The sequence below is a fragment of the Peromyscus californicus genome, unplaced genomic scaffold (assembly GCF_007827085.1).
Source record: "Peromyscus californicus insignis strain IS unplaced genomic scaffold, ASM782708v3 Scaffold_5__1_contigs__length_169319896, whole genome shotgun sequence".
Classification (NCBI taxonomy): Eukaryota; Metazoa; Chordata; class Mammalia; order Rodentia; family Cricetidae; genus Peromyscus; species Peromyscus californicus.
The window spans coordinates 72,461,177-72,533,265 of record NW_026294573.1 but is presented as its reverse complement, the minus strand read 5'-3'; positions in this window follow the sequence as shown (position 1 = coordinate 72,533,265).

The window sequence follows — 72,089 nt, the reverse complement described above, 5'->3', positions numbered from 1 at the left end:
TTGTCTTTTGGTTGCTTGATCGTTTGATCTTAGTTCATGCAGCATGAGAAGTGGAGATGTTTTTCCTCAAATGGTTCCATTCTCTGCTCTTTGTCCATGAGCTTTGCCTATGCTAGCTAAACTGTATGAGAGGCAGGTATACTCATTATTTTAAGCAATTATACCTTAAAAAGGCAAATATTAGGACCAAAGAGTTAGAGTAACAAAGTAAAAGAACAAAAAAGGCTAGGCTTATATCCATACTATAAAATTCTAAGCTGTATATTAACACACTTAATAAATTTATTTTTTGTTCTTCTTTAAATGTGAGAAAGTATTCAGCTTTCATCATCAAAATAACTCAAAAAGAATTTTTGAGAGAGTGAACAGACGTCTGTATTCACAGATATTACAATGGATGATGAGGTCATGGGTAATGGCATAGCCAGGATTGAGTGAATTATTAGAGAGGTTCAGAGACAAGAAGGTTTATATTGCGCTAACAGATGCAGTTTATTTATTTTTATTTTTTAAAAAATATTTATTTGTTTGTTTGTTTGTTTGTTTATTTTACATCCCTCCTCTCCTCCAAGTCCATCCCCGACCCGTCATCTCTGTTCCCACCCACCAATCCACTCCTCCATTTCTGTCCAGGAAAGGGCAAGCTCTCATAAGCATCAACAAAACATGGTGTATCAAGTCACAGTAAAACTAAGCATCCCCTGATGTATTAGTAGGACTGGGCAAGGTGACCCAGCATGAGGAATAGGGTCCCAAAAGCCAGTAAAATTGTCGGAGATAGCCCCTGTTCCCAGTATTATGAGTCTCACAAGAGGCCCAAGCTATACAACTGTAACATGTTCGCAGAGTGCCTAGGTCAGTCCCAGGCCGGCTCCTGGTTTTTGGTTCAGTCTCTGTGAGCCCCTATGAGGTGAGGTGAATTGATTCTGTGAGTTTTCTTGTATTTTACTATGCTTTCTCCCTCCTCTTTTTCTACAGAATTCTCTGAATTCCACCTAATGTTTGGCTGTGGGTCTGCATCTGTTTCCATCAGTTACTGGATGAGGCCTCTCTGAAGACAATTGGGGTAGGCACCAATCTGATCACAGGGGATGGCCAGTTCAGGCTATATATCTGCTATTGCTAGAAGTCATAGCTGAGGTCAGCCTTGTAGATTCCTGGGAGAGTCCTTTGCTCCAGTTTTTTTTACCTGACCCCTAAATGATTCCTTTTCCAGTAGTCTCTTTCAGTGCTTTCCTGCTCTGTTCCCCCCAATATGATCACTCTTGTTCCCATTCCCCTCTGCCCTTAGTCTACTCACAAAATTTCTTCTGTTTCCCCTTCCTATGGAGTTCTGGGCATCCACCCATGAACCCTCCTTGTTACATAGTCTCACTGGGTCTGTGGATTGTAGCATAGTTGTACTTTATTCTACAGCTAATATCCACTTATGAGTGAGTACATACCTTGTATGTATTTCTTGGTTTAGATTACCTCATTCAGGGTGATTTTTTTTTCTAGTACCATCCATTTGCTTTCAGATTCCCTGGTGCCCTTGTTTTTAACAGCTGGATGATGCTTCAATGTGCAAATGTACCACATTTTTCTTTATCCATTTTTCTCTTGAGGGACATTTAAGTTGTTTCCAGTTTCTGACAATTACAAATAAAAGCATCTATGAACACGGTTGAGCAAGTATCCTTGAGGTATGATTGAGATTCCTTTGGGTATGTGTCCAAGAGTGGTATAGCTGGGTTTTGTGGTAGACTGATTACCAAGTTTTCTGAGAAACCACCACACTGACTTCCAAAGTAACTGTACAAGTTTACACTCTCACCAACAATGGAGGAGATTCTCCTTCCTCTGCATCCACTCCAGCATGAGCTGTCTCTTATGTTTTTGATCTTAGCCATTCTGACAGGTGTGAGATAGAATCTCAGAGTCATTTTGATTTGCATTTTCCTGATGGCTAAGGATGTTGATCATCTCCTTAAGTGTTTCTAGGTCATTTGAGATTCTTCTGTTTAGATCTATACCCCATTTTTAATTGGATTATTTGGTCTGTTTATATCTAGTTTCATGCTAAAACTATACTGTACAATAAAATAACTTCCAGGGATATCACCATTCCTGATTCCAAGCTATGCTGGAGAAATATATTAATAAAGACCACGTTATTGGCATAAAAACAGACAGGATCCATAGAATTGAATCAAAGACCTAAACATAAATCTACATACCTATAGCCCCCTGATTTTTGACAGAGAAGCCAAAATTATACAATGGAAAAAGAAAGCATCTTCAGCAAATGGTGTTGGTCTCACTGGATGTCATCATATAAAAGAATACAAATAGATCCATATCTATCACTGTGTGCAAAACTCAAGTCCAAGTAGATCAAAGGCCTCAACATAAATCCAGATACACTGAATCTAATAGAAGAGAATGTGGGGAATAGCCTTGAAAGCATTGACACAGAAGACAACTTCCTTAGTAGAATACCAATAGCACAGTTACTAAGATCTACAATTAATAAATGGAACCTCATGAAATTGAAAAGTTTCTATAAGACACAGGACATCATCAATAGGACAAAATGGCAGCCTTCAAAATGGGAACTGACCTCCATCAACCCCATATCTGACAGAGGGATGATTTCCAAAATACCTAGAGAACTCAAGAAACCAGATGCAGTTTATGAAGTGTCACAGCTTGTGAATATAATATGGCTGGTATTGCCTCGTTGTGGGAAGTATGAAGTCAGCCATGCACTGCATATGTATCATAAAGCACATGGGTATAAGCTTCTTGTGTCTACCTGGACCCTGAACATGTTGTCAGGTATGTTTGGGTTGTAAAGAAACATGTTAACACTTCCTCTTTTTTTCTAGGCTGTTTCCACAGGAGCCTTTGACTCTCATAAGATTAATGAAAGTCAGTCCTGCACCAATAGCCTGTCTTCTAGAAGCCTGACAGTGAGTCCACCATCGCATGACAGAAGGGGAAATACACCTTCCAGGAACCTTGAAAGTATCTAAATATTCACTTTCCTCTATGTTGTTTTTCTAGTACAGGAATGGACTCTCTTTTAGGGCAGTATGTGAAGAATGTTATATATTATTGATCACAGTGGTAGACCTGTGTAAGGGTCATGCCTGCTTCTTAATGATCATGTGTTTTTGGGCTCAGATCTGGTCAAGGATTAAGGAATTTTCTTTGTGGCAGTACATATTACTTCTTTGATCACCAGCTTCTGACTTACTAATTGTTCATTGAAACTTTCTCTGAAAGCACCATATTTTATGGCTCCTTTAGACTCTGACATATCAAATTTGCAGTAAGTTATGAATCTGCCTTTGTCATCCACCATGATTATTAAATTCACCTTGATCTTGGATAGTAATTGCTGATACCTGACCTCCATGAAGCCAGAGTTTTATCACTCCCTTTTATCTTAAAATTCCAGTCCCACCAAAAATCTCTCTTTTAACCCTTGATTTTGAGAATCACACAGCTTCTGGAAGATACTGGTGTCCCTATAAGTACTGCTGTTAATAAAGAGAATATTATATAGTCTCTTCTAGGGTATAACAGGGTGGTTATGTCATACAGAATAAGCATGTTTAAATTGCTATGCCTGCCTTCAGACTACTCCTTTAACTTTCTGCAACCCATCATGTCCTCTTCAATATATGAGTGGTCCTTACATACAAGCTTTGAAAATTCACTCCAGCACAGCTCGAGATTTTGCTAAAGATTTATTTTGTAAGATCTTAAATTTTGAGTCACAACAGAAGGCTTATCTCATAATAATAATCTTTCCCCTTCTAGCCTCATATTTTATCCACATTCTCAATTATATCCCATCAATACTGCATATATACGTTCCTTAGCAAGATTTCCATCTCTATGAATAAACAAATGGCTTCTTACCAAACTGCAAAAGATGACCGTTGTTTTTAGTACTGTCCTGGATTCCTTCACCTTTTATAGAATGTACATAGTGGAGATTGGATAACATAGATGTGTTGGTCCTCTTCTAAGAGCCTGGATAAGCTCTTAGACTTAAAAAAATAACATTATATGGCAGTCTTCTCATTCCATTCAAATGTCAGAAAGCCATCACACAAGAAAATTCCTATTCTTGAAGGTCTTCTAATCTGTAGTACTTTGACAGATTAGGAAAATGTTACATGACAGCATGCTAGACAATAATCATACCCCCTTACTATCAGTAATAGGGCCTTCTTACATATTTCATTAGTGAGTGGGATAAGCTATAATCCCACTGTTAGATGCTGTTTAAGACTTCATCTATAAAAATGGGCCTAAAATCTACACAAAGAATTACAGATACCAGAGGAATGCTGAAATAAGGAGAAATGTCATTCCCAGAGATTATCACAAAAATTGGTTATCCAATGACGTGATCAGCTCTGAAAACATTATATATATACATATATATGTATATACATATGCATATTTATGTTATATATGTGTGTGTTCCACACACACACACACACATACACACACACACACATATATATATATATGTAACATTGTAGAAACATAACATGTTGTATTCATGCACTCACATACACACATATTCAAAAAACCATTAATGAACAAAAATACTCTATATTTGAAAAAAGAGCAGGGATGGGTTCATGGGAGGGTTTGAAGAAAGGAAAGGGAAGGATGAAATACATAATTACATTATAATCTCAAAATTTTTTTTAAAAAGCATGTCCTGTCCATGACTAGGCCCCGGGTGGATCTCTAGGAGTCCAATTAGCGAGAATGAGGAGGGTTTATATGAGTGAGAATTGTTGAGACCAAGGTTGGATAAAGCACAGGGACAAATAGCCAAACAAATGGAAACACATGAACTATGAACCAATGGCTGAGGGGTCACCAACTGGATCAGGCCCTCTGAATGGGTGAGACAGTTGATTGGCTTGATCTGTTTGGGAGGCATCCAGGCAGTGGGACCAGATCTTGTGCTCATTGCATGAGTTGGCTGTTTGAAACCTGGGGCCTATGCAGGATTGTTTGGCTCGGCCTGGGAGGAGGGGACTAGACCTACCTGGACTGAGTCTACCAGGTTGACCTCAGTCTGTGGGGAAGGCTTTGCCCTGGAGGAGATGGGAATGGGGGTGGGGGCTTGGGGGGAAGGTGAGGGGGACGGGAGGGGGGAGAACAAGGGAATCCGTGGCTGATATGTAGAACTGAATTGTATTGCAAAATAAATTAAAAAAAAAAAATCCTTAAAAAAAAAAAGCATGTCCTGGTTTGCAACTCCTACAAACAAAGCTTTAGATATAGATTTAGATGTGGCAATTTATTTGACAACTGATATCTAGAATCAGAAATTACAGAGCGTGTGGAGTGCATGAGAAAATCAGAAAAGGCAATACATGATGTGTTACTAAGTGTGTCACTACTCTGAGTAACCCTGACTAAATACCAGTGTGTGTCTTCTAAGTCACCTTGTAGAATAGATGCCTGAATATTCCTTCTTCATAAGGAAACCAAAGCATTTTCATTTTCTTTATTGGCTCCAGTGACTGAAAAAACAAATTCCCCTGGGTATTTATTTGGGTCTGTGCAAAGGATAAGAAAATTTATCTGGGTTTTCAAACAGGAAAATAGAGAGCAATGCTTCAACACCGTCAAACTTCACTGTAGCTTGAGTGTAATGAGGAACACCACTCACATCTTTATAAGTATCTTCTACAAAACTGAAACAGTTTTATATGCAAATATTTCTGAACTTTTCATGTAAAACCTTTTACATTTTTGAAGGACAACTGGAAAAGGAAAATGTTTCTTTAATTAAGCTAACACAGGTTCCTATTTATTCATTGGAAATAATATAGTTGTTCAAATCATTAATTCGAAGGAGTCCAGATAAGCTGTGGGAACGGATCAGATACTTTAACAGGACTGCAGTTTTGTCAGTGTTTAAAGTTTAAACTGAAAAGTAAAGGGCAAGGAAATTGAGAGCAAGATTTTGAACAAAGTGAATCAGAAAATCATAATGCCTACAGACAAGATGAAGTGGTTTAGAGACACATTTACAATGTCCAGCCTACTCAAATATATGAACAGATAATCCCAGCACATAGGCAACAAAACTATGAGTTGCTAACTCACCCATGCTTTACTATAGACAGACCTGGGACACTGACCGATAAAGACACTATCTAAGCAACTTCTTAGGGACAAACTTCTTGTATTGATTGTCTAACTCCCTCACAGGTAACACCCACATGCACAAGTTCTTAAAATACCACTGCTACAGTTATCAACACCTGAGTTTTCTATGGCTCTCAGCCTGCATACCTACTCCATGAGGAGCAGCTGGCAGCCAATATACCTCTAAAGACCACAGGATGGAAACAAGTCTGCTAAGACAACTCAATCCCAATCTAGTACATTGGGATTGTTACAGCACATGCTTGGATATGGGCATAATAAGTAGCTATCTCCAGGTACCTGGGAGCTATGCCAGGTATCTATTAACTGTATCTACACACCATCCTATTGGCTATACTTCTACAAAACATGATACAATCATTGCTTTTAGCAGAATATGCATGGGCAACTGAGCAGCTGGAAGCAGATAGCAGCTCTGTTCAACAAAAGAGCTAAGAAAAGCATTTTCTCACTAGTCATGTCATTTCCTCCCTTCCCCCATGAGGATACACTAGGGATCTTAGAACCAGGTTGTATATCAGTTGTCAATACAGCCAATACAGAAGCAATTGCAGCAACCAGCACTGTCCATTCCTGTAGGACTACTTGGTAATGTGAATATTTATAACAGGAGACTACAGGAACTTACAGACCAGGGGAGAGCCAGAGCATGATGAATCTTAATAACGAAGCACTGTAAGAGGATTTGATTTTAGAGTTATGAGCAAGGTTGATGCAGAGGAGACTGGAGTAGAATATGTAGAGTATAGCTAAGTGCTACAGAACCCATGAGAGACTCACATGAGAAGATACAAATCTTGACCTCTAGCTTAGCTCTAATGAAAACTCTGACAACAGACGATCTATGATGAGTAAATGACAGTAGCATTCCTAAAATGCCTAACAAACTTTTTAATCAGGTAGAGTGGTTATGATGAGAGATGGACAATTACTGACATATATCTACCTGGACAGGAAAACAAGAAGCACATTGAGTACTGTCAGGACCCACCATCTACCAAGGCTCGATGAATGGCTTAATGGGACAGACATCCCAGGGAGTACAGTGAAATATGTCTTGCTCAGAAACAACTTCCAATGAATAGTATCTGTGGTATTACACTTAGTGAGCACAGAGACATGTCACTACCACACTGGATGATATAGAAGGTTCTGAAGAAAATGAAAGTCATGTGTCCTCATAGAGGTTTTTCTGAACTTTTATAAGGGTCAATATCTAATACTGAGTTTGGTACAAGCAGTTCACTATGTGGTGAAACCAGCACATGACCCAGCTTTGGTAGTGGAATATGAGGTGGGCCAGCAGGAAAATGGATTTGAGGAAGAAGTGATCTTGAAAAATGGACCAAGATGAGCATTCTCAGAAAGGCAGAGAGTAGCCAGTTAGACACAGAGACACTGCAAAACTATGATGATTACAAAATTAGTTTTCAACCCCAAAGTTATTTCATCACTGCTTTCTCTCTCTTTCTCTCTCTCTCTCTCTCTCTCTCTCTCTCTCTCTCTCTCTCTCTCTCTCTCTCTCTCTTTCTCTCTCTCTCTCTCTCTCTCTCTCTCTCTCTCTCTCTCTCTCTCTCTCTCTGTGTGTGTGTGTGTGTGTGTGTGTGTGTGTGTGTGTGTGTGAAGATACCAAAGTTTATGTTTAGGTCAGAGAATAACATTTAAAAATGGAGATTTTTACCATGTGGGGCCTGGGTGCTAAACCCAGAAACTCAGGCATGACAACAAATGCTTTTACCTGCTGAGCCACCTCTCTGGCAAGGACAAGGTCTTTAAGTTGTGTGGCTACAGAACAGAAAAAAAAATTACCAGGTGTATGTTCACAAAAGATTAGTTATTTGAACTATACGAAAATCTCAAAATCTGGACACCAAGAAAACAAACAATCCAATTTTTAGAATATAAAACTAAAAAGAAAAATTCTTAAGAATGAAGTACAAATGGCTAGAAAACATTTTTAAAATATTCAAAATTCTTAGACTTATAGCTTATTAGCCTTGTTCCCTTATAGGGAACGGAAATTAAAACTATTTTGAAATTTCTCACTACACAGCTAGAATGACTAGTATTTTTTAAAATGAGCCTAAATTCTGGCATTGGATATAGGGAAAATGGAACACTTACTTGCTGTTGGGGTGAGTTCAAATCAGTAGAAATCATTACAAAAATCAGTGTTGAACTTCTTTAAAAATCTAGAAATAGGTCTAACATGATCTAGCTATGCTACTCTTTGGCATTACACTAAGGACTTTATGTTCTACTCTAAAGGTACCTGACTGTCTATGCTTATGGCTGCTCTATTTGCAGTAATTGAGAAATGAAGAATGGATAATGAAAATTAAGTACATTAACATAATGGAATATTTTCCAGCAGGTAACACAAACAAAACTATTAAATTCACAGGTAAATACATGGAGCTAGAAACAATTATTCTGGGTGAGGTAACCCAGATCAGAAAGACAAATGTTGTGAGTTTTCTGTCATTTAGTGGATATTAGCTTTGAATCTTCTGAAATGTATGTTTCATTTGTAATACTTACAGAAGTCAGAAAATTAGGAAGGAACCATGAAGAAGAAGAGGCTTTTATACAGGGGAGACAGAATTCAGTGATATAATGGGTTAAAAGTGAATAATAGAACAGGAAATGTCAAATTGGGGTGGGTTGAGAGTGTATATAGAGGAAAAATATGGAGAAATGTAGATAACATTAAAGCTTTTTAGAAAAATAACATGCAAACCTGCTGTAGAAACTTCCTAAAATATATACTTACACATGCGTAAAAAGAGGTCAAATGGATTTACCCTATAAGAGGTACAGTACACGTACTAGGTACCACAGTCAAGCAAATCAAAAGCGTATCCCTGTAGTTTCTTCCTTTAGAATTCTTGGCTAGTAAAGCACCATAGACTTCAAAACATTATATGCTTTTGCCAATTTTCTTGGTTACCCTTTAGAACTTGATGAAGATCCAACCTATTTGAATTATAGAAAATGGATATATCAAGTTGTTATTGGCTTGGAAGTTTCAACCCTCGTTGCTACTTTGCATACTGCCAGAAGATGTAGTGCATACTATTGCAGGAGAATAGTAATCAGCAGCCATGTTCCCTCTTAGCAACAGTAATGACCAGCTTAGCAACATATGCCTACTGGTGCAATAAAGTCACAAATGTCACAGGTGTAACCAACCATTTTCTGATTTTATTTAAGGCCTGCCCCATAAAATGAAGCCCATACCTGGCACCCTTATTGGGCCCCAAACCTGTGACTAAACAAGTCATAGGTCATAGTTTAGAACCTATTACTATTATTCTAAGTGAGTATATAATTAAACCAACTCCAAATAACTTACTGTTATACCCACAGACCAATGTATCTCTCAGTCCTCATCAAAGAAGCCTTCATTTGTGACTGATGAGGATTGACACAGAGACTCACAAGTGGTCAGGGTGCAGAGCATAGGAGACTATAGAATGCTCCATACTCAATAGAATACCTGTACCATATCCTTTCACCATAAATGCTTAGGGATCACTGAAAAGGGGGACAGAAAGACTATAAGAGCCAGAGACACTCAAATACAAAAGAAAATAGTGTTTTCTAGAGAAGTGGTTCTCAACTTGTGGGTCATGACCCCACAGGGATCACATATCAGATATTTACATTATAATTCTTAACAGTAGAAACATTACAGTTATGAGACATTAAGGAAATGATTATATATTGGGGGGGTACCACAACATGAAGAATTGTATTAAAGGCTAGCAAGATTAGGAAGGTTGAGAACCACTGTCTAGGTCAGCGCTGCACATGTGAACTCACATTGGTTGTGGCACTAAGCTCAAGATCTGTGAATTCTCAAACTAGATAAAAAAGAATGCTGGCATGCAGAGGGATGAGGGCATGAATTCCAACCCCTAGTTGAATAATTATTGACAATGGAGAGCTGCTGGGAGAGGGAAAGTCAGTTTTCATTAAGGCTCCTGGAGGTGACCATGCTCTGGTGGAAAGCCACCCACATGGGTGGCAGACACTGGACTGGATGGTTTAAAATAACAACGAAATGAGGGCACAAAGTTGGGTGAGAAGGGAAGGGTAGGCCTTGGAGGATTAGTGGGAGGCAGGAGAATATGATCAAATTCTCAAAGAACTAATAAAAATAAATATGTATCTGTTTACACTAAGAAAATCACAAGTAGTACTCTACAAGTAAACAGCATAAAGGGTTGCTTTGGGGTAGGAGAAAATGTTTGTAATGTTGTAAATGCATGAAGAAGTCAATCCAACTACAAAAATTGATTAACTTCATTAAAATGAGCTAAAGAACACACACACACATATGTATATATATATATATATACATATATATATTTTTTTTTCCAAACACATTCAAGGCATTATTTAATCATACTTTGAGAAATACATAAGTAAACCACTTAGAACAGACTTGACACCTGTATAAATATCCATTACTGTTTTACTTATAAATCCTGACAAACATTGAGATTACATAATTGGTGATAAGACAAAAATCAACTTTTTTATTTTTTGAAAAATGTGGGCTATTTATATAGAAAAGCCTCTAACTATTGTAGAACAATTGGATAAAATGTGTAAGTAACAAAGGGGAAAGATTGTTGTCATGATAGCACACAGACAGGGATTTTCGTCTTTCTAAAAGTCTCTTCGGAATAAGTCACATTTCATTGAGAACAAGAAAGATAAACAGACATTTCCAGAAGGACTAGTAGCTTAGAATCATAATGTCTCAGATGTCTTGTATAATAGGAAGCACTGTGGAATTTTGGGTGTAGTTCAGTTTATAACAGGAAGGTGGGCAGAAATACTATGAGAAAAGACAGCAGTACAGGAGGCAGAAAAGACAAATTGTGTTCGATGTAAACAAGCTTTAGCCTTATTCCAGTAACTGATGGAAACATGCAGAGCCATGGCCAAGCACCAGGCCAAGCTCTGGAAGTCCAATCGAAGAGAAGGAAGAGGGATTCTATGAGCAAGGGACATCAAGACCGTGATGGGGAAACTTACAGATACAACCAAACCAAGTCAGTGGGAACTAGTGAACTTTGGACCAACAGCTATGGAGACTGCATAGGACTGGACTGGGTAGTTGTGTAGCTTGGTCTGTTTTATGGGCCCCTGACAGTGGGAATAGAATTTATCTCTGGTGCATGAACTGGTTTTTTAGAGCCCATTGGCTATGGTGGGACACCTTGCACAGCCTTGATGCAGGGAGAGGGGCTTGGACCTGCCTCAGCTGGTTGTGCCTGGCTTTACTGACTCCCCATGGGAGGCCATTTCTTTTTGGAGAAGGGGAAAGGTGGGGGGAGCTGGCAGGGGGTGGGAGAAGGATGAGGGTGTGGTGATAATTTTATTTGTGCTGAAACATGATATTTTATTTGTATGTTAATAAATAAAGTTTGCCTGGAGATCAGAGGTCATAGTCACACATAAATAGAAGTCAGGTGGTGGTAGCACATGCCCTTAATGCAATCACATAGCAGGCAGAGTCTCTGTGTGTTCAGGGACACAGCCAAGTGTAGTGACACACACCTTTAATCCCAGTACCAACCATAGAGACCTGGAGGTCTGTATAGACAGGCAGTGATGAGGAAGTGATGTGGCTGGGCTTAGAGTCAATGAGAAGGCGTAACAGGAGGCAATAAAGGTGCAGGTTAGACAGGAAGAAGTTCTCTTAGGAAGCTATGGTGAGGTGGTAAGCTAAGGTTAGTGGGCAGCTATTGCTCTGATCTCTACGGTTTGCACCTCTGTGTTTGGCTCTGTGTTTCTTATTTAATAAGACTGTTTAGAAATTCGTCTACATGAGGGGGCATCTGTGGTTGGTATGTGGAATGAATTAAATATTCCTAAAAAAAAAAAAGGAACAGCATAGTATCAGCAGGTCTCAAACGATGTTAAAATCACCTAGAGATGTTTCAGAATATTCTGTTTCAAAGATTTCTCTCTCCTTTCTGATACTGCAATCCAAATACAAAGATTCTGAGTTCCACCATAATTTTGTCAACTGGATTACTGTTTCTCAAATGTCAGCATCCATAAGTGTCTGGAGAATTTGTTTTACTATAGATTTTAGTGCAGTCCCTCTTTCTGATTCAGTATCTCTTAGAGACTGGGAATTGGAATTTTCCAACCAGTTGTATTTGGTTAGGTGAGGCTGAATCAGAAATTGTGGGGAACCTCAACCATGAAACTTTGACTTACTACTGATTTTTGACGTACAACTTATCACTAGAGGCTACTACTAAAAATATCCATACAACGATTTTATGACCTACATTTACCCTTGATTTTAATTCCTGCTTTGCTTCCAGCTTACCTTTACTCCCACCTCTATATACTAAAAGAGATGTGGAGATGTGTAGTTAAAGCATTTTCCAAGCTTCTTTGTTAAAAAACCCCAGTGTGATTCCATAACTGAGCATGATTTGTAAGTGGAAATAGCAATGTTTATTAATATTGTGTTTAATAATACACAAAACCCGCTAAATACACTCTCTAGATAAAACACAATTCCCATGTCCTGCAAGTTGCCAAACTGTATGTTTACAGAATGAGAGGGAACCCCAGGAGGGGAACAATCAAACTGCAAACTTTTAGAAATAGCACTTTAGTTCTTATGGGTGGACCTATAACTGTAATCTGTTGTCTCCTACTACGCGCGTTAGGCAGTCAACAGCAGTGTTTGATAACTACATTGTTGCATGTTTCTTTGTCTGGTATGTGGAAGGACTTTGTTTCAAGCATAGCAGACCCTGAGTGTATTTAGTAAAGTGGGAATTGTTTTCACAGGTACTAAGAGATAAAAGGTTGATGGAAAACCAGAACCAGCTCACATTCTGTAATTATTATAGAAAGTTCAATGGAAAAAAGCAGGCAAAGACCAGCCTTCAAAACATTACCTACTGAACAAAAGCAATGCTTTTTTTTCTGTGCTAAATGGAAGAGGTAATTATAGAGTGACATAAGTGCTTTCTTCAGACCCTTCCTCGAATAAAATGATATATTATGTGAACTCTTTTTAAAAAAGTATCAGCTGGAGATAGTCATAGTATGAGGTTATTATTCAACTTTCTCTAGTTCTAGTTAAAAATGAAATGAAACCACTTCTTGAAAATTCCCTGGATTATACTGCATAGGAATTAAAAGGGGAAATATCCATTACCACCATAACAAGAAGAACACAGCCTGTATTTATTTAAACAATATTACCAATAGCTTTCAAAATAATTCATCCTTAATCATGCTTTGGATTGGAAATTTAATCATTCCAAATTTAGTGTCCATTTTAGAGGAATTTTTCATTTCTCTCCTGAAAAGATGAGAGTGAAGAAAAAATAAATAAATAGGAGAGAAAAAAGATACTCAAAGTGCTGGAGCAGTCAGAGAAAAAAAAAACAAACAAATCCACTTTGTATCCCATCCCACTTAAACTCGTGTCTCTCCTTACCAGTACAAGCATATTATGCTTTGTTTTATTTCCTATAAATACAGACTGTAAAATGCATTTAGTGAATATTTTTTTTTATTAGGCCTAGGTATTGCACCTAGAGCTGTGCATATATATGGCAGGTTCTCTACCACTGAGATACATTCTAGGTCTTTGTTGATTATTTATTGTTTCATTTGAAGCAGAGTGACTACACTATCTATATGAAATGGAAATTAAATATAGCCATGAACTGACTGCTAGGACTAATTCTAGTTGTAAAAAGGCCTGCCCAGAAAACATCACCTTTTCAAACTTGGGCAAACTTGCATTGAGAAATAGAGTAAATGAAACTGATAGCTTCTTCTCACATGTTAAAGTAGCAGTGATCACATGAAAGTTTGGTAAAGAGGAAGCCAAGCCTTCCAGATCATAAGTCTTCCTAGAAAATTATAGCTTTAAGAACAAGGGAACATCTAAGTAGACTAAGTCAGTGTAAACTAGAAGGAGTTACTACTGGAAACTATTTCTGAGAGAAATGAGCCAAATATCATTATGATAATTAAAATGTTAAGCAAAGTATATGTATTAGAATATTGTTTAAAATAATTTACTAATTCATTCCTCCTATAGTGACTAGGTTTTGTAGATTTCTATTAACACATATGAAATAACTTCTTGAAGTCAACCCTTTGTTCAGTTTTTTATCAAAAAGTAGTAGGAGTCACATAGTAAAATGTTGGCCTGATTTCCAGTGTCTGTTATATCAAGAGCAATGATTTGACTTCTTTTTAACAACATAGGACACATAAATTGAAATAATGAGTATACATTCTTGAGCAGGTGTCACATTAAAAGTCTCTATGAGACTGTGAAACTCGTAAGAAACAGTTAAAATGGCCAACAATTCAGTCTGGATGCTACCTGTGATTAATCAACAGCTCTTATCATACTTGGGTCACAAGTGCTAAGTCTTGCACAGAATAACCTCTCTCTTCTGAGGCTCTTTTTCCCTCTAATTTCTCTTAGCTTTTGCTGCAGACTGTTAAAAGAAAAAGCTATTAAGAAATGACTTTGTCATTCATCACAAAGCTGTTTTAAGAAGCATGATAGAGTATATTCCTCCTACAAGATCTTAGGTAAAATATTGTCTTACGGGTTTTTTTTTTTTTTTTTTTTTTTTTAGGAAAGAACATTTTGTTTGATTAAGTGGCATGTTTACTTCAGTATACAATCCCATGTAGCTTTCCTCAAGGATATAAAACTAAATGCTGGCAGGATGTCTTCTAGAGGATAATTCTACAAGAGAATGGGTTCTAGATCCTACTTTCACAAAAAGATGGATTCTAGAGGTTCGTTCAACAAAAGGATGGATCTCGAGTCTGCTTACACACAAAGATGGATTCTAGAGGGGTTTGTTCTACCAGGGGATGGATTGTAAAGGCCGATTTTATAAAAGGTTGGATTGTAGAGGTGAATTCTACATGGAGATGGATTCTAGACACTGCTTTCACACAATGATGTATTTTAGAGTGTTGTTTATACTTGCTGGTGTATTCTAGAGGCTAGTTCTAAAATACAATGAGTTCTAGAAGTTGGTTCAACAATTGCATACCAGTCTTGGAGTTAAGGCTTTGTGGGTCTGTTCTTTCCCAACCATAAAGATGTAGAGTCAAACTCTTTCCAATTCTCCTTTCTGCTTGAAGAGTACATTCACCCACTGATTATATCTGGATTTTTTTTTACTAGTTGATGACCAAGAAGTATAATTATATTAAATTATCAGTGTTTTCTGTACCATATATCCTCTTCCAGTTTTTTTCCTCTCAGAATATTTCCCTCAAGTTAAAGGATTTTGATCAAGGAAGTTTTCTTAAGATACTGTCAAATCAATGTAGTAAATGACAGCAACCACATACCTTTATTTTCTTTTATTTGAACTTGAGGAGAGCTGATGTCTTTAGTTCCAGCATTAGACGGCAGAGGCAGATGGATCTCGGTGAGTTCCAGGCCAGCCAGTGCTACACAGTGAGACCCTGTTTCAAAACAATGACAAACACAAATGAAATCCCACACATCTAGAGCTAAGAAATCAACATTATTTAAATTCAGCCATATACTAGGATTGTACATAAAAAATTTATACCATAAAGCCTATTCACAGGTTTTTACACTGTTTCAGAATGCTCACACTATCTTATTGCTGTATATTATATTGTTATGATTATATCAGCTTGGAATGGATTTTAAAAGGTTATATAACAGTCTTTATATATTAAAAGCTAGTTGTTTTTCACACAATGAAGCTAATGGGTTAATAGATCTCAGCTTTCATTTTCATTCTCCGGCAGGGAAAGAAATCTGGATTTAGACTTTGCTTTTGCCCCTTGCTATTTTATTACCTCTTTATAAGCAGTTGTCTGCCAATAATACTAAATTTCACTGCACCGATTTGATAGTTTGTACTAATCTAATAAACAATGCACTTCAAGAGGTTATTTCAACAGGTGAAATAACCAATTCCAGAAAAAAATCTTTTCCTCCCACATGGATAAGATGAATTTAAAGTTAACTACTAAACGGGTAAAACATTTCCATTTCTAAGTGTCTTATAAGTATTTCCAAGTGTCTTCAACATTAATTTTCTTACTTTGTTCTTATACCTATATTTTGAGTTAGAATAACAAAATAATTTTTGCTAGACTGTAGTGTAATTATGTAGCATGTGTACAATAGTATAGTACATATACAATGCAGGACACAGATACTCCAGGATGTGTTAAGATGGAGAATATTGGCAACATGATGTAGAGAAACAAACTGACTGAAAACTAAAAAGGAAATTTATTCTATGTTGGCTATCTTTCAGAAGGAAAAATGCAGGACTCTGGAGTAGAAAAGACATGTGCTATCTTACCAGCACTGGACAATGCATGCTGAAATACTGCCCAGCCAGGGTGTAGGTTCCCATGGGTCAATAGTGCCATGATTGTTGCTAGGTAACCAATAGTCTCCTGATTAGATTTGAGGCCTGTTCTGCAGAAGGGGATTCAGGCCTGGAACTATATACATGGTCAAAAGGTCACATCTGGGGAGGTCATAGGCACTAGGGGAGGACCTGCTATTTTTACTTTATTAATGATCATATCAATAAACTGCTTCATAAATGTGCATGTTTTAATATATCTCAATTGTTTCTTAGAGAATTTCATGCATGCATATAATGTATTTTTATCATAGTTAGCACAATACTCCTGCCACTATAAAATTATTACTCTCAGGCATAGATTGCTTTTAACAGTGGGGAGAGAAGCTTCATTTTACAGTAGGCAATGGTCAGTGCAGAGAATCATCATAACCAGTCCAATGGTTGAAAATAAGTGACCGTGTGCACTCTTACCTAAATGGGACATCTTTATCAAATCTCCTTCCATGTCTCAGGCAGCATCAAAGAATAGGGGCCACAAAAAGTGTAAGAGCTGGAGGGTGGGGAGGAATGTTACAAACTGCTGTCTCCTGGACACGATGTGTTTATAGCACTTGGGATCTTACAGAAACTGGTTACCCACAAAAGACATGGACATAATCAAGCCAGCCAAAGTTCTTTCATGATGGGGGAGGAATTCATGAGGCCTCAGTTCTGACTGAGGAACTATTGGCCATTGATAGCTACTGGGGAAGGAAGAATCATTCAGAGTTGACAACTGGTAGACTGATTGTTCGTGCTCCAGTGAATGGCCCCACAGCCACACATGTAAGGGCATCGCTAACTGAACTTAGTGGGAGAACAAAAGGAGGAGGAAGAGGAAGAAAAGAAGTAGAAGGAGGAGGAAGGAGAAGGAAGGGGAGAAGACATTACACACACACACACACACACACACACACACACGCATACATATGTATGTATGTGTGTATGTATATATATGAAATCCTCAAATTATATATTATCAAAATATAAAATTAGATGAAAAAGATGGAGAGGCTGTCGAGATACCTTAGTGGTTAAGAGAATGTGTTGCTTCTACAGAGACCTGCACTTTGGTTTCCAGCACTCACTTTGAGTGACTCGTAATGGCCTGTAACTCCAGTCCACAGGGATCTGAAACTATCTTCTGACTCCCCAGGAATATAAACACACATGGAGTACAATAGACACATATAAAATTAAATATAAAACATTTTGAGATTAATTAAGATTTTATACCATTTCAAGGAGCTATGTTTTTTGAGCTCAAAAGCCAGATTTAGATTATCTTAGTGTATTACATTGAATAGTTTCTAACACTCTACACTTTCCCCCAGACATTAGCTAAGATGAGCACTTGGCAAAAATACTATGCTTAATGCTAAGGAAAGAAAATCCAGGGAAGCAAATCACATTTAACCACTCTCAGATCTTTAAGCATATATCAGGTGGACACTAAAGAATATTGACCCTCCAGTCTGATCACTGGTAGTATATTCCTTCCATATGTCCAGATCTTCTTGCATGGCTCAGCTTTCTCTGAAGCCCACTTTGCATTAATTATCCATGAGCTTGGCTGGAATGAGGAAGCAGCTATAGGCTGGAATCACCTCACCAGGAATCTTTAATCCAGTGTTTATGCTCTTTCACAATTCTTTTTTTTTTTTTTTTTTTTTTTTTGGTTTTTCAAGACAGGGTTTCCCTGTGTAGCTTTTTGCCTTTCCTGGAACTCACTCTGTAGCCCAGGCAGGCCTCGAACTCACAGAGGTCCGCCTGCCTCTGCCTGCCGAGTGCTGGGATTAAAGGCGTGCACCACCACCGCCCGGCCTCTTTCACAATTCTTAATGTTTTGTGTTGCCTAGTCATAGCACGTTGACACTTCATAGTCTGTGTACAGAGAGTATTACACGAGGTTGAGTGCCCTCCTCCCTCCCTCGTGCCTTCACTCTGAGTGACTGGTAATTTCCAAACATCCCCTCCTCAGAAATCCACTTTCTCACTTGACACTGTACATTCAGTAGAATATCACAAACTATAATTTCCACCCCATGGGTATTTTTAGCATTAATATACACTGTTTCCCTTTTCTTTTTTTACAATTACTTATAGTTTTCATTAACTAGTGTAATCGCCCTATCTTACCGTATTCTGGTTCCAATCCTGAAGTATTCCTCTCAGTAATACTATGATTCAACAATGTCTGTTTCCCTATATAAAATATCTTACAAATATCTCACATTGATTCAATAATACTTGCATATGTGATATTTCAGAGTACACTATTTCTTCTCATATTTAGTTGTTTATACATCCTGCATGGCAAGAGCTTAACTCAGCTTCCTGTGCCCTTCAAAGTTTGTCTCTGTCTTTCAACTCAGATCTGTAAACTTCTGTTAGGAATTACTCACACAACCCCAGAACCCACAGCCCTCCTCCATTAGGCTCTCTGACACTCACACATATAGGTACTCTCCCTTTAATGCAAAGGCATTGTTTAAGTTACACTTTTAAAGTGTGTATTCTTCAGAACATTAAATTCCTTTAAAATTGAAATCGTATCTCTATAATATTCATATCCCCAGGTCTTGGGTACTTTATAGGCTTTCAATGCCTTCCTCAATTTTCTTCATCATTTTATCTTTTAAAATATAGGTCTCTGCACATTTTTCTATTGCTGCTGAAAATGCAATTAAAACTTCATTTTTACAGGTACATTATAATACCTTTACTTGACACAGAAGTTTCTTGGGTATTTGTCGCAATACGGTTTCCTCCCATTCTTTGAACATCAAAAACAGTTCCCACACAGTATATGCTATTTAAAACACATCTCTATGCTACTTCATGTCATTCATCTTTGTATTGTCAACATCCACAAAGTTGCTTGGAAGAAAAGGGACACTAAATAAGCATGTTTAAAAAAATAAAAGTGAATGAAAGATTGAATATATTAACTTGTGACATACTACAGGATTATACATGTGAACAATGAACAGCTATAACAATATATTTCCACTTCCAAACTGACAACTCACCACTTCTAAGGAATTGAAATTTTGACAACATAAGAAATTCTATCATAGAATCCCAAAGTAATGAAAAAAAAGATGGATAAATCATGGATTAAAGAAAAACAGTTTCCTTGAGGAAGCTGTAAGGTTCCCTGGTAATTCAATACTACTTGGTACAGTTTTTAAAACCTAAATCATCTTTTAGTCTAAAAAAATTTACATATCTTATTTTTCTGGCACATTATAGATGGAAGAAGTGCACTCATATATTATTTACCAAGGTAACGGGAAAACACACTTTAGCATGGTTTAACTTCAATGTGACACCTCTGTGTAGCTCTGCAATACCGTATATATGTATGTCATAGCCTCACATTAATTCCCCATAGGGAACACCTGCTCTTCATTGTTCTGCATTCATTCCTTGTCCATTCTTCTGCATGTTTTAGCCCGCTCAGTTTACCGTACTCATCATCATACCCTAACATCGTGAGCAGGTCCATGATGACATGAGTGACTCAGGGTTGGCCTTCAGTATCCTTACAGCATATTTCAACATTGTTGCTCATGTTACAATCACTTATGTATTTTAGCAATTCTTTCTATATTACGTTGCTCATACTTTACTTTTATTACAGCCAAAGTTCTTTGCTCTGAAACAGGCTTTCAATTGCGTATGAGACAATGAGAGATATGGCATCAAAGAAATGACGAGTAGATTTATGCCATGATTTTATAACTTTGTAATATTTTGGATGTTTGTTCACAAGAGTACTTTAGAAATCTGAAAACGTTTCCTTGGCTTTTGCTCATTTAAGACGTTCAATCAAAATTTAAATAAAATAATAAATTAGTCAAATAATTATAGGTATCAAAATAATATGAATACTAAAAATATATGTTGTTGGTGTAGAAAATGTAATAAACAAGAAACTGACAAACTCTATGGAAGAAATAGTTTAAAGAATATTTATGTATTATTTAATGTCACTTTAATGCCCTTGTTAGTTTGTGAACCAATGATGCTTAAAATGGTGTTATTAAATTCTATATGACAGTGAATTTTCTCATCTTAACAGTATGGATTTCACCACATTAGAGACAGGAAAATAATTCTCCATTTGATATCTATTGTCTCCTCAAATTCATTTAGACACATTTGTTGTCTAACATGACCTACCTTGGAGTATTTCCCTGTGCATTTGCAAAGAATGAGCATTTTGTAATGTGTTATCTCTTGGACTATACTGTTGTCCAGTCTTTGTCTGCTGATTCCGATCTGGCTATTACAGTCAATATTAAAAGTAATTACATTCTTACTCAAATCTTTTGGATCTATTGATATTTCTCCTTTTTGCTCTGATGTTGGGTACATTAGTATTTATAATGTTTATAATTTACTGTTGAATCTATTGCATATCATTTGTACCTCTAAACACAATTTTTTCCTTTTCTATCTTCTGTGAGTCACATTTGTACAACTTAGATTTATCACTCAATTATGGTTAAATGAAGGATTGTGTTTATTTGGATTTCCTTTTTTCATCTGGACATCCAACTACTGTGACACTAAGGGGTGGTGAGAGGAGATTTCATTACCTTGTTGCTGATCTTTGTAGAAAAATCTTTGGGTTTCATGCTGTTAAGTATGTTGCAACAAGTTTTTAAAGTAGTTTTTATTAAGCTGAAGAAATTCCCTGGTATTTCTTTACTGAGAGTCTCTAGAACGAATCAACATAGTCTTTTGGAAGAAACTCTTTCCGAATGTTCTCATATGATCATGCGATATTTATTTGATTTAATAATGTGATGGAATCCATTAACTTATTTTGAAAATTTGATTCATACTTTCACATCAGAGACAAATCCAACTTGTAACATCTTTACTGTTAGATTAGCTAATGTTTTGGTGAGGGGTTTTTACCTGTGTTCCTGAGAGATATTCTTTTTGATTATTATTTATATTTTCATGTAAATTAGTTGATTTTTTTTGTACTAACTACAGGTTGTAACCAGGCCACATACTAAAGCCATGCTCTACTTTGACCTATCACTAAGAGCCCAAATATTCAGATTTTGGTAAAGCTGAAATGCAGTATATTATAATACCATAGGCTGAGGATGTAGGTTACTAGTGGCATGTATGCTTCCCATGCGTTGAGGTCTTTGGGTTCATTCCTTAACACTATAAAAATAGAAGAATAAATAAATAATTAGTAATGACTACTAACCATATCATTGTCTCAACTCTAGACACATCATGTAAGGTGACTTGGTAAGTTGCTTGAATTGTGTGAAGTCTCATTCCTGGAGACAAGCTCCTATGTTGTTTGGCACCAGGCTTCAGCTATGTTTTACTCCCAACATCATGTACCTAGGGAAATTTCTATTTCTTGGATCCCACTTCTTCAGTAACTTGCTAAGTGAAGTTCAGGGAAGGGACAGACATATCTTTTTAGAATGTCTTCATCCCACCAAGATGAGGACTGTGTATTCTTTAAGCTAGGAAAACAATTAACTCATGGAGAAATCATATATACCAATTGCAGGTTTTCATAACAGAAAAAGATTGGTGATTAGACAGGTTTTCAGTATAATGCAAAAAATTATAACAATAAACTAACTGGCTGACCTTCAAGTTTTTTGTTATTGGATGACAAGGATGGACTTAAAATATCTCATGTCTCCTAAGTCCTTTTCAAGAACCTCTTCCTCTTCTGTTTATTCATACTGCAATTAGTGAATGTCTGAATATGAGCAGGAGTGAGAGATCCACACCATTTAGCTCTGTGAGAGGAAACAACAATCAAACAAGCAAAGGAAACTCCACAGTGTGAAAGGGTGTAACATAGTGGCTATCTTCTAATTGCTAACCTCTAAAGAAGATGGCTGAATAAAAAGCTACAAATGACTTTAGGCTACAGAGTAAGTAATTTAAATCAGATATAAAGAACATTTACCTAAGAGGAGCAATGCTTATTAAACACAGAAGTGAGTTTCCAGAGTCACTGTGAAGTAGAGCAGAAATTATCTTTAAGTAAGGCCGCCTTGGAAATATTTTTAAAAATTAACTAAAAAACAGTTTGGCATAAAGAAAAATGAGAGAGAGAGAGAGAGAGAGAGAGAGAGAGAGAGAGAGAGAGAGAGAGAGAGAGAGAGAGAATATGTGTATATACTGGCAAACAGTGAACAGCAAAGCACAAGAGCCTTCTGAATCTGTAACATGACTTCTGATACCCAGGCTATGTTTCTTAAAAGAAAAAATGAACTACATAGTAAGCATCCAATGGAGTCACTTAATATTGTTAGTTTTTAAAGTTTCATGTCAAATCTAAAATATCACTTTATATTTTGTTCATTGTATTTTCAGAGTGTGCTAGCTAGTTTTATGTCAACTTGACACAAACCAGAGTCATCAGAGAGGAGGGATCCTCAACTGAGAAAATGCCTTCATAAGATTGGGCTGCAGGCAAGCCTATAGGGTATTTTCTTAATTAGTTATTGATGAGGGAGAGTCCAGCCCATTACAGTTGGCAGCAACCCTGGGCTGGGGTTAAACAGCACATCTCCATGGCCTCAGTCTGCATCAGCTACTGCCTCCAGGTTTCTGCAATGCTTTTAGTTCCTGTCTTGACCTCTTTGATAATGAAGTGTAATGCAGAAGCATAAGCTAAATAAACTCTTTCCTCTCCAAGTTGCTTTGGTCATGGTGTTTCCTCCCAATAACAGTAACCCTAAGACAGAGAGACTGTTATTTTTTGTCAATTTGCTGTCAAGTGTTAGTGAAATCAGTGATTGTTTCTTGTCCTTTTATATTTTTGGCATGGTTCCTCGCCTTGTTGCTCCCCTTCCACACCCTGAGTAGTGGTCCACAGAGGCAGGTGCCATCACACCTAGTTTAGCAATGCCCTTAAAAACAGTCTGTTTTGTTAGTTGTCAGATACAAAGGAAACTCTAATTTCTCAAACCCCCAAAGGCAGTCCAAATATCAGAGCATGTTCAACCTGGTCTATAGGAGGACTTACGGTAGCTAGTCAAAAGTCAGCATTCCTCAGGGACTGGTGAAGCTGCTTTCCCTCTACAAGTAGTCATTTCCCTTCTCAATGGCAAAAGGGACATGTGGCTACCTGAGGCACTAAGCTCCTTCAGTCTCACAAGTACCTGTTAAACATTTCAAAGTCCATGCTATCTCCCTGTCCCTTCTCACCCCCAACCCTACCCTAAATTCCCTCTAGCTCATGCGCTTCCCTCCCACCAGCTACTCACTCCCCTTAGAGCCCTGCTATTCTCACTATGTTCCTTTCTCTCTTTGCTCTGCTCTTGATTCTTTTACTATGCTTTCTATATTCTCTACCCCCTGTTACTAACCCATCTCTCATAGACAGCCCCAGGCAGGTCTAGTCTACTGGAAATATTCAGTCTAATTTTTCTCTGCTCTGAAGTCCTCCAGATGCCTCTGGCTGTTCTTCCTCTCATATCTACAATAAAAACCTTCCCCTTAACCATACCATGGACTGGTCATGTCATCAGTTTATACATTAGTCTGTCATCAAACTTAGGGATCACAACCTGTGCCCCAAGTAAGGCCCAGTCACTATCCTCAATAAGCTAATTAAAAGAGCCAAAGTAACAGTGGAAAGCATAATAAGGATATTTATTTAATTGTGTACATGGGAAGAGAAGACAAAGAGATCCAGAAAATCCCTCAAGTCCATCTTCAGGGTTCTTAACTGATTCAAGTTTAAAGACATAGTCAAGGATATGAACATCTACAGTCTAGTCAACACACATAGTCCTATCCAACATTGGTCTGACATTGTCTGGGATTCTGTCTCTATAAGGTGATCTGGTAAGTTGTTAGCACTGTCTGAATATTGTTATTCAAAAAGAAAAGTTCTTCCTCTGGCTGGGGACTTTTCTTTCTCCAAGCACAATATTCCAAAGGAAATTTCCATTTCTTTGGTGTCCCTTGTTTGAAAAATCTTAAGGCAAATGGAGAAACATGGGTATTTCTTTATGAAATCTTCAATTCTCCCAGGCAGGATACAAGTCTGCTTTGCACTGTGATAACAAATGTATGACATAAAGTTACTTGGGAAGAAAGGGACTTAGATATACTTTGGGAGAATAAAAGTTTAGACATCATGGCTCCAAGATTTGATGAGGATGGCTTTGGTTAAGTCACATCATGAAAAGGTACAGCAAGGTGGCACCATTTAGAATAATTCAATGTTACATGTTCCTGCTGTGGAATGTCTTTCTGTATGCTGTGAATATATATTGCTCCCATTGGCTAAAAAATAAGTTGATTTTTGCCTATGGCAAGGCAGCTTAGAAGCAGGCGGGAAATTCAAGCAGAGACACAGGGAATAGAAAGGCAGAGTGAGGAGAGTCACAAGCCCATCACACCAGGAGCAACAAAATGCCAGAAGACCCATAATGCCATGGCCATGTGGCAACATATAGATTAATAGCAATGGGTTGAGCTAAGTCACAAGCGCTAGCTAGCAAGAAGCCTGAGCCATAGGCCATACAGTTTGTAAGTTATATAAGCCTCTGTGTGTTTACTTGGGACTAAGTGACTAAGGGACCAGGTAGGACACAGGGAAACTTCTCATAACATGTTCCCAAGGATCTCAGAGAGCAGAAAGGCTGATAATATGTTCCCAAGGAACCCAGAGAGCAGAAAGGTCTTGATGTTTTATGAGAATCTCCTCAGGAAATCTAAAGCACTTTTCTGCAGCAGTTACCTCAATTCTTCCTAGGATAGTAAGTAACTCCAATATCCAATTAAGCTTCCTTATTCAAGGCTCCACATGTTTTCCCATTGCCACACAGGGTACCAAGATGGCAGCACAGGAAGAATATGGGGCACAAACTTCACAGAACTAATTAATTTAAAAGGTGTGGTGTTCTCTCAATCCATGCTTATAATGTATGTATCGTGAAGTGTAGGTAGGATGAAAAGTCAGCCAAACATTAATATAAAATAATACTTCTCTTGTATCAGATTTCTCTTTACCCTGTCCAACTTACATGATGATTTTAGGAAGAATGACTTTTCAAACAAGTTCAAGAATTTCTTTTGCACATGATTCATGCTCTGTAGGGCCAAGTGGGAAATAATTTGAGAAGCATATGCTACATGTTTGTCACTAACTGCTACCTGTAGCCCACCCTGTGAAACCAGATGTCTCTCAGGAAGCATAGTCATCTATTTGAAGGCTTTATGACAAGAATGATTGCCTTACCTAGACACAGGCATAAATATTTTTAAAGTACATTATAACTAACAGTTTTTTTTTAAAGAACAATTAAATTTTGAGGAAAACACTGGTTTCTGAATAGCAATGCTATACTAACATTCAGTTGAGAGGTGCAATAATTCTCCTAAAGTTCATTTTGCATGAAATATCAGCAGTGGAATGGATTTCTGAAAAGAAAAGAGTGTACAGGAAGCCATTACAATTACTTACAGCTTATTAACCCACTAAAATATATTCTAATTTCAAAATATATTGATATTTAATGATCTGAGCAAGAATTTACTTCTGAGGAACTCAAGGGTCCTGGAGGTAAAATTACTATTATTTTGCTAAAGGAACATGCTATCACACTGTCCTATAAGTATATAACTATATACCAATAGGCTAGTGCTGACTCAGTGCTCACCAGAGAAACTCTTTTCACTTTGGACAAAAGTTAACACAAAGAATCATAACTGATTGATGTACTAAGCCTAAGTGTCTGTGGAGAGCTAAGATAGAAATGGGATATCTGCATCATACCTCATACTCCAAGGCTCAGAGACCATTGCATATGAGTGGACAGAAAGATTTTCAGAACAGGAGACTATGGAGGAATTGGACAAAACAGTGTCTGCTGTACATGACAAGACCAATGCACTCACAAAGTCATATCACCAGTGGTTCCCTGCTTAAGAGCTGCACAATCAAGCCAGTCAATATTCCAGCAAAGATGAGGCAGAGACTCATAAACTACCACTGCTATCTGTAAAGCTATTAACAGTTGATGGCTGCTAAGAGTCACAATGCCAGCTTATTTAAAAACCTGATCTCTGGTAGGTGGACCATGTTCCAAGAGATGGCACCACATGTATGAGTGTGAGCATCACTAATTGGCCTTGGTAGGTTATTTTAAAAAAAAAGTAGGAGGGAACTGGGGGGTAGGGGTATAGGGTAGGAGGTGTGAGCTTTAAGTCCAGAAGGAATTTGTAGGGAGGATGGTGAGTCAGTATAATCAAAATATAAGGTACATATGCATGAAAATTTCAAACAATTAATTTAAAAATATTTACAAATGCATAATATTTTCTAAAGCTTTACAATGCACTGTGAAGTGAGGAACAACACTACCCACCATCTCAGCATTCAGGAGGCCCAACAAGAGCCCTGAAATCAGTCTGGTTTATGTAGAGACTGTCTCCAAAAATAAGACAACCTGAAATTGCCCAAATCTCAATAAAATAAACATTAGAAGAACACAAAATTCTGGAATACAAGGGTGAAAACTCCTCTTTTTCTTGAAATTAGAACAGAGTTTATCAAAACAAAAGGATACCAAAATGGCAACAAGGGGAGACGTGGAGACCTGCCAGGAGTTCAGTGGAGAATGGCAATGGAGTAGCTGACTGAGAGTGACTCAATGATGTGGAAGAGATGATAAAAAGCTCCAGTTTCCCTCATTTGGAGACCAAGGCAGTCTCTGCAGAGATGGAGCTCATTGGGGGAGCCACAGGACAAGTGAGGCCCTTGGTAAAGGCTCTTATTGCTCTAACTGATAGTATGTTTTCTCAGACATCTGTTGGAGTTATTTACAAATTACAGTGTGTTTTTTGTGTATTTATATTGTCTCAGATTAAGTGTACTATATGTTTTATCACGTGGGCAATCTATGCATGGAAGAGAAGTGAATTTGAAATGACTTCTCTGTAGCTTGAGTTTTCCTGACTGGCCCACAGTCAGGACAAATCTCTCTCACCCGCCAGTCCCACAGCCGCTCAGACCCAACCAAGTAAACACAGAGACTTATATTGGTTACAAACTGTATGGCCATGATAGGCTTCTTGCTAACTGTTCTTACAGCTTAAATTAATCCATTTTCATTAATCTATACTTTGCCACATGGCTCATGGCTTACCGGCATCTTTACATGCTGTTTCTCATCATGGCGACTGGCAGTGTCTCTCTCACCCAGCTTCCTGTTCTCTCAATTCTCCTCTCTGTTAGTCCCGCCTATACTTCCTGCCTGGCCACTGACCAATCAGTGATTTATTCATTGACCAATCAGCAACACATTTGACATACAGACCATCCCACAGCACTTCTCCCATTGCTTTCCATGAACTTGAGTGAAGAATCAGGATAGAGAAATAACATAATTAAATATGGACTTTAAAAGGGAAGAAAAACTGATATTTATTTTAAAACTCAGTGAAATATACTTGATCCTTAAAAATAGTCTTTAAAACTCTAAGCAATGAAATAGTCTTACTGCATAACAGATCTAGTTATGAATTTCACTATGAATACATTCATTCTGATTCCTTCATGAAATTCACATTGCCTGCTTCCTGCTACTCATCCCACCTCTGAAGTGCAGCAAACTCACCAAAGGCAGAGAAGCACATTGCCAGGTGGTGTACACTTTGTTTTACGTACTTATCTTGAGAATAAATAATTAAGAATAAATCCATAAGTGTGAGCAAAATTGCCATTCCCATTATTCCACACATATGAATGATGTATGGATTCAGCCTGAAACATCTTCTCTTCCTCAAAGTTTATTGTAAAATCAATAACATTTACAAGACTTCCCCCATCTCATTTCTTTGCAGGGATAATCTTGTTTGATCATTTTCTCTACATCAAAGATATTCTTTGTCTAAACCTCCTCTTCTTGGGCCTCCTGTATGTTGATACCTAGCACAGCCTGGACCAGTTACTGTATCCATTTATTTCATCTGATTTTACTCAGTGTCTTTGAAGCCTCAGGAGATTTGCCAGAGATGTGGCAGGGCTGTAGTTAGAGCTGGGACTCATTAAGTCACAGGTGTCTTTCAAAGCTTAGGGTCTCCTGTGTGAGACAGATATGTCAATAGGAAGCCCTGCGACCTGGGGTAAAGTGCAAGCACACACATAGCAAAGGAAGCAATCAGGACGGAAGCTGAAACCAGGTCATGTCCTGGACATTAAATTAAGAAAATATGAAGAACTGCTCAGAAGAAATAAAATACAATGTGCTGGAAGCCATCTTCCAAGGAAGTAGACACTGGCTCTCTAGTGTGATGAGATTGTGTTAATCAATGGTTGGCATAAACAGGAAAGAGAATTGTTTTGTGTTTGCTTTCTGGGAACCAGGTGTAATTCACTAATGAAATAACTGCATGGGAAGTGCACAGATCAGGTGTGCAAGAATGATTCTTCCTATAAGTGTGCTGTGGATCTAGTTAATAGTGATTAATATATTATACCAGGGATACACAGTCCCTGTAACATATCCCATCCCCCTCCTGCTTGTCAGTCTCTCCCTCTCTCTCCACATATTTGCTTTCACAAAGGTACAAGCACAGAGAAGTGTATCCCCTGCTGGGAATAAATTAACACATATATTTATGTCTTCAGAAAAGGAAATATGCCATTTTAAAATAAGGATTTCGATGGCTGATCATATATTGAAGACGTTTCACAGCCTCAACTAAAATCCAGACACAAATAGTGTTTCTGAAAACTCAACTTCTGTCACCTTATCATGCAAGTACAGAGCTAATGTGCTCGCCAGGACTATCCTGGGAAGGATGTTTCTCAGCACTGAGCAGACCTAAGTGGATTTTTACAGGTAGATAGATTGTTAGCATCCCAGTCAACTTGTCAGGTTGAATGATATTTTAAGTGTGACAATCAGCCGTGAAGTTGTTCACATTACCAGTTTCGCTTCTTGGCTATAATTTTCACAAGACAAAGTCAATGAACCAGATAAATGAAAATGTGGTAAGTGTGTCTACATAGCCCTGCAGTTAGTACCTTCTCCTCCTGGATCCCATTCTCTAGTTGCTTTGTCTTCCCTGAATGAGTGCTAAACACCACCCAGACAGCACTGCTTTCTCATTACACCTTTGCTTGACTACAAATTAGGCTTTGAAGGAGAAAAGGACATTTTCAAGTGCTTTCAGAAGATCCCTATGTTGGAGATTTAATGTTTCTTTCTTTTTTTTTTTTTTTTTCAAAGGAGTTCAGAAAATTCTAAGCCGGACAGCTGGTTGAAAATGTCTGCCTTGTGGAACAACATGTCTATTTCAGGCAAATTTAACCGTGGGACTGTGTAGTGATTAAACAATGTGGAGACTGCTTGTGTGGGTTACAATAATTTGTAAGGCTTAATTAATTCTTACAACAACTGATAGCCCTGTCAAATTGGTAAGCAAGTTCATTGATCTTAAAATTCAGCTGAGCTCAAGAGAAAGACTGACAAAATAATTTGTAGATGTGACAGAGAAGACAGCTGGAGATAAGTTGCAACTGTGAAGGTAGAGGAAAGGATGTACCACCAGAAGACATAAAATAAGGGGTGGTGCTTTCAAAGAAATAGCATGCCTGCATTTCTCCAAAGACAGGACCATAGGAATCAGATTCTACTCATGTATTATACCTAAGGGGTTTTTTTTTAGATACTTTTAATAACTCCCTACTTTTCAGTTTATACTCTGCACATGATAAATAGACAGAATCTATGCCAAGCTCATTGAATCACTAGCTTTGAAAGCAGAAATATCCACATATTTGGCCTGAGTACAAGTAATGAATGCAGTATTTTATAAGAACTGCTGATGTGGCTGCCATGTAATCGTCCCAAGGAGGAAATAGCCTGCTGCATTCTCTTTTTCTGTTAAGGCCAACTGCATATGTTTTACACTGTATTCTAGAGATCCTTTCCTAGCTATGGGACTCCATGGAAGGCAAATAGGACTACAACCCTTATCAGTGGCTTCAAATCTTTGGTTTACATAACTTATCTCAGAGGAGAACTGTTTTCAGTCTTCTAATATATAAGTGAGAAAACCTGTCCTCAAACTAAGTGATTGAATTGTGACACATCTGTTCTTGCATTTGCTGTATCCCGTCTAACACTATCAACAGCAACCTTAATGCCCAGGTTATAGTACACTACCTCCTCCACAGACAGAGCAATTGATCTCATCAGTCATTGTCACAGTTCAAAATTTGACAATCCATCTGAAATGTGGATAATGTTGTAGTCATGAACCTAAATGCAGTGACAGAAAAGGAAGGGAAGAATAACTTTTACTGAGGTAGTTTCAGAAAAAAAAATCTGGTTAAAAATTGTGTACTTTATATCAGACACATTTTAAGGGTCTGTTCATCTCAGCCTCATTTGTCTTTGTCCCCTGGACATCTGAAGGTATTCTACATCCCTGATATAGGTGAAGAATTAGTGAACTCTAAGTGAGTTCTTCCTTTATCCAAAGTTTGTCTGTAGACAAAGATTCATGTGTGCCCTCAGAACACTGTCATGTCCCTGTGACATCAATAACTGATCCTTAAGTTGACGTGCCCTCTTCTCACTCTCTTTATGGAACTATACGGGTCTTTTACAATCAAATTGTAAAATAGGAGTTTTTAAATCTTGACTTATCAGTCACCATTGCTTTGGACTGTACTCTCACACAGACCCCCAACAGGTTAATTCAATATGGAGTCACACTAACCCTCTACATTATCAAAAATAAACCTTGGAATTGAGGTGACATGGTCAATTTCCCAAGTAGCAACTTTCACAGAGGGATGAGGGGCTTGAAGTGAATCAGCATGATAAGTAAATCTTCCATTGTTTTGACCTTGTGTTAGTTAGGGTTTATATTGATGTGAAGAGACACCATGACCATGGAGACTCTTTATAAAGGAATGACATTTAACTGGGGTGGCTTACATTTTCTGAGGTTTAGTCCATTATCATCGTTGTGCAACACAGTGGCATACAGGTAGACATGGTACAGGAGAAGGAGCTGAGAGTCCTACATCTTGACCCACAGGCAATAGGAAGTGTTCTGTCTCACTTGGTGTAGCTTGAGCATAGGAGACCTCAAAGTCCACCCTACAGTGAAAAACTTCCTCCAATAAGGCCACACCTACTCCAATAAGGCCATACTTCCTAATTGTGCCACTCCTTTTGGGGGCCATTTTCTTTCAAACCAGCACAGACCCATACAAAGAAAACAACCTGAAATCTTTAATCAATAATCAACCTAGAGGCTTATAAAACACTTTATAAAAATGGAGTGACTTTTTATACCCAACAAAAGAAATGCTCCTCACTAACAACTAAGCCAAGTAGAGGTTTGAAACTCTTGTTGTGGGATTTTGTTCTTTGATGCTTTGAATTTCAGAATATGACATAATTTAGAAATAATAAAAAGGATCAAGTGAGCCAGTTCAGTGGGCAAGAGTGCCTGAAGACAAGACAAATAACCTGAATTTGATTTCCAGGACCAAAGTAGTAGGAGGCAACTGACTTCAGCAAATTGTCCTCTGACTTCCAAACACTCTTCATGCTCTCTCTCCTCTCTCTCTCTCTCTCTCTCTCTCTCTCTCTCTCTCTCTCTCTCTCTCTCTCTCTGTGTGTGTTTATGTGTGTATTTGTGTAAATAAAATAAATAGTTTTTCAAAGAATTATTAAAAGAAAAACACTTCTTATATGAAAGTGAATTAACATGATGCTAAGAATAAGTAAAAATATAATCTAACATTCTCCCCTAAAACTTATAGGTCTATATTTTCCAGGGTAATGAAGAGGCTTTCAGAAATTATGAAGTCCTCATATACTTAACTATGCTCAAAATATTTGGAGAAAGAGTTATATTATGCTATTGGTTTAAAAAGAAATCATATAAAAAGGTGTGAATTCATGAAGTTTGACATGACTAGGGAACTTTATCTATTTTAATCTAGTGGGGACATTCATGGTACTTTTGCTTCTGAGTAGGAGGACTTGGTTTTAGTGACTATGTTCATATCCATAACTGTAGTAATTAACAGCTTCAGTTGTTAGAAGCTCCAAGGAATGCTATTGCCTCCTCTATCCATTTCTCACACTCCTGCTTTCATGTCTTACCTGAAGAACTTCCTTCCACTGATGTGAAACTGAAGATTTGATATCTTATCTGGAAGAGTATTACTTTTCTTCATGAACAGCTTTCCAGTGGTATATTTTGAATTCTCTAAGGCAGAGACAAAAATCTTGGAGGAAATTAATGTGCTGAATACTTCTAAATTTTTGTGTGAACATATATAATTTTAATAAAAGCTCTAATTTACAGAAAATATGATCACTGAACTAAGGAATATTCAAGACATTTCCAAGCATTTCAGTGCATGTTTTTTCCAGGTCCTTGACAAATCTTTGAAGATGCGGTTAAGCTCCTTAGAGAAGAGCGCATTGGATTATAGGCTTGGATAAATCTGTGAACAAAGAAATATATCATTATAAAGCAGTTCCATTTGTTTGTTTTAATTCTATTAAATTATGGGGATAAAACTTTTGGTGTATAGACAATTTAATAATATATTAGGGTTTCATATGACATACTGATGTTTTAATATTTTAGGTTTAATTAACAGTCTATTATTTTGCCTTACAGTCTTTTATCAAAAAACTGAAACCCAGAATTGATTTTAGTATTACAGTTACAAAAATGAAGTTTCATTTCTCAAATGTCTAATGTCTAGAAGTATATTTATAAACTTCAAAGTAAATTAGAAATGATGATTTATTATAAATGACTTATGTGAGAGGTATTGTATCACAAAGTATGTCACTTATATCAGATATCATTATATGAGAGCAGAGGGCTGTGGATTGATATGTCTCAGAGACTATACATTTCAACCTTTAAAGATGAAATAAACATGAACACAAGGTAAACTAATTAATGTTTCTCAGTTAACAATGGAAAAAAAGAAGGATACTTACATAGAAAAGGTAAATCATGAGTTTATTTTAATTCTGTAAAATTTAAAATGTTTTAGAAAATATGTGAATGTGTTTTAAAATGCAGGTGAATGCATTGTTTGGAATTTTAGGAGAGGAAATTGGACCTATGTTATATATTTAGATGTAATCTCTGTGTCAATGAAAACTGAAAATATTAAAATGAGTGTTGTTTCCTAGATGGACATTAATATATATTTTAAAAGTATAATGAAGAACAGAGCACTATGAGTGTATGCACTGAATATGTAGTATAGGAAAAATCAACATTGGAGAACACGAAGAAGGAACAAGTCCAGTGTTAGCACTGTCAGTGCTAGAGATGATGGTGTCCAAAAAACATTGAATACTCAGTATGTCCTGGACTCTGATTTCCTCTACACTTTGAACAAACGCATAATTATAATCTGTTTTTCAAGATGAGTGAACTGGAATTGAGGATGGTGGTCAATTCACACAGAGTAGTCAAGGTGAGAAACATCTTTTCCAAAGATGACTACAGACTTAGCTGTCCATGTTTGTCACTTTTCCATTATTAACACTGTGTCCCATTGTTTCAAATCTAGGCTACCTTTGATGACTTGTCTTCACAGAGCAAGCCAAGTAGATAAGACACTGTGATTTTGAACACTAAGAGGACAATGTGTCATGTACTTTCTCCTCTGTCTTTTGGAATGACACATTTATCATCCATTTCTGCACAATGAGGCTGCCTAAGCAGCAGGTCCCTATGTGGGACAAAATGTAACAAAATGTAATCGGCTCCACCAAGAACCCAGATGAAAGGTCGTCAGCAGCAATTAACATTCATGTAACGTAAAGAATTATTGTTCTCAGCTACCAGTTTTGGTTAGAAAACACAGTTATAGACAAAGATAAAGATTTTAATATCTCTAAGTTGGCAATAGATACAAAAACTTTTAAAATAGTGACTTGGCTTTAGAATTGGGCAATAATTAAAAACTGAAAATGTTCTTAAGAAGACTCACAGAAAAAGATGAAAAGACACATGGTGGGCTATGAATAAAGAGAGACAAATATGGAAACTGTGACCAAGCTGAAGGAAAGAGATAATTGTGCAGCTCGAATTCCAAAAGTTCTGTCTATATTCTGGACTCAGATTCTTTAAAAAGTTATCATCCTTTTCTATTCAGTCACTCACTGGTGACTTTCAAAGAATAGGGATTCTCCATTTTGATGAATTAAGACATCATTTGGTTTTACTCTGAGGGCATTTGCACTGCATGGATGCCTAAGAAGTTGTTCTCTTATCCTAAGTTATAAAAATGCCCACCTTCATTGTCTTTTAGAAGTTTTACATTTGCCTTTATATTTATGAGTTTAAAGTCTATAGGAATTACATGTGTATGGCACAGTGGTCTGGTCCCATGCTTTATTTTGTTTTGTGCTGCATATGCATAATCAATTGCATTAGTGTTTCCTAAAAAGGCTGCCTTTCCTTCATTCGATTGCCTTTTTACTTTTATTGAAATCAATTGATCATGAATGACCCCAATTCTGTACTCTTGTTCTTTTCATTTATGTATTTTCTGTATCAACAGTGTCACACCCTTAGACAGCTTTAGCTTTAGAGTAAGACTAAAAGACAAGTCGTGAGATTCCTTTCAACTTTGTACCTATCTTAGAAATTCATTTTTGCCTAATAGTTTTTGTTAATTTTTCCAAACTAATTTTAATATTGATGGTTATTTAATATTAACTATATAAACACATTCTTGTATAAATAGAGTTAATATTTTAAGGTGGAAAAAAATCCTGATAGAACTCAGTGGGATTTTGTTTAATTTATCACTTTGAAAAGTAATGCTTTATCAACAGAATTCCTCAGTTACCTCATGTGTCCTGTTACAAAGGCCTCCATTTACATGGGTCTCATTTAAACTTTTTAGCAGCATTTGCAGTTTTGAGTATTCCAAACGTTTTTCTACAAATACGTGTGTGATACACAAGGAATCCTGGTTTCATTGACTTACTGAAGCTCTCTCTCTGTGAGAGTTCCTATAGCGCTGTTGTTATTCCTTCTTGGGTCCAGTGTAGAAATAACAAATGAAGACATCTGAACCTGGGATATCTCCTTGTGAAAGATTTAACCTGTAAATTCAACTTTTTCATTAGATTTAAAACTCTGCAGGTCATTGCTTCTTCAATGATTGCAATGTTTTTAAATTTTTTTTATTCATTTTTATTTTTATTATTTTTATTTTTTCAATGATTGCCATTTTACACCATCCATGGAATTTTTTTCACTTACGCTAAATGAGCAAATTGATTAATATAAAGTTTTCATTGCTTATAACACATCGCCCCGATATGTAATACTTAAAGCCCCAAGCCTTTATTTCCCATTTTCTGTGTCAGGATTCTGAGATAGCTAAGCCAGAGGATTCTGGTGCAAATATCTCATGTGGCTGCATGTATAACAAGAACTATGTGACAGTATTCATTTCTAGATGGCTATTGGAAGAAGCCCTCTATTCCTTAATGACTAACGGCAGGAGGCACTAGTTTCTGGCCACTTGAGTCTCTTCATAAACTGATTATGTGTTTAACTATCCTTAACACATAGAAACTTCTTGCAGAGCAAGTGGTGTAAAAAAGAGAATAGCATTCAGCAGTTTATTTCAGTACCTCTCTTCTGAACTTGTATATCATTTTCAAATATCTTCTATTTTTTTGTAAATGAATTAAGCAACAGTTCTAGATGCCTTCAAAAATGATAGATATTCATATGTGTTCTTTATTTTATCTGATATAAAAACATTTTTTCTTAAGCCTAATTTTGATACTGTGTTAGTTTGAATAAAAATAGTTCCCATAAACTAATATGTTTGAATACTTGAGCTCCACTTGGTGGAACTGTTTGGTAAGGATTAGGAGGTATGACCTTGTAGAAGGAGGTATGTCACTGGGGGTGGGCTTTAAGGTTTCAAAAGCCCAAGGCATTCCAGTTGGGTCTCTCTCTGCCTTGGGTTTGTGAATCAGATGTAAGCTCTCCACTATCTCTCCAGTGTGGTGGTTGCCTGCTTACTGCCATGGTCTCTGCTATGATGGTTATGGATTCAGTAATGATGGTCATTGATTCACCCTCTAAAACTATAAACAAGTCCTGAATTAAATGTTTTCCTTGATAAATTTCTGTATAGTCATCGTGTCTCTTCACAGTAATAGGAAAGTAAAACAGGAATCTTTTTATCTCTCTTTTTTAAAATGATCAATTTTTCTATAAGTTCAACAAACTTTATTGACTTATGTAACAGCATATATATATCCATTCTGTAGATCAGGCTGTCTTCAAACTCAGAGGTCTACCTGTGTCTGCTTCCCAAGTGCTGGGATTAAAGGCATGAACCACCACCAGCTCAGCTATTTTTTTATATTTTAATACTTAGGTTTTTTGTTTTACTTTATTCTACATAGTTTTAAATTGATTTTTTCCAACAACTCTTTTTGTTTGTTTCCTTTGTAAAGTTGTGTATGAGATCACCAGGGTGACTCTGTTAATTATGTTTTAGGATATATATTTGTAAGAAATGTATTTCTAGGGTATATGTATTACTAGTGTAGCTTTATCCCATGAGTATTGATATTTATTTATTATTATTCCATTTAAATGCTTTCTAACTTTATGTATTTTCTCTGGTCATGAGTTCTCTAAAAATATTTCCATTTCCTTATATTTGGAATTTTTAAAATATCTTCTCTTATTCATTTTGACTATAAATATCTTGCCAACAGAGAACATACTTTGTATAGTTTGAGTTTTTTCAAATGTACTGAGTTTAATTTTACTATTCAGAATATAGAGTGTCCTAGTAAAACTTCTCTGTGGCCTTGAAAAGAATGTTAATTCTACATAGTCGTAGGACACATTTCCTAGATAGCCATCAGGTTAAGTATGTGGTAATCCACTAGAAGGCTCTGTGCTCATGGATTTCCTGTCAGTGTTATCTGTCTGTTATTAGGGGATGACGGTGCGGCTTTCAACTCTAGTGCAGATTTGTAACTTTTTCAGTTCAATTTTTTTTTGGTGTATTGTTACTAAGTACATAAATGTGTGGTACTATAATGACCTTATGATAAACTTCCTCTTCCTTTTTCATCATCAACTGAACATAGTCTTCATTGGCTACTTTTCTGGGTTTTCTTGTGTGCTTGCTAATTTTGTGTTCAGCATTCCTAAATGTCTGAAATGCATCATTCTTGTCAAAAATAAAAGAACTCAAGAATACACCCTACTAAGACCTCAATAAACACTTTAAGTACATTGTTGACACTTTACTTTTAGTATTCTCCAGTGTTTCTAGGAATAAGAAGCTCCATAACTGTGCAGCTGCAGAAGGGTTAGCTGTGGCTGAGATAAACACTAAGGTAATCATACATGCTTCATTTGTCCTAAACCACATAGCAGCATGACCTGGTAGGTCAAAAGTGACGGCATAGAAAAGCCAGTTACTTCTAGTTGTAGTGTTACAGTAGCACTAAGGGACCATCAAGGGAAAGTATTTCCTTCAGTGCAAGAGAATGACATACCTGGCCTGGGTGGACAGCAAACTTTCCTGTTGGGCATGTCAATCACCTGGCTAAGGGACCATCCCTTAGGAAGGTCAACTGACAATAATACAATCTAAATTGATGGGAAAAATAAAGTTCCTTCTTTTAAATAGAATAATGAACTTCTCCTTCTCAGAACATACCCTCCATACTCCTGGACACTCAGTGTAGTTTCTTCCAAAACTGCTACCACACAGTTTCCTATGTCTGCTGGCTTTCTTGAACTATTTTTCCTTTTTTTTTCCCTTTCTACCTCTCTCCTAAGCTTTCTCCTTTAATACTGTGGGCCTCCCTTTTTCTCTAAAGCCTTCTTTTCTAGCATATGACTGATTGGTCTGCCATGTGGCTATCCTCTATGTGCCTGCCTGTATAAAACAGCATGACATTTTTTCTTTCTCCTCTCCTTCTCCTTCTTATGGGTAGCTATTAAGATGTAAAGTTTGCCTGCTTTAAAGTTCTTTCTTTAAACTCTAATAAAATTGTCCTTGAGTTTCCTTTTGAGTTCCATCTTTAGTTATTTTATTAACAAGACCAAGAATCCTAGGAAGGGAACCTGATTTATTTGATGACATATAGCCAGTCTGCTGGGACTCTGACCCAGATTTCAGTAACAAAAGGAGGCACTCAATCAGCTACCTGGTTGTGATTGGGATGAATAGTAATCTTCCAGCATATATTTGTAAAGTTCCTTCTGTGTAACTAGGATTTAATAATGTGTCTTCTCACTCACATGCAAAACCACATAATTTTATTTTCTCAACCAAGCAGAAAGCTCTGTGTTTCTTGATCTCTTCTCTGCAAACATAAAAATAAAAACACAGCAAATGCATAATATAATATCACCACAATGAATAATGGTGATTCCCAAAAGTTGTGAAGCATTTTTCAGACCACTGTGTGATGTGTGAAGGCAATTCTGTAGTCCAGCAACGGATTTTCTAGTCAATGTCTTTACGGAACTATCCAGTACTGTCTGTTGTGTTAACTCCAGCTTGATCATTATCAGTAATTTTATCATTACTAATGCTCAAAGTTGTTGCTAATCTCTAACATGCTTACAACAGAATCAGTGTTTAACTTCTGGGGTTATACATTTAATATTTTTACAAAGAAAGGGGCAATTCCTTTGCTGTTTCAAAGTTCTTAACTCTGAAGGTGTTTGTTTCTCCTATGTGCCTGTTGGATTTTCTGGAGCTGACAGAAGTCAGAAAGGCAATTATGGAGCAAGATTCTCCTTGGCAAGAGTCCACTTTCATTGGTATAATGATTAATCTGCATTGTAGCTTCTATTGGGGGTTATTCTTGGCAGAATTAAAGGGCTCCACTCTGGATTAGAGGATTAGATATCCCACAAAGCAGTGTTTCTCACAGAAAAGAGGAAAACATGTCCATCTAAATTCTTTTTGTCAAGGAGTGAATGGCTATTCTTTATAAACATTCCTTTCCCCCCCGCATTTACACCAAGATAGCAATGCGCTCATGTTATTTTTTCCTGTCTTTGACTCTTGGTCCATGTTCATCTTTCAAATGCTTGAATCTGCCTCAAAGCCTGTAAGAAGTACCCTACAATTGTTTAAGTTCCCCAGTTTCTGGATAATAATTTTGTTAAGCAATCTTTGCTGTAAATCAGAAAACTATGATTGTAAACTAAAAAGTAATTAAATATACACATACAGTATAAAAATATACCTTCAGTGCTTTGACTTCCAGGAAAAGTAAATATAAGCAAATATTTTCATAGTTGCATTTTTAGCATAACCATTTTATTAAGGCTTAGATTTATAAAAAAATAAACAATTTTAACACTAATGAGTCATCAAGTAACACACTTGATTGTTGCTCTTCTTTCCTTCTTTGAAGTACAGAAACTTGACTCCTGGCACGAATAGCCATAATTAGCTGCATGACTGGGCTCTGTTGAGCTTACCATCCACCCCAAGTTAAGGAAATTCTTTAAAATAAAACTTCTTGTTCTCACTACCATCTTTATATCAGAAGATGTCATGAAATCCTACATTGTTTTATGACAGAATTCTTTTCTTTTCTTTTTGCCACTTCATCATAACAAAAGCCCAATAGGAAGTGCTGGGCAAACTAGAGCATTCTGAAACTGCATAATGACTCATTGGAGAAAGCCATACTAGATTTATGATCTTCAAAAAATGCTAGCTGGACATTTCTAAACCTGATCAATAAAATCACCTTTTTTGTTTCTGTCACTTCATCCCTCACTCTTAGGACCTCCTTTTCTCAAACATGAATATTTAAAAATTATTCATTCATTGCTTTATGTAACTCCAGTTCTGTTGTCTCATCCCAAATCTCAACTTCTAAAGCCCACCCTAGTAGCAAGTATCTCTCTGTTGCCTCTAGGTGCTACCTAGTTACTTCCTTTAATTAATTTGCTTACACACACAATTACCTTCCTGAGAAAAATCATGTTGTTATAGAGAGGAAACAATATTGTTACCCGAAATTACAATAAAATATCAATGATGAGTTATGCTTGCCAGAAACTTCTACTATCATAGAAGCTGCTTCTTGAGAAGGAGAGCCATGGAATTGGGAGTAAGTCAGACTGATTAACCTTCTTGACAAATAGCTTAACTGTGTGACCTTCAAAATTTTGCATAACAGCTCTGTGCCTCAGTTTCTTTATTTGTAAAGTAAGTGTATGCTTAGTACTTAGAACAATGGCTAACACACAGTCAAGAAATGGTACTAGTTTCCCTGACATGAGAGTAAACAGACCATAGCCATTGCTCAAAGACATATTTCCCATAGGGAAAAAAAAAATAGGTTCTCAGACTCTATCTGGTTAATTAGGACTCCAGGTAACAGATTCTCCAACGAAACAACAATAAGTGTTGTCAATTTGACAGGCTCTAAAAATCACCTAGGAAACAGGCCTCCTGGTACAGAAATGAGGGATTATCTTTATTAAATTAGCCTGTGGTCATGCCTTTTGGGAATTATCCTGATTAGGTTAACTGAGGTTAGAAGATGTACTCACATATGGGTGACAGCATTCCCCGGCCTGGGGGCCTGGATGGGGTAAGAAGGAGAAAGGGAACTGAGTCCAAGCACTCATCGCTCTGCTGCCCGACTGTGGATACAGTGTGCCTACTTGTTTCCAGCCAGGCTGCTCTGACTTCTCCCCCACTGCAGGCTGCACCCTTGAATGAAGAGCTAACTAAACTCTTTCTCCTTTGTCTTGGTTGTGTCGGGTTATCTTATCACAGCCACAGGAAAAGGAACAGTGTTAAATACTGTTTTAAAGTTTTCATGAAGGTATATTTTCAAATTATATTGTGAAAGTACCTTCAAGATTCTTAGTGGGAAAAAGCATTTGCCTGAGTTTATCCTTGGAGCCCAGGGTGGGATTGGAGAACTGACTCCTGAAAATGCTCTACCCTCTGCATTCAGGCAGTGGCACATGTGCACAAACACACATACACATATCATACACGTACACAGATGCGGTTATAACAAATTGTAGCATGAATCTTAAATGTTTATAATTTCAAATAAAAAATACAGTTTGACCTAGTGGTATTTTTAAGATACATGAGCTAGAAAATATAATGCCCCTATGGGAAACTTTTCCTTTTCTCTTTAGTGTATGACATCACTGAGTAAGGACCTGTGTAAAGTGCTTGAAAACCACTTCAGATGCATGTTTATCAAATGTAACCTTTTATTCCATTGCTCTAGAGGAATGTGACAGAGAGTAGACCAGCGTCTGTGTCTACTGTAGTGGAGTTAGTGAATTCATTATCATAGAAGTAAATGAGTAACTGGGAGGATTTTTTTTTTTATGTCTTGCACATTTGGAAATTGCTGTTATTCTTTAATTGCCAGATAACTACATTTTTTACTGTATTGACAGTGTTTTTTTTTTTTTTTTTTTTTTTGGTTTTCTGAGACAGGGTTTCTCTGTGTAGCTTTGCGCCTTTCCTGGAACTCACTTGGTAGCCCAGGCTGGCCTCGAACTCACAGAGATCCTCCTGGCTCTGCCTCCCGAGTGCTGGGATTAAAGGCGTGAGCCACCACCGCCCGGCGACAGTGTTTTTCTAAATTCTATAATTGTCAGGAAAATAAAGATGGTTTAAGATAGATGGAAAATAAGTAGTATATTATAAAACCATCAGAAATCTGGAATAAAATTAGTTAGCTAAAAAAAAAAGACTATGTGGCATGTAAAGTTTTATTAAAATTACAGGGTATTTTTTATGCATTCTATGCAAATATGCACAGCCTCCATTGGAACAAAATAGGCTACCTGCTGACATGTAAGACAGTATTTTGATAATCTAAATATAATTAGAGATTACCACAGAAAGTTGTCATACTCTTGGTGAAGTGAATTTTGAAATTATTATACTCAATGGGAATAAATTTGAGCTTTCAATTAAATTGTTTAACTTTCACAAATTTTCAGAAACGAAAGGTGTAAAATAGAGTGGAATCTACCAAATTATCTATATTAATCGTATTTATTAAGAAGTAATGGAGGATCCAAGGCTAGAATCTAAGTTTTGCTGGTGAACAGTAACTACCTTTAGTTAGAATCACCCCTTTTCCGTCTTCATCTTACAAATGCAGTTCCATGAGTCCTGGTTGCTCCAGCAAGACCTTGCTTGCTGCTCTTCTTCATGGAGGGAATGAGTAAGTCCACCACCAATTTTCTATGAGCTGTCTGATGTAATATAATTGCCATTATTATTTTTTTAATTAAACTCATAATTGTCTATTTGTAGTCAAGAAATATTTTACTGTTCCTCCTTAAAATTATTCAAGTGATTTTCCATTTTATCATAAGTCCATATAAGACATTAAGACTATTAATAAAAGAACTTTAATGCCTATTCAACCAGATTCTAGTTAAATATGTAAGAGTATATAATAGATAAAAAGACACAAAATGTAAAATTTCATTGTTACTGAAAGGAAAGCCAAAATTTTAAGAAAAATTTAGGAAAATGCAAAAGATGTGTTTTGACAACGCTTTCATGTTCCTTCTGATCCACTCAGCATTTTCAGGTACAGGGCCTCCATTGAACACTTCCAGTCTTCTAATAGCAGCCTCACTGTCAAATGACCAGTTTCAACTAGTAATGCATACTGTGCGGTATAAGCCAGAGAGTCTCTCACCCAGTGACTCATGGACTTGATAGTCTATGGACACCAGCTGCCACTTTACTGCATTGTGTGGGATCTAATATCAAGTTTCATAACTTCATGTGGGGCTGAACTCAAATAATACTGTGATGTACTGTGCATTCTACAACATCTGCTAGCTGAGGAAAGGGTGCAGTGTAAAACAGGATCTGAGTTTGATCCCTGAATCCCAATGTGGAAGAAAACTGACTCCTGAATGTTGTCCTCTGGTCATTGGTGTGGTTCAGCAGGTGTGTGCATACTAGTACAGTCCAGATGTCAACATTGAGTATCTTTCTCTGTTATGCTTCAACTTACTTTTTGAAACAAAGTATCTTTATCCAACTGGAATTCACTGATAGGGCAGAACTACTTGGCCAGAAAGCCCTGTCATCCTCCTCTCTCCATTTCTCTAAGGCTAGGATTACAGGTGCAGGCGTTTGAAGTTAGGTCTTTATTGCAGTAAAACACTTCAGTGACTAAACATTCTCCCCAGCCACACATGTAAAATCTGTGGTTCCCCTCTTTGTCTTCATAGGCCACAGCCTTAATCATCTATTGTTCATCACTGGAAATGCTTAAACACCTTTCAAAACATTCCTTATCTCATTCATGGTATGCTTTTGGAAGACAATCCAAATTCAGGTCAAGTTGTATTTGGTCCTGTCAATAAAGACACCAGCTAGGTTTTGAGAGTGATTACAAATGAAATAGCTGATCTTGAAATAGGGCTAAAAGTCGCAAACTTTTGAGGCAAACTTTGAAGCCCAGGCTATTATAACATGCTTGAGATGATTGGTAGATCCGATCAGAAGGCTGTCAGTTGCCCCATAAACACAATGACATTATTGCATTATGGGGCATAATTTGCCTGCAGGTAGGTATTGTAGCACGTGGGCTTAAGTCCTGGGTAAGGTCACTAATGTCTTTAATCTCCTAGTGGCTGGTATAACACCTTCAGCCTTATGGAAGCCAGTCAATAGAGAGGGTGTCCTGGTCAGCTTGAGAGTCACTTATTCATGTCCTGCAACCAAATTGTATGGTGTCTTCAAAAATATGGTCTCATTAACTAGTCATAGTAAGCAACAAGGGCAATTGCAGTGCTCTATACTTTTTAGGGTGATACCTTGGGGCCTTCTTGTCCAATAACTCACAGGAAATCTGCAGATTTTGAGCCTCAAAGTAGCATGACATGATAGCCTGTTTTGAACCCAGCTAGATGGAGTATTGCAGGTAGAAAATCAGATCGAAAAGCAATGAGTGCAAGTAGGCTTACTGTATTTGCTTTTTTTTTTATAACTTTTTAAAACATATTTATGATCACCTTTTTATTTGCAAATTTCAATGATCTCTTTAATGTATCTTCTGTAGTTATATTTGAAACACTATAAATATAGTCCTGTGTTTGACAAGAGACAATAAAGGACCAAATATATAGAGATTATTCCCTGAGAACTTAGTTTCCATATGAGAAGGGTATTTCTCACTCATACAAACCCATCTTAAACTCTGTTCACAAAGAATGCATGTAAACACTAAGGTGACTAATTTATTGATATGTCAGGTAACCAATTGTCAAAATGTATGGACATTGTGGTGCTCACTGGCAATTAATTTTAGGACTTGGTGGGCAGAGTAAAGAAAGTGTGATGTTTGAAGCTATTATATGGAGTCTTTTAAACACACACACACACACACACACACACACACACACACACACACGAATGCACATATGCATGCACACATGCACACATGCTCACAGAATAATTGGAATATTTTAATACCATGTGGCCAGATAAATTTTCAGTCCCAGAAGACAAGAAAAATAATGAGTCACATCTGTTTATATGTTTGGAGTTTTAACTTTCACAGCAACAAACATAAAGTATCAAATATAATCACTTTAAAATATTAGCACTTTAACAAAGAAAACTAACTTGGTGGCTTAATTAATTATCTGTAACTATCATTGGCCATTTGCTAATTATGCCAATTGTCCTTTTATTTTTCTTTTCTCTTCATATTTCTACCTCTTGGTTGACATATTGATTTTATTTTTCTATTAGAGAAGTAAAAATATTTTAAATTAATCAAGTACATATTTCTTAAGTAGAAAGAATATCTGTTTCAGTGCAGCCACCACTATATTAAATTTACACAGAGACATATGTTAAAAATGGAAGGAAGTATCATAATGTGCTTCTGATCCTCTGGGAAACCTTTTTAATTCGACAGGCTATGAAGATCATCATAAATCCTTAGACAGTAATCCAGAAACTGCTAATCATTGCATTCTTGCATGTTAAAAAATATATGCAGGATCAGCACAGAACCATTAATGACAAGCCAGAAGAAGATGGAAATTATGAGCTGCCTGCACAGGGAATCTTCACATGCAGAGGAAGGTTTTCAAGCTTGAAAGTTGTCAAGAAGCTCCATTGCCGTGTCTTCCAAATGATGCCCTGATTAAGAAAGGTCAGTGTGTCTTCTGGGAAGTTGACAGTAGTGATATAGTAACTATGCAAAGCTGCAAGTCTCTGGAGTAGTATTTGTGTCTAATCTATATGGTCACAGGAAATATAACTGCCAAGAACGCCATATTCATCATCTTGAGTGGTTTTATCAGCACTGCCTGATGTCGTACTCAAAAGAAAAATAACCAAAAATTTGCTTGGCCATTCAATCACGCATCCTTTGTGAAATGCACTTGGGAAAAATTGCATGCCTTCCTATGAAGGAAAAGATAGGATGTTGTCTTTTTCCTCCTTATATTCCGAAAGTGAGGGGGAAATTTGTAAAGAAATGTTATTATGCAATTTGCTAATTAATAATTGGAAGAAAAATAAAAATGTGGGGGAAAGTAATAAATGGGTTGAAATTGTACATCTGTAAGGTAAGGACAAAGCAGAACAAAACAGAATGATAACATTCACATTCTCAAAATCCTTTAGAAAGCAACATGAAATGAAAATCTGATTTCTAATATACTTGGTTTTCTAAATACACTAGACAGGCAAAGGTCATTCTTCACTAATATACATATCATAGAAAAGTGTGCTAGGTGCTTGCTATGTATTATTTCCTTCCCTTGATTTTGTCAATAGCAGTGATACAACTAGAGATATTTTTCTGTGATGTAAATTACATTCTGTAAGAGCAGGAAACTATCATTCAAATAAGTACAGAAATAAAATTAGAGTTTAGCACCAACACCAATGCCCCTCACCAACTCCAGCCATTAGTCATTACTATTCCTGTATCAAATACAAAAACTTTTTAAAGTGTTGTAGAGTGAAAGATGCAATCAGGGTTTGAAGTAGAATCATCACATAGAAAATGGCACCATGTGGGTTGAGTTTCCTGTTTGAGAAGTTTTAACTTGAGGACAGGCCATGTTGAGTACTGGGTTCAGGGCATCTGAATCATTCAGAAATCCTGCAACCATTCCAGCTCACAAAATTATTTTTAAAAAATGGCCTTAAAGATCATACTGTCAAGAGAGCAAAGGAGAAGCACTAGGTAAAAACGTTCAATATTGAGAAGTCTACGTTCTCTGTGTTAACTTGGATGTAAGTAGCTGGATAAGCTTTGAACAATGAAACATTTTAGATGCAATGAAAATACGTGACAAAGCACTAGCTTTCCATTATAGATAAGATGTATTTTTCTATTTTCTATCTAATCAAGGTTACTACCTTGTTTCAAAAAGAAATCTTTTTTTTAATTATCAGTTTTGAAGAATTATATGAACATCCTTATTTTCCAAAATATAATGTTCAAAATGTTGACAATAAAATAAAAATGATTTGCCATATGAAGTATGAGAAAAATGCTGGACATTTGCAAGAGATTAAGGTCAGAGACCAATACTGACATGACAGATGCCATACTAACAGATGCTATCATTAACCAGACACACTGGGCTCACATCTGGTGAGAACAAAGTCAAAGGACGACTGGCTAAGAAAACATAGTGGATAAAGATCCATTTTCTCTGTCAGGTAAGGATCTAGTGGAAGTTATTTCTGTAGGGATAGCCCTTGCAAATAAAGGAAGTTTAGAGCTTGGTTTGGGGAACCTGTGCATGTTAATATTTGAAACACTTAAAGGGCAAGCACAGTCTTGAGCATTGACACTTTATGGCTGTAGTTCAAGCAGTGAAGATTGCCAACCAATCTGAGCCATCTTTAGCTTAAAATCATGGAGCCCACCTCTGGTCATGTTCAAACAGTATAACAGAATAATAATAACATAGTTTTCTACCACAAGTGTCCTCCCAGTTTAGTGGTTAAAAATAGACCAAGATTTTAAGAGACAGTGTTACTATGCTTAAAATTTTAACTAATGAATAATGAACAAATGAATAAATTAAGGCCTCCAGTATACAAGATAGAAAATTTCATAACAGAAATAAAAATATTTAAAAGAACTAAATAAAAATTTTAGAATGGAAATAAAAGAAATTTTGCAATCTGAGGAATTGACGTAATGGTCCACGATAGTAGATGAAATCAATGAAATAGTACATGGGCCAGGAGAGCTTTGGAGACATGAAGTCTCCAAAGGAGAGGAAAGGAACAGACAGCAAATATGGAGCAATAATTACTCAACAGCTAATTTGGTGAAGCACACATGAAAGATATTAAAAATTTCAATGACTCCTATGACCTTATATGAACAGTCTCTGAACTTACAAGCATAGTTTTCTTGATGGAAAAGAAAACATGAGTAACTAATTTTGAAGGTATATTAAAGGAAAAAAAAACAAAACACTATTTGAGAGAAGTTTGTCAGAGTGATTATGCATCTTTCAGCTGAAACCATGAAGGTCACAAAATAATAGTCAAGTATTTTGAAGAGTAGAATAAAACAACAAAACAGAACTACATAAAGCCAGTCAAACAAGAATTCCATATCCAGTGAACTATCTTTCAAGAATAAAGATAAGCTGGAGTCATTTTAGATAAGCAATTATTAAGAATTACTGTAAAATCCTTTATGAAGCACAAGAGAACTCATTTCATTACTTCAATACCGTTTTATTTTTTCTCAGGCATAAAAAGTTGAGGATATTTAAACCACCAATACAATTTCCTTTAGAATCACAGGAGATACTATATCAGTTTCTTTTTTTGTTGATCTTTTAAAATGATCTGACACCAACAACGTAAAGATTATTTTAGCTCACCCATATGACTGAAAGTTCAAGGCAGCAAGTGTTGGAATCAGCTGGTTATGTCACATACATAGTCAGAAACAGAAAGCAATGGATGCATATTTACTCAGTTTACTATCTTCACTTTGTACAGTTCAAGATCCCTTTACCAGGGAATGGTCTCATTGAAATTAAAATGGGTTTTCCCTTATCCCTAAACATAAACAAGATAATCTACCAGAAGACCATCTTCCAGATGATTCTAGATTATGTCAAGTTGACAAATGCAGAAAAAAATTGAAAAATTCAGTACCTAATTAATTTTGATAAGCATCCATATCACATCAGTGATATAATTCACTTTACTCATTCTAAAGATAGCATCTATGAAAGCCTCCAGCTAACACTCATACTTAATAGTAGCAGATTTAATGCACATTTAGCTGTATCATCACTGTGAACAAACACCTCCCAGAATCTAATTAAGGGAGGAAGGACTTATTTTGCTAAAGTTTTTAGAAACTTCCATCTGACACAGTGAGAGGACATACCAAAGCACCTCATACTATGCTGAAAGCAAACAGAATAGTGCTTCCCAGACTGGATGTCACTTTCCTTCGGCATTTATTCCACTTAGCCCCACCTCAATTAGCCTAATTGGCAAATTCCTTCGTATGTGTATGGAGAGTTTTGTCTAGATCACATGAAGTTGACAAACAATGTAAACTACCACAGGTCTCCCTTGTCAACATGACATTCAAATATGTCATTTTAAAGCCATAATGTTATACCTTTGTTTCTATAGGCATATGGCCATACCATAATTTTAAAACTGTATTGTTTTGTTCTTTAAAGAGTCTCATAGTAAGACCTGGACAGATGGCTCTGTGGTTTAAAGTACTGTCTGTTCACATGTTGGATCACAATTGCATTTAAATCCAATTCCAATGTATCCAAATCTCATTTCTGAGCTGGGCAGGTACCATTCAAATACATGTTGTACATACAAACAAAAAAATAAAATAAACTCCCTAAAAAAAAAAAAAACAACAAAAGTCTCCGTAGTCTTTAACAATTTCTAAAGAATTTTAAAAGCACTAAGTCTAAGTCTTTTCTGAAACTTAGGAAATCTCTTAGCTGTAATCTCCTTCTGAACGATAAATAAGATATACAATTTCGAATGTGCAATGGCACCTAGCAACACTTCACGTTTTGAAGGGGAAGACTGAGGGCATACAAAGGAAATATCAAACCAAAGAAAGACTGAAAGCAAACAGAGTAAACAATCATTCAGCTCAATGTTTGGCAACTGGGACATGATAGAATTATCTGGGTTCCAAAGGACTTGGGTAGAGCCAGCCTTCCAGCACGAGGGCTACCAACACATATAGTCTTCTCTAGGCAACTGTATCTGCAACTTTCTCTGGACATATCCCATGATCTTAGAATCTCTGACATCTAAAAGTTTCCATTCCAACTGAGATTTATTTTTTCACAGCTTCACATAATAGCTTCTTGGGTCTCCTTGCAAGATATCTGACCTGTCACATGTCACTTAGCCTCAGTGGCTCTCTGAAAGTATCAACCAGACTCCTGGACTCTCTCAATTTTCCATCTTCCATGACTGCAGTATCAGTACCATTCATGCCAAAAGATGGAGCTACCAGTTCAGATGCAGCATTGCTCACTTAAACCACAGTTTTATTGACTCTTGTGTATATTGCTGGCCTACCCTGGGCAAACACTTTAATTAGTGGATGCTTAAATAGGAAGTCTCTTCAGTGATATTCCCATTTTAGGGTTATTCTCTCCTTTCAAATGAATTTGAATTTTTATTAGAAGGAATCTTCAGTAGGTGGTGTCTTTGCTGGCAAAAAAAAAAAAAAAAAAAAAAAACTAGGGCAGTGCAGGAGGTGTTTCTCTAATGTTACCAGTCTTTTTAACAATTAATCTGCTTGCTTAGATTAGCCTTACCTGCAGCTTTTGCATTTCTTTTTTTCTCTAGAAACCAACAGTTCATATTCTTTGGAACTACTTGTTTTCTTTCACTGTAGTCATGTATAAAGTCCTAAGCAATAACCATGACATAGCCTGAATGCTATGTTGTTTTGAGATTTACTCTGCAAAACAAATTAATTTGTTTATTTTTAATATAAAATCGTTTTATTGTCATGAACACACACACACACACACACACACACACACACACGTGTGAGCACAAGTGTGAGTGTGCGCACACACACACACAAATCGCAAGGCAGATTTAGGTAGCCAATTTGGAGAGATACTTCCCCAATACTAAACTTTATGTATCTCAGTTGACTTCTATACAGTTAGCATGATCATTCTCTATCCACAGAGCTTTGCATACACTTTTACACTTTCATCATCTCTAACACTTCATGGACATATCAACCAAAATACAAGAAAGACTATGACCAATTTGAAAGGAGAAAACAGTTAGCTTTCTAGTCTCCTTCACGGTTCATGTTTCTATCTGTCTGCATTCCATCTTGCTTCATCATTTAATGTTACCCTTTTGTTGTCCCTTTTCTGTCATATAATACCCACACTTAACGGTTCACATTAAACGTGGATATGTTGTATTCTAGAATCTGCATATGAGTAAGAACATGCATTTTGTTTTTCTTTCTGAGTTTGAGTGACCTCACTTATTATTATAAATTATAATTCCATCACTTTTGCTGAAAAATTTTATGTTTCTTTTTAGCTGAATAATATTCCACTTTGTATATGTACCACATTTTCATTGTTCATTATCTTTTAATGGGCATCTAGATTTTCATTCTCTTGCTATAGCAAACAACGCAGCAATAAACATGGATGTACAGATATTTATCATTATGGTAGGATAAGAAGTTCTCCAAATTTATGTCCTTGTGCTGTATAACTTGACACAAACTAAAGTTGTCAGAGAGAAGGGAACCTTAAGTAAGAAAATACCTCTATAAGATTGGTCTATAGGAAAATCTGTAGGACATTTTCTTAATTAGTGATTGATGGGGAGGTTCCAGCCCCTTGTAGGTGGTCCCATCCCTGGGTTGTTGGTCATGGGATCTGTAAGAAAGCCAGTTGAGCAAGCCATGGAGAATAAGCCAGTAAGTAACATCCCTTCATGGCCTCTGCATCAGCTCCTGCTTCCAGGTTCATGAACTGTTTGAATTTCTGCCCTGACTCCCTTTGATGATGAACAGTGATATAGAAGTGTAAGACAGAAAACCTTTTCCTCCCCAACTTGTTTTTGGTCATGGTGTTTCATCACAGCAATAGAAACCCTATCTAGGACAGCCTTGGAGTCTGTTTCTTTTGAATTCAGCCTCACTCAAGCTCTCAAGACAAATGAAGATGCAATAATTTTTTTTTTGCTAGAATATACTTCAAAAGCCCTCTAGCCCAGCTCCTGAGAGAGTCCTTGTTTCTATGAAACAGCATGTGCCAGACATCTACTCTCTGTAGATCTCATGGTATTCTGACCTTCCAACACACAAAAAAAGCACTACTCATTTAGCTCAGATTATAGCATTCTTGGTTTCTTCTTGCCCTGATTTTCAAAATCTTCCATGTTCTTCCCATGAAGCAGTTCTTAAGAGCCGAGTACAAGATGGTCAAGTTTATCACAGTAAATTTCCTCAACCTTGGTATCCGTGTCATGATTTACTGCATTAGTTATTTTTCTCATTTCTGTGACAAAATACACGATGAGGGGAAGTTATGGAAGACAGTGTCATGCTGGTTTTCAGGTAAAAGGGATATTGTTCTTTGTGGTTTGGAAGCCATGGTAGAAGCAGCCGATCACACTGCATCTGTAGTGTAATCAGGAAGGAAAAGGGGATGAATGTTGACATTGAATTGACTTTATGTACAATCTAGGATGCTACCTGTGATCTTGTGGTCTGTCTTTAGGGTGGCATAAGGTCATTGGAAAAAAAAAAAGAAGAAAAGATAAATGATTCAGTGACAGCATGGGCTTTATTCCCTGTGGAGGGGAGGAGTCTGTACTATAAGAATCAGTTTGAAATCACATGACTGGCTCTGGTTCTTACAGTAGATAATACCCCCAGAGGTATTTTTATGAATACAGCCTGTTATAGAGCAGAAAAAGTGGAGGGAAAGGGAACATGAATAACATCTCTGTTTTAGCCCCAAGTTGGTTGTTGCTAGGGATAGCTAGGGAAATATGCTCTATAATGAGTTATAAAATGTTAGACAACATCTTTCATGGCTAAATATTTCTAGAAATCTGAAGGCACTAGAAAAAAATCTAGAAGAAAAAGTCTGTTTGTTTAACTGAAATGGAGGAGTTTTGAAAAATACCATGACCGTGGCTAATAACCATGTCTTTTCAGTTCAATTAACCCAATCTACAAAATCCTTCACAGACATGTCAAAATATTTTTCTCCAGCATTACTGTAATCCTGTCAAGGTGACTATTGACATAAATCTTCACAGCAGGGATGAGGAAAAGATCACTATGACTTTATATATTTATTTATGCATGTATTTATATGAAATAATTGGAAAGTAAAATAAACAATTCCACCTACAATGTTGTCAAAAATTTAGGATTGATTATGATCAATATGAAAGGTTCTAACTGAAAATTACAAAACTGAGAAATTTTAAAGAAATATCTCCTGATGATGAATAGAAGTGTCAGTACTGTTGTCTTACACATTTGTCCTCTAATTAATATCCCAATTTCAGCAAGCTTCAATTAAAACACTCACATAATTATTTTAGATGCTGACAGGCTGATTGAATATCATTTAAAAATATTTCACTATGATCAGTAGAAAAATAATTTCATAGAGACAACAATCCTAGACCAAATACTACAAGCAACCATGAACTTCTGAGGGCAGCCGAAATAGTCTTCTGGTGGGAAGAAGACACAAACTGGTGATCTAATACCAAATAGTTATCTCTGAAAACATACACATACAAGTAACACTGTACAGATTGATCAAGTTGTTTTTTATGCATATATACATGTGTGCATATGTGTTTACAGCTAAAATTAATTAAGAATATGCCATAAATTTGAAAAGAACAATGCAAGGATGGTGTTACATGGAATGGTTTGAAGAAAGGAAAGGAGAAGGAAATTATTTCATTATATTATAATATCAAATAAATAAATATGTATGTATTAAAAACCTAAAAGTAGGATGAAATAAGATCTTTTGGAACAGTAGAATACTCAGAATGGAAAAAAAAAGTGAAATCCTCTTCCTTCACAGTATAAATATGGATGAAACCAAAATGGATTATGATTCTAAAACTGAAAACAAAATTAAAGTTGGAATAGTTATTAGTTTTAACTGTCAACTATATTTACCTTGGAAGAGAGTGACCGACTACATTGGGTTGGCCTTTAGGTATGTATATGGGGGACTATCTTAATTAAGTTAATTGTGTGGTGATAGCCAGCCCCTTAGGGCAACATCACTCTCTATAGAGGAGTCCATGAACTGTAGAAAAGTAGAGAAATAGAACTGAACACCAAGTAGTCCATTCATGCATTCATTTTCATCTGATCTTGAGTATAGATATTGCTAGCTGCTCTGAGCTCCTGTCTCTGTGACTTCCCTGTTATGATGGACTACAGCCTAGAACTGTCAGGTGAAATAAATCCCCTTCTCCCTAGATCTCTGTTGTGAAGATGTTGTATCCCAGAAGTAGAAATGAAACTAGAACAGCACTTTTACAAGGAAAAGAAATTAATCCATTTGACTGTGGAGTGCACAGATTCCTTAAGTATAAGCCATAAAGTTAGGCCCTATAAATTATATGTTCTTGAATGACTTAGGAAATGAAGGGGAAAAAACAAATATGTGAAAAGGAAACCCAAGTCACATCCTGAAGAGAATATTCTTAATGCATAGGTCTGATAATGAGCTTAATTTCAGAATTTAGAAAGAACAGAACGTCAACAGCCCATCATAAGATACCAATAAGATACCAATGTGCTTACAAGAAAAGGGTATATATGAAATAAAATTTTATCAAAAGAACTCATGAGAAAAAAAAAGACCAACAACCAGTCTCCTGGCACCATGAGTCCTGGGTGCATGGAGGACAGCTACAACTATCCTCCAGGACTCTCACCTGAGGCATGCAAAGACCAACTACCAGCCGCCTAGTGCCATGAGGCCCAGGCACACAGAGGACAGCTTTTCCTGCCCTCCTTTCTCTCTTCCATTCCCCCCTAATATACTGGATCACCACACTGGTACCCAACTTCCAGGCTACACAAGCACGTGGTGGGTTAGAGACTGATCTCTGCCCACCCTGGGCAAGAGTTTTAGGGTGGAGCTATAACTGACTTGTTGAATAGACTTGGATGTCACTTATTCTAGAAAATGCCACATAGGTCTTCTATGGAAATACTGGGAACTCTAGAAGAATGTATAAATCCTGATGGGAAGAATAGGAAGAAAATTAAAAACAAACAAAACAAAACAAAACAAAATACAGAGAATGCACATATGGTAATTTATCCAGAAGACAGTGTTCCAAATTTTTCCAAAAGACTCTCCAATCTTGTGGGATTTCTCTATTGTATCCATCTATTTTACCCTTACAAACATACATGAATATGCAATTTGCTGGCACAAGGAATTAGATATTTTTTCCCACTTAATATGGTTAAATTTATCAATTAGTGGGCAAAGTGAGAACTTTGATAAATTAAGAGGAATTGTTGATTTTGAGTAGCTAAATGATTTGGAATCTGAATTAGTAAGGAAATGCAGCCAAATTCCAAGAGTACATAAAAAAGAAAAGAAAACAGAATCATAGGAAAGTAATAGAGAAAAATTGCAGCTATACCTAAGCCTCTTCATCAAACATGAAGTAAGGAGCAAGAGAGTATGCAGGCATCTTAACCTTCAACCTTCCCCCCCCCCACTACTCCTACATGACTGATTGGAGAGCTAAAGCTCACTGTACATTAGAAGGACTACGATGGACTGTTTGGAAAAGTCTAGGTGCCAACTGTAGCATCTGTATGATTTATGTGACACACATTTTCTAATTGTGTTTAGAATTCCTGGTCTATGGTTTGAAGGTCGAATGCTTACAGAGTTCAATTGTAAACCATGACCCCCACATCCTTTAAGAGTGTAGTTAATTAAGCTATGATCTGTCCTTCTCTGTGTACATTGTATTCTGATAGGATTATGAAATGCTCACAGCTTAGACTAAAATCTGCATTCAAATGATCAAAGAACATGTAAATGTTAACCCAAGAACATGTACTTGTTAACTCTCAACAGTAACTTGAACACACTCATTTCAGCTCAAATCTTAGTAGTAATTCTTGGCCTCAAGAGCTTCTAAATGATTGGTGTCAAGTTTAGGGAGCGAGAAAGCTAATGGAGTAATTTAAATTTCTAAAAATGAGTAATCTGAGCATTAGCTCAGGAAAAATGTGACACATAAAGTTCATATTCAGATATTGGAACAACGAATGTATCATGGTGATATGTGGATATTGGCATATCTTTGAGAATGTTAGTTCTTTTCTCTCGTTTGGTGTTAGAGTCCTCAAAAACTTGAGGGCCAGAAAAGCCTGAGCCAGTAAGCCAGTAATTTCAAGATCTTATCAAATTGATGCAAAGAATGAAATAATTTACAGACCACACAGATGAGTTTTAGACAGAATTTTATTACAGATTAATAGGCAGAAGCTAAAGAGGAAGAAGGAGACTGCAGGGGGTGGGGAGAGATAGAGATAGACAGAGAGAGAGAGAGAGAGAGAGTGCTCAGAGCTCTACAATTATAGGAGGGGCCCCAGGAAATAAGATAGCATCAGCTATTGGTCTTGACCTGCTTTAAGAACTGACAGTGAAGTTGGGGTGAGGTATGGGAGAGGGATGAGATGGTCAGCCAAAGAACTTAAGCAGGTGTCCAGGTGTCTCCTTTCAGTTTCAGTCCAGTGAGGCATCAAGGCAAAGGTAAACACAGCAGAAAACAAAGAAGGAGAAAGGCAATCTCTGTCAGCATACTAGCCATCTGCACGGGCATTCTTAGAGCTGCCGTTTTGAGGTCTCTAGCACACATGGCCAATTTCTAGCTCTTGCTCTCAGCAATGGTGAATTTATTTTCAAATCAGCTGCCATCAACTACAATGAAGAGTTGTGTGAGCTTTGACCTCAGAAGCATTTTACTTTTTGATTATATTTTTATGCATTGACCCATCTTTAGAAATAAATGTCTGTTGTTGCTCTGATAGTGAGGCTGATAGCACTCAAAACAGTTTTTTAATTTTATAATTAATTTAATTTTACATATCAGCCACGGATTCCCCTGTCCTCCCTCCTCCCGCCCCCCCTTCCCTTTAAGGCCTGGAGTTTTTAGCATTCTACCTACTAGTTTTGACATTTGATACTGTGAGTAGAGAATTCCGAGAGACAGCATTAAGAACATAGCTGATAGGACTAACTTTCACAATGCAGAGAAGAGCTAAACTTAAAACACCTCTTTTCAATAGAAATCTTCAGAGTGAAAACCATCAGGATATTCACATGTTCAAAGATACACTGAAGCCTGGGGGGGAGTAAAAATATTTGTTGGACAAAGTCAAGTTACTGACAAATAAGGGCAACACAGCAATGTATAGTGTGTTAGAATACAATTTTAGATTTTAGATTGACATGCAATACATTTATTACTACAACATTAAGTTGATTATTTTGTTCTTGTTAAATGAATAGCAACATGTAAATCCTGCATCAAGAATACTTTTTATCTATAAAATACTGGATATGAATCTTGAAATGCCAAGGCATTAGCAGACTGTTTAATACCTTTGCCAGACTGATTAATTCCTCACTAATTTATGTTTTTAATTCAGGCAGCTTTTATCATGGTGTTTAAATTCAAAGACTAGGAGCATGAATCAAAATGTCATGCAGCTCATGAATGAGTAAAAGGTAGCACACTGTGTCAGCATTACATTGATGACAAGCAGTAGAATCATGAACTACATAGGGATCAATGCTGCTGATAGACTTCATGCTACAACTATTGGCCCTTTTATATGTCAACTTGTGCTGTGGGATGGTCTGTATGTCAAATTGCTCTGATTGGTCAATAAATAAAACACTGATTGGCCAGTGGCCAGGCAGGAACTATAGGCGGGACTAACAGAGAGGAGAAAGGAGAGAACAGGAAGGCAGAGGGAGACACTGCCAGCTCCCGCCATGACAAGCAGCATGTGAAGATGCTGGTAAGCCACGAGCCACATGGCAAGGTATAGATTTATAGAAATGGATTAATTTAAGATATAAGAACAGTTAGCAAGAAGCCTGCCATGGCCATACAGTTTGTAAGCAATATAAGTCTCTGTGTTTACTTGGTTGGGTCTGAGCAGCTGTGGGACTGGCGGGTGACAGAGATTTGTCCTGACTGTGGGCCACGCAGGAAAACTCTAGCTACAAACTTGGAATACTTGTACTTTCTTCTAGCAGCAAATCATAAAATATTCATAGGGTTTACATTTTTAATTTTAATTCATATAATTATCATGGCTAACTAAAATAAAAATCAATTAAATGAAGCTATTATTTATAGTTTGCAAAGAAAATACTGCATTTCACAAAAGAACAGAGTCTTTATGATGCATAGACACTATTGGTGTATGCAAAGAAACAAAATAATTCTTTTGTACACTGTGAATGAAGATTTGTCACTGTGGTTGCTTTAGTAAAGATGCTGACTGGCCAATAGCTGAACAAGATAAAGTTAGGCTGAAAAGCCAAATTGAGAATGCTGAGAAGGAGAAGGGCAGAGTCATAGGAGATGCCAGCAGACACAAAGGGAGGAGGATGTAGTTAATGTGCCATGCTAATAAAGGTACTGCCACATGGCAGAGCATAAATAAGGAATATGGGTTAACTTAAAATGTAAGAGCTGGTTAGTAAAAAGTCTGAGCTATTGGCTGATCATTTATAATTAATATTAAGCCTCTGAGTGATTATTTGAGAGTGGCTGTGGGACAGGAAAACTCTGCCTGTAGAGTGTGATATTATACATTTGTGTCACATGTCATTTACTATCAAACAAGAAATAGGAAACATCACATATTTAAAACATATTTCTATAGCCATATTTGTGTAATGTGTATACATATATGTACATATACACATAGAAACTAATATATAAAGTGCCACACATAAATATGATTAAAACAGATAATGTTATTTAGACCCCAAATTGTTTTTAGATTCAAGAACATTAAAACATAGTGCTAGAGGAAAAACATTGTTAAGGATAATAAAACTGAAGCCACCATCATGAGAACTCTGCACGTTTCAAATGTAAAATAAAACTGAATTATACTAAGAAAAAAGTAGAATATTAGAATATCTAAAAGAAATTAACCTGATAAAAATAAACAATATATAACTGAGAAAAAAGAAAAAGCTGAAAATAAACTAGCATGTAAATAATGCAAAAAAGAGATTTGTAGTAGAATGCCAGATAGTGCCTATTTGATAATAAACACAAATGCAAACATGTATTAAACCTGACTCAGATGGGACAAAGAAATACTTCTTTTGTTTATATCTTTCATAGATCATCGTCCTCACATAGCTGGAAGAAAGCCACCTGTTACTTTTGTGATTTATTAGAGGGTTCAGTTAGACATTATCCCAGGTGCCTGGAAATGTGACAGCCCTAAATGAATCAGAGTAGCCCAGGTCAGTTAGCCCTGCCAAATTTTCCAGCATATTGTAATAGACAGAGAAGTCAGTCATAAGCAGATCCCTGTAGTGGACTGTGCCTGATAATCTGATGTTAGCTGAACTTAAACCAAGTACCTTTGTGCTTGAGATGAATTCACCATTGCCCTTCTTCTGGCCCAAATTATGGAGATCTGTTCAGTTTCAGTCCAGTGCAATTGCAATCTGTGTAATCATTGCTTTGCCTGACAACTTCCCTGCACTTCGGGGTCAGTTCTCATGACTGAGGCTGGATTTTTTCTGGCAGACATTAATGGGTCCTACATCTGGTAGCTTAAGAAATGCTACTGTGCTCAGAAGAATGGTCCAAGTGCATGTGCAAGAAGCAGCAGAGCCAAGGAGATGCGCAGTGGGGAGAGTGGATGGCAAGTGAGAAACAAAGCTAACTTCTCAAGTGAGAAAGCATGGGAGAGCTTCGAGGCTTACAACAAACATGGAAATCCAAATGAACGTTTACAGTAGTCTCTTCAGCTCTGCCAGATTGGGGTTTCCCCATTTGAACTATTTTTTATGGATATTGATATAAGACTCAGTTTCTGGAGTGATGTAAGAGAATATCATAAAGAAACAGATGAGTTTGCACTGCTCGAATTTGTTCTCATGATTTGCAATGTCTAGGCAAGTCTTAATATTTTTGTTTAGTTACAGTAAAAGCTGACATCTTTATAAACATAATGATTTCCCTGAGAGAGTTTGAAGGAAGTCAAGGTTATAAATCATAATCATCACAGTGAAAATACAGACAGATCTAGAATAATAAAGTGAAATTCATGGGGATGCTGAGTGTAATTTTGTTAAACTGAGGATAATTTTCTACCATAGGAAAATCACTGTTTCACATATGACTTCACCAGGAATATAATGACTCTAAGAAAAAAAAAATATATATATATATATATACACACACACATACACACACACAGACATATATATATATATATATATATATATATATATATATATATATTCTATAGAACTAATCAAATGGAAATATACACACACAGGTACACAGTGTCACAAATATGCCAATGGTGTTTTTTTTATTTTATAATTTAATTTAATTTTACATATCAGCCACAGATTCCCTTGTTCTTCCCCCTCCCGCAACCCCCCCACCCCCCACCCCCGCCTTCCCCCCAGTCCAACCCCCATTCCCATCTCCTCCAGGGCAAAGACTGCCCTGAGGATTGAGTTCAACCTGGTAGATTCAGTCCAGGCAGGTCCAGTCCCCTCCTCCCAGGCTGAGCCAAGTGTCCTTGTACTAAGCCCCAGGTTTCAAACAGCCAACTCATGCAGTGAGCACAGGACCCGGTCCCACTGCCTGGATGCCTCCCAAACAGATCAAGCCAATCAACTGTCTCACTTATCCAGAGGGCCTGATCCAGTTGGGGGCTCCTCAGCTATTGGTTCATAGTTCATGTGTTTCCATTCATTTGGCTATTTGTCCCTGTGCTTTGTCCAACCTTGGTCTCAACAACAATTGGACTCCTGGAGCTCCACCTGGGGCCTGGCTGTGGCTCTTGCATCCAGTTGCCTCAGTCATTGGATGGGGTTTCTAGCACAACAATTAGGGTGTTTGGCCATCCTATCACCAGAGTAGGCCAGTGGTGTTTTTAATATAATTGAGTCTCTTGTGTTATCAGGATTCTGGTAATAAGTTGCCTTGATAAGAGTGAAAACACAAGAGAAATTATAAGAAGGAAATATACTTACTATATTTCTCCTGACTTCAGTTTTAGCCATAGACACTAAAGCTATAATGAAACTTAGAACTTCATTACACATTATGTATTTATAACATAAAAAATAGCTTTCTATAAGGAAAAAACAATAATATTCTGTGTTGAAATATGCAGGGCATATTTGGATAAACAGGGGAAAAGGATTTGGGAGCCTGAACAGAGAAATCAGCTGGGCAAATATTTTTTGTATAACTTAAGGACCTGAGTGCAGATTCTAGGCACGTACAGAAAAAAAAAAAAATTACAGTAGTACATGTCTGTAACCTCAACACCATATGGCTGGTAGACAAAGGCATACTTCAGCTACTTGCTGGCCAGCCAGACTAGTCCAAACAGTGAGCCTTTTTTCAGGATCTATTAAGAGATCATGTGACAGAAAATAAGGTAGAACTCGATAGAGAAAAATCACTCCCCAGCAACCTCTGACCACAGCCTATGCATACATGAGCAATTGAGACCAAACACATGTGTGTGCACACACATAAACCAAATATACACACACATATATTTAAAAAAAAATAAAAAATATATAAGAACTTCAAAAATAGAAATGAAGTATACCTTCACCCTATGATTTCACAGAAGAGATTTGGGACACATACCATCCTACTTGTATACAGATGCAGTGCCTTTCACATTCCAACATAGTGTTCTGTTTAGTCCTTAGACCGACAGTTACCAGCCAATATCAGAGTCTGGTGGGCATTATGGTTTCTGGCTTTTTAATGGCCTGGACCAAGGAATTGAAGTGTGACACATGAGTGGACAGTAATAGAAATAAGGATAATTTATTAAAAAAAACTCTCAAGGAGGCTGAGTGAGCTATAGTTTGGAAGTAGTTTAAAAACTCAATGGCCTGGCACAAGGCATGGCCTCCCATGAGGAGTCAGCAGAACCTGGTACATTCAGTTGAGGCAGGTCCAAGCCCTTCCCCCTGTACCAAGGCTGCAAATGTTGCCTTTAAGGAGGTGGGGAATAGGGGATGGGTTAGAGGGGGAAGGCTGGGGGCGAGAGGAGGGAGGAGAGGGGGATCTGTGGTTGGTATGTAAAATGAATAGAAAATTTCTTAAAAAAAAAAAAAAAAAAAAAACCTCAATGGCCATGTACCCAGAGGGTTTTTGATCCTTAAAATGCCATTTGAAAGGACCTGATTTCCTTGAACATTTGCATACTCAGGATTTTTATCTAGGTGCTATACTACTTTGGTGCTTTGGAAGTGCGAAGGGGTTCCTCTTTGTCAACTGTCTTTTTTCATGTGCTAATTTCCAGCCCTGTTCCTCTGAAATAGAAATTGCTGGAATCCCTGGATCACAAGTAGTTTCACCTGGATCCAGACTAAAAGTACTCAAAAAGTAACTCTTTAGAATAAATTCTTTACTTCTTGACAATGCACAGCCCCAAAGAGCATCCTAAAGCCTCAAGATTCTACGAGGATTTTAAAAACTCAAAATTTAAACAAAAGTATCATGATTATCCTAATCCGTATTCCTTCAAAAAGGGAAAGTGACCTGGATCAGCAGGTCATTATTCAGTGACAGGGTTCTAAGTGGGAAGGCATGAAGATGAGAAGAAAACAGGAAAGTTTGTGATTAGTAGGTTTTGCACAAACTATGGCTCAATTAAGCCACCTTATTAAGCACAGCATCTTATGTATTATTTCTACAAGTGAAATGGGACTTTGTTAGTGAAGGGTCATACAACTGGGTCAGAGTCAGCAGGAAGCTAAAAGGAACACAAGGTATCTCAAGAACATTATACGCCAAACACATTACAGATAAGCAAAATTGGACTGATAAATCCAGTCCGTTAAGTGGGTAAAAACCAAGTTCCTGGGAACCAAAACTTCAACTTTTTCAATGCCCTGGTCGCTAGTCCCTCGTGACCTTGCCAAGTCTACCCCTGAGCCAGGACACAGAACTAGGTTTCTTTTGTCCTTTCATCAGGGCTTCTGAGAAAGCCTTGGATTCTCAAAATATCAGTAGAAAAGATCCAACAAGACAATGACCGAGACTGCCCTCAGGGAGCCATCTGACATAGTTTACTGCTGCAGAAGTGATGACACATGAATAGTGAAAGAGGAATGTTGGTGATATCCCGAGAATTCGATAGAACAATTTTAAGAAACCAATGGTGGGGCATGTTAAAATGAAAATAGTGTGAGTTTGTAGTAACTGGATAAACATTATACCAGCAATATAAAAAAAATGAAGAAAATCAAAACATAATGTGACAACTTGAACATGAGTAAAGCTTCCCATTGCATTTGAGAAGTTAAGAACTCCTTCTGTTATTTGTATGACAAGATGACATATGTGGCCTTGTCTTTAATATTAGCTTGAGGCTGTGGAGATTCAAAAGGTAAAAGTTTCATTCTGGGTAATATTTCCTGGATTTTTTTAGAGTGGGTGAGATTGGCCTTTATCTGCCTGAGCAGGTGTCTGTAGCATCAGAAGATATTAATATACTTGAAAAAGGTTCACATTTAAGCATTGCTTTAGCTTTGTAAGTGGTATTTAATGCTGGTAAGTGGCATTTACTGTTATAGAGTAGCTGGAGAATTGCAGGTATGTCTCCCAACTTTTTAGTGACGACTCCCAGTGATATTCCTTTGGCTTTGGAGCATTTCCATGAACATTGCCTATTATACCAGTTCATTTAGTGAGGGATTCTAGGTTATCAATGAAATCAAAGAACTGGTGTCCAATACTAGAAAAAAAAAAAACATTTTATATGTCATATCAGGAGTTGTCTGTAATGTATCAATTGTTATCAGCAATCTCTTGAGGGGCCTTCATCAGGGAAACTTAAGACAGTCATCATTAATCCAGAGGCCTGTCATCTCTTTAGTAACAAGGGCATTCTCCCTTACTGTAATTTCCGTTCTTTGCAGAGGGGAAGGAAACCCCACATTTCTTTCTCATGGCAATTCATCTCCACTCTCTTGGTTTCCAATAGTTATAGCAAGCAAAGGCACTTTAAAGCCCTGCTTCTTCGGCTTGACGTTTCTCTGAGGTGACAGTTTATTATTGGCATGGTGTTCTAAATTGGGTTTGTTGTTATGCCTACAATAATTACTCCTGGGACTTTTGGACTGTCCCTCTCCATCTCTGTTCTCATTACTGTGCCTTTCACAGCTTGGGCCTGGAAACCTGGCTGAAACAGTGAGGGAGTGAAGAAAAGGAGAGACACACAAAAAGAAAAGCTAGGTCAGGTGGGCTGTGTGAACTATGTTGGAATGACATCAACTACTGTGACAACCAGAAGCTCAGCGTGTTCATTACATGCAGCTCGGGTGTTAGTAGTTCTTGGTGAGGTGTGGTAGTCTGTAAACATCTGGGAGGAGGGAGCTGAGGTTGTGGTTTTGCACACGTTGACAATATTCACAGTCATATCTGAGACAGGCTTTGAGAATTCTGAATGTGATACACATGTGTAGGTTTTGCCCAATTCCTATGGGTGTGAGGCACTGGTCCTTGACATGGTCATGCTCAGGTCAACAATACACATTCATATAGTACTTCATTCAGTCATTCCATGTTCACTTGGCTTCCTTGGCTCCCCAAACTTGTGACCTAAAAGTCAAATTTAAAAGTTAACTTGTATGTAAGTCCACATTACCTCTTTTTTCCTGAAGGAATTTGAATGATGAAGTTATTTTCCAGCAAAAACATGATCCTAGCTAAATAAAAATTAATTGTAGTAAATATATGTATATATATATAATCTTTAAGTTTCATCTCTAATAATCATTTTATGACTTACTCAGACCTCTTTTACATTTACGTGCTCTGGTATTGTCCTCACTTCTTTCTCTTTCAACCACCATTTAGTTTAGGATGAAACTACCAACTGACCATCTGTGTTCTTCTAAAATCATTTCCATTTTCTCATTAAGTTTCTTTATCAAAAATATATTTCATATTTATAGTTTTGTAAACTTCTATATTTAACTGCTGGATTCCTTATAAATACTTCAAAATAGAATAGCTCTATTCCAAAGAAAACACAAGTGTCTGTGTCTAAACACATGCAAAACATAATAGTCCTCAAAACAATTCAATATTTTTCAACCAGCAAATGTAAGCTAAATGGTTTGTGAGAAATCCAAGGCACTTCAAAATTGTTTTTATCAAAAAGCATTTATTTTTCATTTGTGTCCATAAGGCAATCAAAACCAAAATAAGATCTGTTTTTCTAATTTTAATGTTTCTTCCGCTCTTTAGGGTTACCTACTGCCTGTGACTACAACAGCGTTAAAGTGCAGATATTAAGTCACCATCCCATTCCCTGGGCTCTAGAAATAGCAGAGCCTATCAGGCACCCCTCTCAAGAAGGGCAGTTATCAGTCAGGGTTCTACTGTACACTGGGAATAGGTTTAGTCATCTCCTGAGATCCAGTCAACTCTCTTACACAGTTAGGACTACTTAGACTAACTTATAAAAGCAGAACCAAGAGAATAATCAAAAGTCCATATCTTAACTTTTTTGAGACAGTTTCCAAAGTGTTGAACACATTTAGCAGAAAATGAACTCAATGATTTTAATAAAGCACAAATATTTGTTTTTAAGTCAAATTTTTAAGTAGATGTTTTCATGAGAAACAGTTTTGAAGAACGTCATGTTCTATGCTATTGCATCAGTATTGACACTGGAAAACTCCTTAGATAAATTTGTATTTTGAAAATTTTTATGATGAAAATTATTATCTCTGACCATAAACAAACATCATTTATTGCAATAGTGCATCTCACATGTGGTGGCTTTATTTAACAAGAACTATAAATTGATAATTAATAGGTTTTGGCATTACATAAGATATAATTTCATTAAAAGCATAATAAACTTAATAGGAAACAAAAAGTATTTTATTATTGTACTTTAAAGGTAGCTTTATTTTTTAATCAAAATTATATTTGTATTTTGAGAATTTCTAATTGTGTTGGATATATAATAGCAATATATCTGATATAAAACCTTGGTTATGATTATTTTGGCTAATTTTTATAAGGTTCATAAATTTATTTCTATAGTTCATAGAAATGATTAAATGCATTTACAAAAATAGTCACTGTATATGCATTAAAACCATATATAAAAGCTATAGAAAAGTGATCAAAATTTCTAATAACATTTGATTATGTTGTACCTGTCAGAGGCTTTTGTAATATAATACTATATATATTGTTTGGACAATTTTTGTTACATTGAGTGTGGTCTAATGAACAGAGTCTAAATTGAAGATTGTCTTTTGTGAATGATACCAGATCTATCTTGGTAACTGTGATGGTTTAACTTTGTTGTCAGCCTCACTGAATCAGGAATCAACTACAATGCACACTTCTGGGGCAAACGTGTTAGGGAGCTTCTTAAGTAGGTTAATTAAGGCAAAACTCACCAAAACATGGATGACATCTTCCTTCTTGTTTCTGCCTAAAGATGAGGCAGTCTGAGAAAACGACTTTGCTTTTTGATTGTCTTAACTTCATGCTGGCAAGTTCATCTACTCTGTTGCTGCCATTGTTTACTACTAATAGAACCAAACTCTTCTGAGTTCCCATGTGGACTAAGATCGGTGGCTCTCCAGGAATCATCTATGCCTTCATCATTAGACAGGGGCTACTGAAGTGTTCAGTGGCATACGTTGACCAGCTTTTGGGTTCTCTGCCTTTTCAGTATGAAAATAACCCATTGTTTGACTACCTAAACGGTATCTTGATAGCTTGTCTAATAAATGCCCCTTTAATATGTATTCATTCTATTGTTTCTGTTTTTGTAGGGATCCTTTCCCAATAGATTAACTATTAAAAAATGTTATTAAGATGGAGTAAACTGTGTGATGACTTAAAACCAACTGTAAAATCAGCCCACTGTAACCTTGACAAAAGATGTGTATATTTTATGAGGAGCAAAACCCAGAAAACTTGTAAAATTACTTCTACATATAGATCTATTCTAAAATTAAACTTTTAAGCTCATAGTTTAGGATTGTTGAACATAATGCAGCTTATAAATTTTGAGAATACTTAACACAGCACATATTAGAAATGTAATGACCTTTTAAAAAGGAGATATCAGTTATTTCCCTTCTGAGGGAGACCATAATATACCACTTTCCCTACTTCATAAAAAGTTAACCCGTTTACATCTTCATTGTTACTGTTTATTGGGATTGTATGTGTATAATTTTATTTAAAAAGAAAATTTAAGATATTTGACAAACACCCATTCAACTGTAAATTTATATACATCACAGGTAATAAAAATGTATTTACCATCCCTATATTAAAGATTTTCTTGGAAAACAAGTTCTTGACAGTTAATCAAATAGAATGATTTTTAAAATGTATATTGTGCAGAAGTATTTTGGTTAACACAGGGTTCTTTTAATGATAAGGATGTAAGCATATGGGTATTTTGGGAAAAATAGGTCTTTTCTTATGATAAGATAGTAACATAGGATAGCTGGAATTTTTCTACAATTGAAAACATAAAGATAAATCTAGGATGCCTAAGCATACCGTGGGACCCTAAAGTATGTAAAATATATGAAAAATGAAACTTAGAAAAGATACATGTATTGTATTAATGTTTCTAAGTTTAAAGTTCAATGCACACCTCTACTCAAATCAATAGAGTACTCTTAGGTCATTTATATGCTTTTGATAGCATTTATAAAACTGATTTAAAAGCAAAAGGTATATGTCTAATTTATTTATTAGAAATGTTTAGTTTTATTAAACAGATTTATTAAATATGTTATGATTTTCTGCCTGACATTTAACTAAATGTTATATAGAAACTAACTTTCAAGTAGTTCATTCTTCAAAAATTGTGTACCTGACTTTCTGGATGTTCAATAGCTAGATATAGAGCCTATGTCAATATGAATGGAGAGACTGAAAGATGATTGATATTTTTGAACCTGCCCTCTGAGCTCAATGAGTTTCCAGGAATCCACAAGGAACCTCTTCTCTCCAACCGTCTTGCACCTCTGGTAAGTCATCAACTGTCCTCTTGATCAGAGAGTGTGAACTGTAACCAATATGTGTTTTGCAATGAGAAGAGTCAACAAAGAAAGAAATGTCTTAAATGATTCCAAAGAAAGCTGCATAGCAAGATTCTAACTCATCCAAAGAGATGGCATCACTGGTCAAAGACTGAAGGAGGCATGATCTCCTCCTAAGGTTCAATTAGACCCCAAGGACTGGCCTTGGCAGTAGAAAAAAAAGGAGTTCACTTTTGCCCATTGTATGCATTAAACTCATAATAGGAAAGTCTCACCCAAGATCAAATTGATCAGTTTTCTCTTTTCCACAGTCCAATAATTCCACTCTCCAAATATTAGGCTTATTTCTCTATGAAATTTTATAAGGACCAATTATTTCTCATTAACTTTTTTTTTAAATAAGAAACAGCTGTCTAGAGCTTGACAGGTAGCCCAATGGTTAAGAGCACTGACTTCTCCTACAGAGAACCTGATTTTGATTCTCAGGCACCACATGGGAAGCTCACAACTGTCTGTAACTCCAGTTCCAGGGAATCTGACTCCCATTTCTGTCCTCCATGGGGACTGTATGCAAGTGATGCACAGACACACATATAGGCAAAAAACCAATGCACATAACATAAAATACCTTAAATAAATAAAGGCAAAAAGGAAGGAAGAAAGGAAGGAAGGAAGGAAGGAAGGAAGGAAGGAAGGAAGGAAGGAAGGAAGGAAGGAAGGAACTGCTGCCCAGATACAAGCTATCATTATTTGGGCTCAATTTCAGCACTAGAGTACCTATGGGACACCTAAAGCCAGGGGAAGACCCATCATTGTTCTAATATGGTAGTAAATGGTGACTGTTCCTCTCCTCTTTGTCCCCTTTGGAGTGCACTGTGGTTCTAGCCTTTCCATCAGCTGTCAGAGTGGCTAAGAATCCTGGGCTCTGCACCCTCCACTTAAGTTTGGCCAATGAAAAGAAAAACAAGGCAACCCAGCAAGGCAGACACAGATAAATGCTTTTTCGAGTTTGCTGGGCAGAGTATAACAGGTTTTGAGTCAGATATTATAGCGTGCAGTTTGTTCTAGCTTCTGTAGTTCTCTGCCTAGAGCTTGTAATGCTATTTTTTTGCATAAACTCATCCTTGCTCCCAAAAGGCTGGAATTGTTTTTGCTACTGAAGGGCCCCAATTTCACATCTTTCTTATTCTTCTACTGCTGTGATTCTGTCTCCTTCGCATCTCTATCTAGGCACCACTCAGGAAATTTCTCTCTTTATAACATTTGACTGTTGCACAAATGGAACAACAAAGCACTTTGGGGGTCCCTAAGCATCTCTAGAGAGTGACCAGAGTTCCACACCAAAGGGCTCCCTTTTGCCAGTAAACATTAATATTTCCTAGGAACAGTTAGGATTATTTCTTCAGAGGAGAAGATTGAGGAGAACATAGGATAATCGGGTCAGAGTTTAGGGACGGGGCCACCATAAAAACAGCTCTGAGTCTTGTTCTTGGCCAGATACCAGCAATGTTTTTTTTTTATTTTTATCTTGGCTAAAAGTGCCAGACAGGAGTACTGGCTCCTGCTCTGATTTCTAGATTTTTTTCTCCTTTGTTGGAAAAAGCCAGATTGACACAATGCTCATCTCCTGAATAATTTTAGGGTCTCAACCCTTCGAGGGTGATGTGAGGAATGGAAGACAGGGATTAATAACTTTGGAGGCCATTAAGGGTAAACTACACCTCTTTTCCTTTCCTCTGGTAACACTGGAAAGAGAAATAGTAAAACTGCCCTTCCTTAGAGTATAAATCATCATATGAAAAATGGGTCAGGGCTTTGTAGAAGTTCACTAAGGAGAGGCTACCTCCTCCTGGTCAAATAATGGAATTGCAGTTCTACCATTGGCCTTGGTTCAAACATGACATCTATTGCAAAGATAAGAATGTCATATATACTTTTCTACTTGCTTAAGAGGTAATGAAGCTGGGCCTGCCAATCACCTAGACAGAAGTCTATCCACAGGAAAGTTGATTCTCTTAAAGGCACAGGATTTGACTCCTCCCAGAACCCTCTACTCTGAAGCAGTTGCTTACAGAGCTCTTAGCACTGTTAAGCCTGCTCACATTAAGTCCTAACCCAAAAAGCATAACTTTTCCTCCTTTCTGTCTCTTTTTTTACCCTTTGTATGCTTGCCTTGCCACTATGGACTTCGCCCTCTATATCTGAAGCTCTCTTGCCTCCTTAAACCACTCAGCCACTGGTGGCCCTCCATCACTGAATCTTTCACAACTCTTGTTTTCCATCAGCTGATGAAATGTAAAATGTGCCTGCTTTGTTGTTTTTCTCTCAAATCTAATAAAATGGTTCTTGAGCTTCCTTCTCAATTTTGTTCTTAAATTCTTTTATTAACAAGACTAAGAACCCAAAAAAGAGAGCCTTGAATTTCCTGGTGATGAACATTCTGATAGTATGTCAATTGAAAAGTAATTTCAAACTGAAATGTTGAACATCCTGGTAAGAATCACTGATGTCAATCCTTTTCAGGATCTGAATTAATATGTAAAATTTTATTCTTTTTTTGTCAGCCTGATCATTTCATGCATTATCATGCTAATTACCCTAAGTAGCTTACATTTTGCCTTCTGAAGATTTTACTTCTTAAAATCACAATGGCAGTGTCTGTTTCCTAAACTTATTTATACCTAAAACAATGATCTAAATGTAATCAAGCAAGTTAAGCCCTAAAAACTCCTCAGTAACTCCAGCCAAGTAAGAAACACAGCAGACAACTACAATTAAATATATTCTAAGACAGAAAAGCTTATTGATAAGAAAAGATGTGTGCACAGTACAAAGTTATAACAGTAAAAAGAATGTATGTAATTGTTATAATGTAAAATTAAACAGACACATTACTTACCTAAAAGTAAAATTATATCTTAATTCTGTATTGTAGTCACCTGGGCTTTTTAAGCTAGTACAATTCATAAGCCACAACGAAAGTTAAAAATTAAGTGAAATTGTGAGTTCCCTACTTGCTATTCTTATGGATTTTTCCAGGTGTTATAATCTGTTATTTGAATTGTTGAACTAAACTGTAGGTCATGGTTAAAAATAAACTTCTAAACTTTTTGAATCGGGGAAGCTTTGAAAACACAGATAACAGTTCCTGATTCTTGTGTTCCCATTAAAAAAAAAATATTCATACCAATTAACATACACCCAAACACAGAAGTCCATAGCCACATAGACACTCAAGTACTTTCTTTAACATACACTAAAACACATGATCTCACATAAAACTCACAGATACATGCAAACTTTTAGAGTCCATAATAAGAGCCCAGTCTTCAAAAGTATTACTTGACTTCCAGAGAAAAGCAAACTGGTCCATCTTCAGTGACTTGCGTAGCTTTTTAAAACTTCTCATGTTTTATGACAATTCTTTTACGGCTTCAACTTAATACTCATTCCCCTGTTAACATTCTGATGGCAAATGGAAATCAATTGTTTGTGTTCTATCTGATCAGAGTAATTCTCCTTGTCTGCTTTCCCACATTTTAAACCAATAAGTTAATAAATCATGGGATCATATTTAAAAAGTTGCACTGACACTGAAAACAGTCCATAAATAGTAGCTGAAATTATTCCAGTTTCTTTATCACTATATACTATCCCAAATAGTTCCCTATGCATATAATCCTAAAAAGTTACACATTCAGTATTTTCATTCCCAGGAAAGAGGTTAAAAGTGCAAAAGAGTTCAAAGGAACTCTCCAAAAAGAAAACAAAACAAAACAATTGTAAGAAGTATCATTGCCTTCTACTGTTCAACTTAGGTTTGAACAAAAATGTTTTGAATGCAGATCTATGGAGATATTGCTGGAACTTCCACATTTGAAAAGTGTCTGTTAATTGAATCTAAGTGGAATAGGCTGTTTAAAGGAAAATTGCAGCAATAAGTTGTTGATTCACAGCAATATCTGCTTGTTATTATCTGAAAGATCACAGTGAGAAGTCAATTTTTGACTATTAAAT